General features: G+C 43.5%; 2 protein-coding genes across 2 annotated transcripts; one reads left to right on the forward strand and one right to left on the reverse strand.

Moving 5' to 3' along the window:
• The first annotated feature begins 1443 nt into the window (after positions 1-1443).
• BTF3 (basic transcription factor 3) lies at positions 1444-19286 on the forward strand. Its single transcript, XM_075854874.1, has 6 exons — positions 1444-1568; positions 2998-3066; positions 8322-8435; positions 16753-16954; positions 18650-18706; positions 19007-19286. The coding sequence occupies exons 2-6, from the start codon at positions 2998-3000 to the stop codon at positions 19051-19053; spliced, it is 489 nt and encodes a 162-aa protein (XP_075710989.1). The 5' UTR covers positions 1444-1568; the 3' UTR covers positions 19054-19286.
• Positions 19287-32166: 12880 nt separating this feature from the next.
• Positions 32167-54846, reverse strand: LOC142745661 (low-density lipoprotein receptor class A domain-containing protein 1-like). Its single transcript, XM_075854875.1, has 6 exons — positions 54814-54846; positions 52329-52398; positions 50785-50904; positions 47267-47410; positions 46869-46991; positions 32167-32303 (listed from the first exon to the last, which is right to left on the reverse strand). The coding sequence occupies exons 1-6, from the start codon at positions 54844-54846 to the stop codon at positions 32167-32169; spliced, it is 627 nt and encodes a 208-aa protein (XP_075710990.1).
• Between the last annotated feature and the right edge of the window lie 17243 nt (positions 54847-72089).

Here is a 72089-nt window from a genome sequence, read left to right on the forward strand (position 1 = left end):
GAAATTACGGGGATGTTTTCTCCTGAAAACATCCCCGTCATTTCAGCCGTTACGGACGCTGTCGTGTGAACATACCCTCACTTCTTTGACGTGGGCGTCCATTTACGCGCCGTCATATGACAGCGGCACGTAAATATACGCCTCGTGTGAACAGACGTCAGCCCATTGCTTTCAATGGGCAGATGTTTGTCAACGCTTTAAAGCCGCATATTTCGGACGTAATTCGGGGCAAAAACGCCCGAATTACGTCCGTAATTAGTGTGTGTGTGAACATACCCAAAGGGTATGTGCACACACACTAATTACGTCCGTAATTGGCGGACGTATTTCGGCCGCAAGTACCGGACCGAACATAGTGCAGGGAGCCGGGCTCCTAGCATCATACTTATTTATGTACGATGCTAGGAGTCCCTGCCTCTCCGTGGAACTACTGTCACGTACTAAAAACATGATTACAGTACGGGACAGTTGTCCTGCAGCGAGGCAGGGACACCTAGCGTCGTACATGAGTATGATGCTAGGAGCCCGGCTCCTTGCACTGTGTTCGGTCCGGGACTTGCGGCCGAAATACGTCCGCCAATTACGGACGTAATTAGTGTGTGTGCACATACCCTCCCCGTAATTTCAGCCGTTACGGACCCCCGCCGTGTGAACATACCCAAAGGGTATGTTCACACGAGGGCGTCCGTTACGGCTGAAATTACGGGGATGTTTCAGCCTGAAAACATCCCCGTAATTTCAGCCGTACCGGCATGTGCAGGCGCTTGAACGCCGCGTCAATTACGGCCGTAATTAGCGCTGCTATTCATTGGAGTCAATGAATAACGGCTCCAATTAGGGCCAAAGAAGTGACAGGTCACTTCTTTGACGCGGGCGTCTATTTACGCGCCGTCATTTGACAGCGGCGCGTAAATATACGCCTCGTGTGAACAGACAAACGTCTGCCCATTGCTTTCAATGGGCAGATGTTTGTCAGCGCTATTGAGGCGCTATTTTCAGACGTAATTCGGGGCAAAAACGCCCGAATTACGTCCGTAAATAGGCCGTGTGAACATACCCAAAGGGTATGTGCACACACACTAATTACGTCCGTAATTGACGGACGTATTTCGGCCGCAAGTCCCGGACCGAACACAGTGCAGGGAGCCGGGCTCCTAGCATCATACTTATGTACGATGCTAGGAGTCCCTGCCTCGCTGCAGGACAACTGTCCCGTAGTGTAATCATGTTTACAGTACGGGACAGTTGTCCTGCAGCGAGGCAGGGACTCCTAGCATCGTACATAACTATGATGCTAGGAGCCCGGCTCCTTGCACTGTGTTCGGTGCGGGACTTGCGGCCGAAATACGTCCGTCAATTACGGACGTAATTAGTGTGTGTGCACATACCCAAACAGTGCAGGCTGGGCGGTGCCGCAGGTCACGTGGGTCGCGCCTCACTTCCGGCCACCCCTCTTGGCTTCCATCTTGCTCCCCGCGTGTGTGTGCGCGCTCGGTGCCGCCGCCGCTCTCTGAAGGCCTTTAAACCCGCCGTGTTCCTCACACACGCCCGCCTGCCGGCTGCAGAAGGTGAGAAGCCTATGCTCAGCCAATGGCATTCACCCCCCGGGTTGTGTCCTATGCCTGCCGTGTGGTGGTGCTGGTGCTGCTGCTGCTGGTATAGGTCACCGGTTCTGTCATGCTGGGGCGTGTAGTACCACTGGTCCTGGGCTATCACTGACTGCTCTCCGGTAGTAATAATGATGATGGTTTTATCCCGTGTGCCGGTCACGTGGTGTCAGACCTGTCACACTGAGCTGGTGATGGGCATTGTGAAGGGTCTGGCCCGGACTATGGCGGCTCCGGTCCCTGTGGTGTTATATGTACAGTTTACAATGATATCCATATATACCATCACAGCCGCTTCCTGACTAATCCTCCCATAGACATTATATTGGCTATTAATGTAACGTATGTGGGCGCTTGCACACTCCTATTCTCATGACCGATCTGATGAAGACTGGTGCACTTTGGCATCAGTTTTAGGTGCGGTTACAACCCCACAAAAAAAAATGTGACTTGGTGCGTTGTTTTATGCCTTACTGTTTTTGCTGCAAGTGCATTAAAAAAACGCACCAAATCGGGGTAAAACCCATGTTCAACTGCAGCATGTGAATGGGACCCTAACTGGAAACGTACCTGCAAATTTATTTTAAACAATGAAACTGCACAATAAGCATGTGTGAGTGTTCGATGACCACCAATGAGGGCGGCACAACGGTCCATGACATCTGCCATGGTGTTCCTTTTATCCCTTGGGAGATGAGCGCTGCCAATTGTCTTGCTGCGGGTTACTCCACTGTCCATATCGGAATAAAGCTGCATGTGTATAGAGGAATCGGCATAGATGGCTGGCGGCCGAAGCATTGCTCTACTGATCACTATACTGTGTATGACCAGCACAAGGGAGTATGACTGGGCCAGAATAAGGTGACCAATGATGTGCACTCCAGCCATAGTATGCGGTCACTGGTGTGGAGGGGTCTACATGACATGAACAGGCGGTCTCTGGTGTGGAGGGGTCTACATGACATGAACAGGCGGTCTCTGGTGTGGAGGGGTCTACATGACATGAACAGGCGGTCTCTGGTGTGGAGGGGTCTACATGACATGAACAGGCGGTCTCTGGTGTGGAGGGGTCTACATGACATGAACAGGCGGTCTCTGGTGTGGAGGGGTCTACATGACATGAACAGGCGGTCTCTGGTGTGGAGGGGTCTACATGACATGAACAGGCGGTCTCTGGTTTGGAGGGGTCTACATGACATGAACAGGCGGTCTCTGGTGTGGAGGGGTCTACATGACATGAACAGGCGGTCTTTGGTGTGGAGGGGTCTACATGACATGAACAGGCTCCCTGCTAGTTACTCTGTACTTGATCTTATGCTTGGGTCGGTATTGCTCCGCTTGCATGTGAGACTGATAGTTATGATGTATTTCTTCTTGTTTACTTTTTCAGATGAAAGAAATTATCATGAATCAAGAAAAGTTAGCAAAACTTCAAGCACAAGTGCGCATTGGTGGAAAGGTAAGTTCTCATGATTTTTAGCGATATCAAAAATAAAATTGTGAAATTAAGACAAAATATTAACTGAAATAGAAACTGAATGGAGAGGAGTGCATGACGCTGATTGGTCAGCGTCATACACTCCTCTGTACAACGCCCACTTGGTCTAAAGTAAAACACGCCCACTTGGATATTAAGAAACTCCTTAGCATAAAGCTAAAAACGCTCATAACGTCGTAAAAAAAATCGTTTCTCTAAATAAAAAGCACTGCTGTCATCTACATTACAGCGCCGATCTCCTTATGTAGGAGACAGGACACTTATAATGTGGTGACAGAGCCTCTTTAATGTGAGGTACATGATGGGGTTAAATACTATTAATGTGAGGCACATGGAGGTTCAAACTTCATAATACCTCGTGCCTCACATTAATATGTGACAGAAAGCGGTTTTTATTTTATAACCTCGTAAACATAAATGACGCTATAAATTTGTTATTACAGTAGCGACGATACCGAATATGTGTATTTTATGTATTGGGGCTTATTTTAATGTTAACATTACTTTACTTTATTTATTTTTTAACTTTAATGTACTGGCATATATCTATGTGCCAGTACATTAGCCTGTGTGCTGATAGTACACAGGCAATTGTTAGGACATACCTCAGTATGCCCCAACAGGAAATATGGTCAGACAGCCCTGGGGTCCTTCAATGGACCCTGGGCTGTCTGCCCATATATGGTTTGTCCCTCGATTGCGTCGCAGGGATTCCCTGTGAAGCGATCCAAGGAGATTCCCCCCTGCTCAATTTCCCCTTGAATACCACGGTCAGCTTTGATCGCAGCATTCAAGGGAATAGCAGCGGAGATCAGAAGCTTCAGGACTCAGGATCGGGGCAATGGCTGTATCCCGCTGTAACAACCTTCATGTGTTATTATAATTAGCTGTGTGGCCGCACAGCTTGGTATCGAAATACATGAAATAACAGTATTGAATCGTTTGAGGGTGCGCGGTATCGAAACAGTATCGAAATTTCGATGCATCTTTCAACCGTAGTTCTTACAGTAGTCAATTCTGGAATGGCAGGAGAGAAGAAAGTGTTATGACCAAAAGAGCTTTGTGTAATTCAACTTTTAAAAAGCGTTTAAAATGTCCGTGACATGTCAGAAGGTTTGATCGGTGGGGGTCCAAGCACGGAGACCCTCACCGATTGCTAAAACAAAGTAGCAGAAACACTTGGGTGAGCGCTGTGCCTCTTCATTTCTGATCAGCTTTCCTTGGAAAGCCAAGTGAACGGTGTACTAGGCTTTCTATTGAGCGCGTTCACTGCTCTGAGCAAACATGCTGTTTACCCCACCAATCAAAACTTCTGACACGTCACTATGACACATCAAAAGTTTTTAAAGTTAGTTACACTAACAATTCCTGCACTTTACTTTGGACATTGTTACTTTGGTTTGTCTTCTAAATGTGTTTTCCAGATTTCCAAAATTGTGTTGTTGAGATGCTTATCCGCAGGGAATTCCGGCCGAAAAACTGCCAAATTTGTGCAGCTTTTCGACCAGAGTGTCCACTGCGAAAAACTGCACATGGAAAAAAAAAAGGTTCATACTAATGTAGCCATGGCGACGTGTCCCTCTGCCGTCCTGCAGCTCGGCCTCCAGGGATCATGTTTCATCCCATGTGATTGGCTGCAGCGTTAAAATGGGATGAAGTCACCCCAGGAGCCCGGCCTGGACGAAGAACCACAGAATTCTGGGTAAGTATAAGATTAATATTTATTTTTTTGCGGCCAAGTTGCTGCTTTTCCGCTGCAAAAAGTGCAACATCTATTTGTTGCGGGTTTTGCCTCCCCATTGAATTCAAAGAGTAAAACCTGCAACAAATAAGCAGATAACGCAAATACAATTGACGTGCTGCTAATTAAAAAACCACACCACATGTAAATTTCTGAGCGTTTTTTTCCCGCTCAGCATTTATTCAGCGTGTGGATGAGATTTGTTCAAATCGCATCCACTCTGCTGCTACTGTAGTATGCTGCGGATTTTCCGCAACTAAATCTGTTGCGGAAAATCTGCAATATTCTGCAATATTTACGCTGTGTGAGAATTTACTCTAAATGTGTCATAGTAGCGAGAATACAGGGCTCCATTTCTGATGCTTATCCTGAAATCTTTCTGCAATCACCTACCTTAGTGTACTTCCTATCCCGCCCCTGCCCCTTTCCCTTCTCCGTGCTCCTCCCGATTTCTCAGTTGAGTAAATTCAAGAATTTTAGATACCACAATATTCCTACCGTCTGTTTTGCAAAATTTCTCTTACTTCACTGCACTGAGGATATGCTCTCCTAATGTTGTTTTTGTATATGTGCATTAGTACAAACGTATTCAACTATAACGTTTGTTATCTGTACAAAAATATAGAAAAAGCCGCAAACTACAGGAAAATGAAGGGCCAACGCCTGTGTCCAGTTATACAATGTTTAGTCCTAGCATTTTATGTTCATGTACAAATGCATTGGTTGTCTATAGGGTCCATGTGATATCACTGTGTAGTGGATGGTTTTTCTCCGGGACGTGTACATGTTGGGGTATGTTCACACGGGCTATTTTCGGGCCGTAAACGGCTGAAAAATCGGAAGCAGAACGCCTCCAAACATCTGCCCATTGATTGCAATGGGAGAAACGGCGTTCTGTTCCGACGGTCCGTTTTGAAGAACGGCCGCGTAAAAAAACTTCCGCGAAAAAGAAGTGCAGGTCACGTCTTGGGCCGTTTTTGGAGCAATTTTTGATAGACTCTATTGAAAACAGCTTAAAAAATGGCAGTAAAAAACGACGTGGAAATCGCGAGTGTCTTAAAAAAAAAAAAAAAAAAAAAGTCTGACAATCAGGAGCTGTTTTCCCTTGAAAACAGCTCCATGTTTTTGGTTAAGCATGTGAACATACCCTGAGAGGAGGGTGGAGTAGTTTAGTTTTGCGCTTTGGATGTACAGGTTGATGATGGTGTTTTTAGCAGTTCTCTTCTCTCTTTCCTGGGGCTGTGTAGGACACAAGAAGGGCGATCTTCTATTTCATTTGTTGAAGGGTGTTTCCTGTATAAAGCAGACTTATGCCTGACTGTGCTGGAAAGATATGAACATGTAGGTGGAGATTCTCTTTCTAGTCTTCTCACATGTACATGTTCATCTCCACTTCCTGCTTCCATCTTTACTTGCTCATTTTTTCATAAGTCAGTCTGGGTCTTGGTGACTAAAATCACATTTCATGTTTTGCAATGCCACAAAAAAAAAAAAAACCCGCTTCAAGGCCCATGCTGGCAATTCTGCTCCGTATAATCTGTTGATAGGAATTGTATTCAGGACCACTAAACCTCTAAGGCCCTGTTCACACCTGCATCTGAGGCTCCTTTAGGGGCTTCCATCACAAGTTCCATTATTTTTTTCCAGACAAAATAGCGTAACATGCAGCTCTATTATGTCCAGCAAAATGATAGAGACACAATAAATTCAGTTGGTTCTTTCAGGTGCTTTTGATTTGCATTATCAACAGATCCCGAGCTTCCGGTAATCACGTTGTTCTGCTCCTATGACTGAGCGGAACCACGTCCAGATGTGAACGAGCCTTAACTTGAGGGCTTATTCAGACGAACGTATAATAGGTCTGTGCAACGCGCATGATTTTCACGCGCCTCGCACAGACCTTTGTTAGTCTATGGGGCCGTGCAGACTGTTCGTGAGTTTCACGCAGCGTGTGTCCGCTGCGTAAAACTCACGACATGTCCTATATTTGTGCGTTGTTCGCGCATCACGCACCCATTGAAGTCAATGAGTGCGTGAAAATCACGCGCAGCACACGGAAGCACTTCTGTGTGACGTGCGTGATTCGCGCAACAGCAGTAAAACGTATGAATGAAAACAAAAGTACCACGTGCTTTTCTGTTTACAAACATAGTGTCGTAATGATGGTGGTTGCGCGAAAATTACGCAGCCACGCATCATACGGGGCTGACACACGGAGCGGTTATGTACCTTTTGTGCACGCACACGCTCGTGTAAATCCGGCCTGATAGGAATGTTCACCCAGCTCAGAGCTCCACTTCCCCTTTCAACCCAGTTGGCTGACCATAGCAGCGGTTGTCTAGTGTTTCTATTCCTTCTAAACTACTACTCAATCTGCACCTACTTATGGAATGGTTCTTCACACTTTTTCAGTGTTTTGTTTTTTTTAAATCCATATTATCCTACTTTTAGACCAATTTCGCACACAGCTTTTTGGTAGTTTTTTTTTTTTTGTCAAAATATGCAGCCAGATAAGTCTATAGTGAAATGAGCCTACATACACTTTCTCTGTAGGACTTCAAAAACACAGGTAAAAAGTACAAAACCACACTATTACAAAAACAAACACTAAAAATGCTTGAAATGCATAGCTTCTTTTTTACATGGATTTTTTTTTTTTTTTTTGCAGGCTGAAAAATCTGAATTTTGAGGCAGACTTTCACCTGCCTGCACTCTTTGCCGCGTTGCTCACCCGTGGCCTTTGAACGCCGCGGGCAAAAAAAACGCAGTGAAAACTGCTTTCTCTGCCTCCTATTGATATCAGTGGGAAGTCAGAGACGGAAACGCCTGAAGAAAGGGCATGACGCTTCTATTTCCCACGAGTGCTTTTTGAAATCAATGGGGGGCGGCGTTTTCGGCCATTTTTTGGCCCTGTTTCCGACACGGTTTCCACATCACAGACCGCGCAAAAAAAACACTGTGAACAGGGCCTTAGTGTCTTCTTTTTTGGGGTTGTTTTCATAGTGCTAAAAAATCCCATAAAAAAAAACCACACAGAGCAGACTGCATTTGGAAAATAAAAACGCCACTAACCACAGGAACTCCACAAATGTCATGTATGTAGCATTTTAATATTTTACTATAGACTTTAATGTAACATCTGGTCGCACAAAAAACACCATGAAAACGGCATAACAAATTGATGTCTCCTCCTTTGTATCCACTCCTGTGTTTTGGCTCATAAAACTACTTGTGTGACTCCAGCTTAAGACTCCTTCTTTAGGGACCGGTTTCTTCTGTTGATGTAACTTGCAACGTTGGAGGATTTAGTTCTAGCTAGCATTTTGCATCTTCTATCCTTTTGCTACAACTGTGTGGCCATATGGTCCTGTAAGTAGTTGATCATCCATGGCTGTAGATATAAAGATGATTCCCATTCGCCTTAGAGTTTTTAAGTATGTGAACTTTACCTTGTGTTGGTTTTATGTCTTTTAAGGGAACAGCCCGCAGAAAGAAGAAAGTCGTCCACAGAACGGCTACTGCTGATGACAAGAAGCTACAGTTCTCCCTGAAGAAGCTGGGTGTAAATAATATCTCTGGCATTGAAGAAGTAAGTGATTCACTATCCGATTACAGTCCTTTAAAAGGCAATGTGTACACTCGCCACTTTTTTTTATTTTTTATCATTTACCTTTTAACCACTTCCTGACCAGAAGTGTCTCTTCCCCTCCCCCATATTTAATATTGTGCTTCCATATTGTGTAATAAAAAATGTGATTTTATATATATATATATATATATATATATATATATATATATATATATATATATATATATATATATATATATAATTTTTTTTTTTTTTTTATATGGAAGTAATAATGGGGGGGGGGGGGTGAATGTTGCGCAAACTGGCTTTTGGAGAACAATTTTCCGAAGCTGGATTCTCTGACACCATAAGACTATTACAGATATTGTAAAGTACCAAAACACTGTTAAAGGGATTGTCCAGTCCCCAAAAAAACTGATGGCCCAACATCAGGATAGGCCATCAATATCTGATCATTTGGGGATCTGACTCCCGGCACGCCTGCCGATCAGATGTTATTTCCATTACTGCTCACACTGAATCGCAGACACACTTGTAGCGGTGGTTCACAGTATTCGTCTATTCACTTTAATGCCAGAAGACTGTAATACTGTGAACCACTGCTACAAGTGTGTCGGCGATTCATAGTGTGAGCAGTGAATTAAGGGAAAGCAGCGCTCGTACGAGTGGTTCGGCCCCTTTAAAACAGTTGATTGGAGGGCCTGCTGGGAGTCTGGCTCCACCGATCAGATATTGATGGCCTATCCTGAGAACAGGCCATCAATTTATGGGGCCTGGAAGACCCCTTTAAACAGGCTCTGTCACCACATTATAAGTGCCCTATCTTCTACATAAGGAGATGGGCGCTGTAAAGTAGATGACAGCAGTGTTTCTTATTTAGAAAAACTATCTATTTTTACCACGTTAGGAGTGATTTTAGCTTTATGCGAATTTGTTTCTTAATGCCCAACTGGGCGTGTTTTTACTTTAGATCAAGTGGGCGTTGTACAGGGGAGTGTATGACGCTGACCAATCCGCCTCATACACTTCTCTCCATTCATTTATTCAGCGCATAGTGACACTGAGTTGTTCACACTGTGCTGTCTTATACAGACACATTAACGTTACTGAAGTGTCCTGACAGTGAATAGACATTCCTTCCAGCCAGGACATTAATGTGTCAGTATAAGACAGCACAGCGTGAATAACGCAGTGTCACTATGCGCTGACTAAATGAATGGAGAGCAGTGCATGACGCTGATTGGTCAGTGTCATACACTCCTCTGTACAACGCCCACTTGGTTTAAAGTAAAAACATGCCCAGTTGGGCATTAAGCAACTAATTTGCATAAAGCTAAAGTCGCTCATAACGTGGTAAAAATAGACCATTTTTTAAAAACAAAACAAAAACCTCTATCACCTACATTACAGCGCCCATCTCTTTATGTAGGAGATAGGGCACTTATAATGTGGTGACAGAGCCTCTTTAACACCCCCAAAATGACTTTTATTTTAATTAGACCCCCCTCCCCCAAGACATATCAAAGACTATAATCTGCCACATGTAAAATCACCAGAAGCTACATGGTGACTTTGGCCGCGACATAGCGATCTTTGGCTGTGCGACCTTTGTCCCATAGCCTACACTACAAGTAATGAAAGTCAATGTGGTTGTGACCTGCAAGTAACTGTGACATGACGGATTGGATTACTTGCAACTATCATGTAGCTACAGCTCGTGTGATGCGACCCAACCACAATGACTTTTATTACTTGCAATGTAGCCTAAGGGACATAGCGATCTTAAGAATATCTGGCACAAAATTCGGACGTGAAATAAGGCAAAATAACAGAGGTATGAGAGAAAATAGGAATTAGACCTACCGGTAATTGTATTTCCAGGAATCCATCATGACAGCACTACAGGAGGTTGCCCTCTTGACCTCTGTAGGGACAGGAAGACAGAGAGGTTAAAAGGCCCCTCCCACCACCCACTTGCCAGTGTTTTTCAATTACTACACCAGGATGGATGCAACCCTATTTTATTTCTAGGGATAATAACTGACATGTTAAATGCACAAATCAGAATTCAATCAGGGAGGGAATGTAAGAGTGCTGTCATGATGGATTCCTGGAAATACAATTACCGGTAGGTTTAATTGCTATTTTCCAGTACATCCCTCATGACAGCACTACAGGAGCAATACCAGATTATAATGCTCAGGGTGGGACTATGGATTGAAGGACTTTCCGTCAAACTTAAATCCGTCTCGGACAGAACATCGAGCCTATAATGTTTGTAAAACGTATGATGGCTTGACCAAGTGGCAGCTTTGCAGATTTGGTCCATAGAGGCTTCTCTTCTTTCTGCCCAGGATGCCGAAACTGCCCTCGTTGAATGGGCTCTGATGCCTTGTGGGGCACATAGTCCTTGGGACTTGTAGGCTTTTTGCATGGTGGTTTTTACCCATCTCGCTAGAGAGCCTTTTGAGGCTTTCTTTCCTCTATTCTTTCCCCCAAACAGGACAAATAGATTTTTATCTCGTCTCCAGGAGGAGGTTCTATCCAGATACTGAAGAATTGTTCGCCTGACATCCAGGCAATGGAATTTTTCTTCTTGTTGGTTTTTTGGATCCGGATAAAAGGAAGGTAGAATTATTTCTTGTTCTCTATGGAAAGCGGTAGATACCTTTGGAATAAAGGAAGGGTCCAGCTTTAGGATGATCTTATCCTCTTGTACTTTTAGGTACGGTTCTATGACTGACAGAGATTGGATGTCTCTCCTTCTTGCTGAAGTAATAGCGACTAAGAATGCAGCTTTTAGAGTTAAAAAATGCATACTAATTGTGTCGAGCGGCTCAAAGGGGGGCTCACAAAGAGTCGTCCACACTACATTCAAATCCCAGGTAGGAACTGATTTCTTTAGGGAAGGTTTCAGTTTAGAGACCGTTTGAGTGAATCTTCTGATCCACCGATGTTCAGCCAGGGGAGTGTTAAAAAAAATTCCTAAGGCTGAAATCTGTACTTTTAAGATACTAGGGCTAAGCCCTTTCTTGAATCCCGATTGTAAAAAATCTAGGATTTTCGCAATGTTGGGAGAAAAGGTCCTGGGTTTCCATGCCAGGAACAGAATTTCTTCCAAATTTTTTGATAGATTTTAGAGGTAACTTCTTTATGACTTGATAAGATAGTTGAAATTACCTCATCTGACAGACCGTGGTTCCTCAAGATCTGCCTTTTAGGATCCAGGCTGACAATTTCAGAGTTTCTATTCCCTGAAAGAATAAGGGACCCTGGGAGAGAAGATTCTCCTTGACTGGGAACATGATAGGGTCTTCCAACGCTAGGTATTTTACGATTGGAAACCAACTTCTTTTTGGCCAATAGGGAAGAACAATGATGAGCTTTGTCAAATCTTCCTGGATTTTTCTTAATACCATTGGTATTAGAGGAAACTGAGGAAAGGCATAGGCCAGATCCATGTCCCAGGGTTGGGACCATGCATCTACTCCCAATGGGTTGTCTGAGATTTAGGGAGAAGAATGTCTCTACTTGAGAGTTTTTCCTCGTGGCAAACAGGTCTATTTGTGGATAACCCCAATTTCGGGTTAGGGACAGAAAGACTTCCCTGTTTAGGGACCATTCTCCAGGGTCTACTTTTTCCCGACTCAGGAAATCTGCTGATAGGTTCTCTGAGCCTTTTAGGTGGACTGCAGAGACTGATAGGACATTTTCTTCTGCCCAACTGAAAATTTGTGTAGAGACGGCCTGAAGAAGAGTGTGTCTTGTTCCACCTTGATGGCGAAGAAAGGACACTGCTGTCGTGTTGTCCGATAAAATTCTTATATGCTTCTCTTTTATGGTGGGTGAAGCTCTTATAAGTGTCTCCCATACGGCTCTTAGTTCTTTGAAGTTTGAGGACATCATCTTCATTTGAACAGGCCATGTGCCCTGAAAGTGCTGGTCTTGGATTACCGACCCCCAGCCGTGTTTGCTGGCATCTGTGGTAATCACTACATAAGGAGAAGTTCTCCAGGGGACTCCCTTGTCTATGTTGTTTGTGCAGAGCCACCACAGGAGGGATGATTTCACAGTCTCGGAAATTTGAATTTTTGAATTCAGGGAGTTTTGTTTTCGATCCCACTGGGACAAGATCAGATTCTGTAAGGGTCTGGAGTGAAATTGGCTCCATGGAATAGATTGGATGCAAGACGTCATCATTCCCAACATCCGCATACATTCCCTTATGGAACAGGCGTCTTTCCCCCAAAATTTCCTTACTTCTGCCAGTAGGAGTATTTGTTTCTCTCTTGGGAGGAAGGAATGTTGAAGGGAGGAGTCCAGCAGTACTCCTAAGAAGACCTTCTGTTTCTGGGGAGGAAGACTCGACTTCTGAAAGTTGATTATCCATCCCAATTCCTGTAGTAGGGAAAGAACCTGTGACTGATGACTGACTAAGATAGCCGGAGTATCTGCTGTCAACAAGAAGTCGTCTAGATATGGGATAATTACTATAACTTGACTTCTTATGAATGCCATGATCTCTGCCATAATTTTTGTAAAAATTCTGGGGGTGGAGGAAATGCCGAAGGGGAGGCAGACAAACTGGAAGTGGAGAATGGAAGGACTGTCCTGAACTGCGAATCTGAGGAATCTCTGGTACGCGGGGTGGATAGGAACGTGATAATACGCATCCTTTAAATAAATCGTACACATTGATGCCTCTTCCCTTATTAGAGGAATCGTTGATCTGATGGACTCCATCTTGAATTTTCGATATTTCACCCATTTGTTTAGGACCTTCAGGTTGATTATTGTCCTGTAGGAACCGTTTGGTTTTTTGGGATCTCATCCCAAGGCTTAGTGTCCTCTGGATCAAAGATAAGTCTGTTTTTGAAATCTCTTGAAATGAAGAGCCTTTTTTCTGAATCTTCCCATTCAGTTGTCACCATTCTTTTGAGATTTTCGTTTACCGGAAAAACCCTTGTTTTCTTTTCCGTTAGACCTCCAAACATCTCATCCTGGATGGTATGTGGTTGGTCTTCTTCGGGAATATCCATGGTTTCCCGTATTGCTTGAATTAAGGTATCCGACATATCGGAAGAGAAGAAGAATTTTTTTCTCTTGAGTGGAAGAAGTTGAAGGCAAGAGTTCCTCTCCTTCTAACTCACCCTCCGATAGGTAATAACACTCCTGCTCAGAGTCAGACCCCTGAGAAGGACAATATTTTTGATCCACTTCAATCCGTGGTCTTTTTGCCCAGGAGTGTGAGGGAGTTTCTTGCGGAGGGGCGAGGGAGGCTACTGACTGACCCACTTCTTCACGAATCATAGCCCTAAGTTCAGACATGAACGTTGGTTGTTCCTCCTTTTAGTATTTTTGCAATACAATCCTGACAGAATTGTTTCCTATGGGACTCTGGCAATTTTTTTGCACAAGTCGCACATTTTTTAACCTTCTTTTTATCTGTTTGTCTCTGAGAGGAATCTTTTTCCTAGAGAAAACAGAAGGTAGGTAAAGTATGGTGTACATACATAAGGGGTCATACCCTTCCCCAAGGGTGAGACTCACGTGACCCTGGGACATATCTGGAGTTCCATCAGGACGAGGAAGTTCCATACCGCGACAGGTAACAGGCAATGCAATATGCAATCCACAAAAATAATCCAAGTTAGTTATCAGCGCTAACTACATACCTGTGCATGTCCCTTTAAAGGAACAGTGTTACCACAATTTTTTTTTTAATATGTTAAAGATGTTAGTGCTTTATTAAAAACGTTTGGATTAATTTGTGTGTTACTTTTTCTTATTTTTACACTTTTTCTTCCCTATGGGGGCTGCCATTTTTTTTTCCATTTCTGTATGTGTCGATTAACGACACATACAGACATGGAATACGGCAGCCACAGTCCCATAGGGACTGCGAACGGGGCCCGTTCCATTCACTTCAATGTATGCCGTCTGTGTGGGAACGGCGCATGCGCCGCTCCCACACAGTCCGATTTGAAATGAGCGCTGTCCGGCTCCATTTTCCTGTGGACCGGAAGTCGCGGCCGGACAGTAAGATTACTACTTCCGGTCGCGGCTTCCGGACTTGTGCACTTGGACCAGCGGCAGCAGACGGAGCGCACGGGCCGGAGGGAGCCGCGGCGGCAGGAGCAGGTAAGAGATTTCTATGTATGTTCGTGTTTGTGTGTGTTCACTACTGTATGTAAACCTACTACACTGTGTGTTAGCTCAAAAAATGGCGACACACAGTGTAGGAGGTTAGACCGTTCAATCCCCTCGTTTATCCCGGCACTAGCCAGGATAAAGGAGGGGGGGATGCTGAGAGCTCACTAGAGCGAGGGCTTTTTACCCAATTTTGCAGCATAAAGCAATGTGGTTGCTTTACGACATGCAATGCTGCAATTTTGGGAATGGCTCCATCTAGTGACCAGCAATGGGAAATATTATAAATTAGAATCCAATTGAATCCAATTTATAATATTTCCTGACTCGTGAAAAAAAAAAAAAAAAAAAATTAGAACAATGTTGAATCACCTACACACTAATTGTTTAACAAAAATAAATAAATCATGTTTTGCTGGTAACACATACCCTTTAAATGTGGGCGTTTTGAATTTCCCGCCTTCCAAGATGGCCGCGGACCGGAAGTAGCCCGACATTTCCGGACGGCTATTCGTCTCCAGCGTGTTTCCTTTGGAGTGCAGCCGCCATAGCCGGCGACTGAGGCTTGCTATGCGGTGCAGCGAGGATCCCCTGCCGGTGCGTCCACGTTTATGGAGCTGCCGGTCCCCGCCTGGTCTGCGGCCAGGCCGAAGCCTGCTTGGGAAACCCCAGGCCCCACACACTACCAGAACCCTGCCTAGGATTCCTCCGGTAGGTGTCTCAGGGTGTGAGCTAAGAGACCCCTCGTTCGAGGGGTGTTAGCCTGGGCTTTAGGGGGAAGAGAAGGGGGAGTGCACGGACCCCCCCGATCTTGCCCCCTGCCCGAGTTTCTTTCCTGCACTAACACAGGAGCGACGCTCTCTGCTCCTGACCCTGTGGGGACAGGAAGAACACTGGCAAGTGGGTGGTGGGAGAGGCCTTTTAACCTCTCTGTCTTCCTGTCCCTACAGAGGTCAATAGGGCAACCTCCTGTAGTGCTGTCATGAGGGATGTACTGGAAAAGTGTTTCTAACAGGTTATGAAATATGCAACAAAATGATCATATAGTATGTGATAAATTTGGTGCATTTTGTGGTTGCCTGATTGACGTTTACACTGTCTAAATATTTGGTAGTCTGATCTTGAAGTAGTGTTGCTTTCTTCTACGGGCTATAGGTTAGCAAATAGAGGGAGCAGATTGGCAGAGTAAGGTTGCCCATACATATTAGATGAAAGTCTGGGGGCACTATCTACGTATGGTGGTGTCCTGATCCGGTGAAGAAAGCTGTCCTGCAGCGGCTTATTCCCCTCTCCCCATTAAAAGCATATGAAATGGCCAATATGTGTGTTCAGCCAACATCTATTGTAAGTGTATGGCCAGCTTAGTACATGACTACACAGGGTTTGCTTGTAGTCTGTAACCATGGAGGCACAGATCTACATAGGAGCTATAGGCATAAAACAGTAGGGGATTTATTTTTAAGAATTGATAGCTTTTTCCCTTCACTGCTGATGGCACAGTGACTAATGCTCTGAGCTGAGAAGCCGGGTCATTTGAGAGAAATTAGTTGCTAGGGATATACTATGTAATAACTGAAGTTTGAGTGGTGTTATGCCGCATGTTCCTAGCAAACCAGTCACAATTGCCGTTAAATTGAGGGTAGAAGTGGAGGTTTGACAGGAAGCAGATGTGTCCTAAAAATAAAGTGAATTGCTAAACTAAGTGAGCACTTTTATTTCTCATTATTTGTAATAGTCTCATTTAAGGGGTTTAACACAGTCATGTTGTGGGCACTTGACTGTGAGGATTATCTGCTTTCCTTGGTCAATATAACTGGCTGATCCTTACAGCCAAGAACATAGGACATAGAATGGTTTCACCCACCGCTATATCCCATGTGCTCCTGTGTTCAGTGTAGCAGAGTGCTTCCGTGCCACTATTTCGTGGATTAGGAGCCACACAAATAGATGCCTGTACTTCGTATGGGAGCCTGTGAGGCAGCGTGCAATTGTTTGCTGAACTTCAGAAAAAAAAAATGCATTCAGTTCATGGACTATGGTAAGTCTGTGGTGCTGTATCTCTGCTAGGTAATACATTCTGCTTATAAAGTCTATCCGGAAAATACGGAGCTTCAAGATGTACAGCTATTAAAATACTCCGCACTAAAGCTTGTGTTCATCTTTCTAGGTAAACATGTTTACAAACCAAGGAACAGTTATCCACTTCAATAATCCTAAAGTTCAGGCTTCCTTGGCTGCCAACACCTTCACCATTACAGGGCATGCTGAGACCAAGCAGCTTACAGAGATGTTACCTAGCATCCTGAACCAGCTCGGAGCAGACAGTCTTACCAGCTTACGGAGACTTGCGGAGGCCCTGCCAAAACAATGTAAGTAGAACTCCCATCATTCGGCTTGTTTTTGCAGTGCTGTGTGTTTGATAGTACCATTAACGGGACTAGTGAATACACTTAGGCCCCATGCACACATCCGTGCAGCATTTACGGTCTGTAAATACTACACGGACGGGCCGCAGAGTGTCATCGACACTAGCGGACCGTGCTTACAGTAATAAGTATAGGAGCACGGTCCGTTAATACGAAAAATAGGACATATTTTTTGCGGTTCATTTCTATGGCCCAGACACACACCCGTAAATATACGCGAAGGTGTAGGTCGCCGGTAGAAATGAATGTGTGAGTAGTTTATCCGCAATTACAGTTAAAATCTCCGGACGTGTGCATGTGGCCTTAATCTGTTCAGCCTGAAACCTCTTGATATCACCATCGGAGGTTTATACTAATGGCCATGTTCATCCAAAACCACAGATAGAAAAGTAACTTACTGCTGCTAAATAATGAAACTGCATTACAGGTTTAAAGGGGCTCTGTCACCACATTATAAGTGGCCTATATTGTACATGATGTGATCGGCGCTGTAATGTAGATTACAGCAGTGTTTTTTCTATTTAGAAAAACTATCATTTTTGACGTAGTTATGCTCTATATTCGCGTTATGCTAATGACTTTCTCAATGGACAACTGGGTGTGTTTTACTATATGGCCAAGTGGGCGTTGTACAGAGGAGTGTATAACGCTGACCAATCAGCGTCATACACTTCTCTCCATTCATTTATACAGCACATAGCGATATAGCTATATGCAGCCACATAAACACACTATAACGTTACCGCAGTGTCCTGACCATGAATATACATTACCTCCAGCCAGGACGTGATGTGTATTCAAACTCCTGATCACTTCTCTGTGATTTACAGCACAGCGAGATCTCGCTGTAAATGACAGTTTACAGCATAATCTCGTGAGACTATGCCTGCTATGCTGTAAATCACAGAGAAGTGGTCAGGAGTTTGAATACACATCACGTCCTGGCTAGAGGTAATGTATATTCATTGTCAGGACACTGCAGTAATGTTATAGTGTGTTTATGTGGCTGCACATAGTGATATAGCTATATCGCTATCTGCAGCGTAAATGAATGGAGAGACGTGTATGACGCTGAGTGGTCACTGATTGGTCAGCGTCATACAATCCTCTGTACAAAGCCCACTTGGCCATATAGTAAAACACGCCCAGTTGTCCATTGAGAAACTCATTAGCATAAAGCTAATATAGGTCATAACTCCGTCAAAAATGATCGTTTTTCTAAATAAAAAAACACTGCTGTAATCTACATTACAGCGCCAATCACATCATGTACAATATAGGTCACTTATAATGTGGTGACAGAGGCTCTTTAATAACTGTAGATCAAAAAAAGTGCGATGGTTATTTACGTGGTATTTTCTTAATGCAAACATCCTATTGCTAGTAACGCCACCCATGAACATAACCAGGATCTAATAATCCTAATACTTAATTTCATACAATTATTGTGTTTTGCTTAGAACATTAACATGACGTTTTGTATGTGTGGTTGTCTGGGTATTATTTCATGCAGTTTTAGGCAGTTAAGATATATGGTTTATGTGGCCATGTAGCGAAGAGCTGAAATGCTTCATGTTTAATTTTATTGTATTACCTAGTTTGTGTTGTATTCCATATTAACTATTGATATACTTTTAGCTTTAGATGGGAAAGCACCGCTTGCTACTGGTGAGGAAGAGGATGATGAAGTTCCAGGTAGGATTTTCTCTAACTTTCCATAACACAGGACAGGTTGTGTCAGCCTTAGGCCTCACTTTGCCATATTATGGGGCTATTCGGTACAGAGCTGTAATAGGGCATCCATATACAGGTGCATGGGGACTTTCTGTACCTCTGTTTTTTTGCATGCCGTATTACAGCAGCTGATGGAGCCGCTGTGTGTAGACTTGGCCTTCTGCAACTCTCTATGTAAGTTAGTTCTTGATGTCAGATTAGGAACATACCCTCTGACTTAAATTCTAATCAATTGCATCTCTTAAAAAAAATTATCTACAGAACTGGTTGAGAACTTTGATGAAGCCTCCAAGAACGAGTCCATCTAATCTGAAAATCACGGAGAAGCTTGACCCTGAACAGAGCTGCTATTTTATATTGTGACTTATCTATTTGTGCTTTTTTTTTTTTTTTTTTGCCTTGATGGGATTAACGATTGGTTCATTGAAAATTTTCAATATGTAGCAGCTCAGCTTCAGTAACTGCTGAAGTGCAGACCCTGCCGTTGAGGCTTGGTTTACCTGAACACACCTGGAAATAAAGATTGATCTACAATAAACTACATGGGATCTGCTGTTTGTCTTCTGTGTAATAAGGTTTTTCAAGCTAAGGCCGGGCCCCAGGGTTTATTTACCCTAGGCAAACATTGATCGTATTGGACGTGACTTGGTGAAATATTTATACTACAATACGCAGGTACATTGCTTAGTGATAAAATAACTTCCTGATTATGTGGAGTCACTTGTTATATCATATGATCCCTCTCAGGTCTGAAACCGATCGTGTGGAAACACTTCTGTCCCAAGCTAAAGCAGCTGACAAAATTCTCTCCACACTATATAACCTCAACGACAGCCCCTCCTACTCATGTACCCTTCCTAAAAAACGTGAAACCAATCTCAATAGTCTTAACCTTGACCCTTGCCACAATGTAATAGCACGTTGTGGGGGGGGGGGTGTTTTGAGCGGGCTCACCCTCTGAGCCTGCTCCGTACTCAGTGGGTATCAGCTGTGTGTTATATCTGACACCCGGTACTAACTCCAGGAACAGCGATCGTGCTCTTCCTGGCCGTTTAACCCTTAGATGCTGCGATCAATCACCATCGCAGAATCTAAGATGTTAGAAATAGGGGGGTGCTCCCCTCATTGTGTCTGGGGGGCGCAGATGGTGGTCATGGCAGCCCAAGGGGCCTAATGAAGGCCCCCAGGACTGCCTATTTTCATCTCCAGGGCTTAACAGGAGTCTGTAAAAATGACAATATACTGCAATACATTAGTATTGCAGTATATTGTACCAGCGATCTAACCATTGCTGGTTCAAGTCCCCGAAGGGGTCTAATAAAATGTATAAAAATAAATGTTTTTAAAAAAAAAAACCCTTCCTGTTATTTAATTAAAATAAATAGGAATCACTGCGTCTGTAAAAGTCTGAACTATTACAATATAGCATTATTTAACACGCATGTTGAATGCTGTAAAAATAAAACACCAGAATCGCTTCATATCTCATACAAAATGAAATAGTGATCAAAAACGTTCATGTAGCGTAATGTGGTACCAATAGAAACTACAGCTCACCCCACAAAATATAAGCGCACACATCGCTCAATCACATGAAAAAGTTATGGCTCCGAATGTGGCGACAAAACTCAATTTTATTTTAAACCGTTTCTTCCTTGTAAAAGATTTAAAATAATTTGGCATCACCGTAATCTTATTGACGGGTAGAATAATGTTAACCCCTTAAGGACGCAGCCTAGTTTGGGCCTTAAGGCTCAGAGCCCATTTTTCAAATCTGACATATTTCACTTTATGTGGTAATAACCTCGGAATGCTTAAACCTATCCAAGCGATTTTGAGATTGTTTTCTCGTGACACTTTGGGCTTCATGTTCGTGGTAAAATTTGGTCGATATATTCAGTCTTTATTTGTGAAAAATTGCAAAATTTAGAGAAAATTTACAAAAAATAGCATTTTTCAGAATTTAAATGCATCTGCTTGAAAATCAGACGGTTATACCACCCAAAATAGTTACTAGTTCACATTTCCCATATGTCTACTTTAGATTGGCATCGTTTTTTGAACATTATTTTATTTTTCTTGGACGTTACAAGGCTTAGAACATAAACAGCAATTTCTCATATTCTTAAGAAAATTTCAAAAGCCTTTTTTTGAAGGTACCAGTTCAGTTCTGAAGTGGATTTGAGGGGCCTATGTATTAGAAACCCCCATAAAACACCCCATTTTAAAAACTAGACCCCTCAAATTATTCAAAACAGCATATAGAAAGTTTTTTAACCCTTCAGGCATTTCACAGGAATTAAAGCAAAGTGGAAATGAAATTTGCAAATTTAATTTTTTCTGCTGAATTTCAATTTTATAAAAAAAAATTCTGTAACAGAGAAGGTTTTAGCAGAGAAATACTACTAAATATGTATTGTCCAGATTCTGCAGTTTTTAGAAATGTCCCACATGTGGCCCTACTGCGCTCGTGGACTAAAACACAAGCCCTAGAAGCAAAGAAGCACCTAGTGCATTTTGAGGCCTCTTTTTTATTAGAATATATTTTAGGCAGCATGCCAGGTTTGAAGAGGTGTTGAGGTATCAAAACAATGAAAACCCACCAGAAGTGAACCCATTTTGGAAATTACACCCCTCAAGGAATTCATTTATGGTTTTTGTTATCATTTTGACCGCACAGTTTTTTCACAGCACCTATTTGAATTGGGCTGTGAAATGAAAAAAATTATATTTTTTCCAATAAGATGTCATTTTTGATCAAAATGTCTTATTTTCACAAGGAACAACATACCCCATTTTGTTGCCCAATTTGTCCTTAGTGCGGCAATACCCCATTTGTGGTGATAAACTGCCGTTTGGGCCCATGGGAGGGCTCAGAAGGAAAGGAGCGCTATGTGTTTGTTGGAGTCCAGATTTTGCTGGATTGGTTTTCGGGTGCCATGTCGCATTTGCAGAGCCCCAGAGGTATCAAAGCAATGGAAACTTACCAGAAGTGACCCCATTTTGGAAACTACACCCCTCAAGGAATTCATTTATGGTTTTTGTTATCATTTTGACAGCACAGTTTTTTCACAGCACCTATTTGAATTGGGCTGTGAAATGAAAAAAATGATATTTTTTCCAATAAGATGTCATTTTTGATCAAAATTTCTTATTTTCACAAGGAACAACATACCCCATTCTGTTGCCCAATTTGTCCTGAGTGCGGCAGTACCCCATTTGTGGTGATAAACTGCCGTTTGGGCCCATGGGAGGGCTCAGAAGGAAAGGACCACCATTTGGCCTACTGGAGCGTTTCTGGTGCTAAGTCATGTATGCAGAAGCCCCTGAGGTACCAGTACAGTTGAAACCCCCGAGAAGTGACCCCATTTTAAAAACTACACCCCTTAAGACATTCATCTAGAGGTGTAGTGAGTATTTTGACCCCACAGGTACTGTGTAAAAGATAATGCGCAGCAGATGGTGCAGAGTGAGATTTGCAATTTTATATATATATATGGCATGTCAGTGTCCGATATAGGGTGCCCAGCATGCGCCACCGGAGATCTAAACCCCTTAAATTGTAATGTGGGTTCTCCTGGGTACGGCAATACCCTACATGTGGCTGTTATCAGCTGCCTGGGCACACGGCAGGGCTTAGAAGGGAAGGACCACCATTTGGCCTACTGGAGCTTTTCTGGTGCTAAGTCATGTATGCAGAAGCCCCTGAGGTACCAGTACAGTTGAAACCCCCGAGAAGTGACCCCATTTTAAAAACTACACCCCTTAAGACATTCATCTAGAGGTGTAGTGAGCATTTTGACCCCACAGGTACTGTGTAAAAGATAATGCGCAGCAGATGGTGCAGTGTGAGATTTGCAATTTTATATATATATATATGCCATTTCAGTGTCCAATATATTGTGCCCAGCATGCGCTACCGGAGATATACACCCCATAAATTGTAATGTGGGTTCTCCTGGGTACGGCAATACCCTACATGTGGCTGTTATCAGCTGCCTGGGCATACGGCAGGGCTCAGAAGGGAAAGATGAGGGGGGTAAGCTGTGCGGAGTGCATCAGGGTAAATTAAAAATCAAGGGATGTATGATAAATTTTAAAACAATCTTTTATACAGAGCCCTGGTTTTTCGGGACACGTGTCACATTGGTATATTGTGTTCTTCCTTATCCCCCTCTTATAGCAGACTCTGCACCTCTTTTGACTCTTTCCCTTTCCACCGGTTTGGGGAACTTCTCCTGGAAAGTGTTGCCCTGGTACGATGCGTGTGGCCTCGCTTCCAGAAGTACTGAGTGCCCCCCCTTTCTGGTCCCTAAAGATTAGATCTTGAAAATCCAGGAAAGTTCCCCTCTGTCCTGCACATCGACGTAGCACGTACGCATTGTACAAAGCCATCTGTATGATGTGCCCGGCCAGCTTCTTATACCACACTGCATAGCGCTGTAGGGCTTCAGGACTTGATTTGACAAGTCCATCCCTCCCATGTACCTATTGTAGTCCAGGATGCAGTCTGTTTTGGGGGTGGCCTTTCCTTCATATATCCTAAACCTGTAGGTATACCCGGATGCACTCTCGCACAGCTTATACATCTTCACGCCATACCTTGCCCTCTTACCCGGCAGGTACTGGCGGAATTGAACCCTCCCTTTAAAATGTACCAGGGACTCCTCAATAGAAATACACTTCTCGGGGGTGTATGCTTGGGAAAACCGGGCACTGAAACGGTCTAATAGGGGTCTCCGTTTATACAAACGGTCAAAACTGGGGCCATCTCGGGGTGGGCACGGCTCATTATGAGTATAATGTAAGAAGCGAAGTATTGCCTCATTTATTTATTTTTTTAGGTTCCAGTTCAGTTCTGAAGTTGCTTTGAGGGGCCCATATATTAGAAACCCCTATTAAACACCCTATTTTAGAAACTAGACCCCTCAAAGTATTCACAACAGCATTTAGAAAGTTTATGAACCCTTTAGGTGTTTCACAGAAATTTAGAGCAAAGTAGAGGTGAAATTAACTTTTTTTTTTTTGTCAGAAAATCCTCTTTATACCATTTTTTTTATAACACAAAAGGTTTTATCAGAGAAACGCAACTCAATACGTATTGCCCAGATTCTGCAGTTTAGAGAAATATCCCACATGTGGCCCTCGGGCGGTAATGGACTGAAGCACCGGCCTCCGAAGCAAAGGAGCACCTAGTGGATTTTGAGGCCTCTTTTTTATTAGGCACCATGTTTGGTTTGAAGAGGTCTTGTGGTGCCAAAACATTGGAAACCCCCCAAAAGTGACCCCAATTTGGAAACTAGACCCCTTGAGGAATCCATTGTAGTTTTCTTGGGGTGCATGCGGCTTTTTGATCAGTTTTTATTCTATTTTTAGGTGGCGTGGTGACTAATAAACAGCAATTCTCCGATTTGTTTTTTTATTCTATTTTTTTTACAGCGTTCACCGTGCGCTATAAATGACACATTCACTTTATTCTGCGGGGCGATACGATTACGGCGATACCGGATGTTTATAGTTTTTTTTTATGTCTTATGGCGTTTGCACAATAAAATACGTTTTGTAAACAATCATTCACTTTTTGTGTTCCTTATTCTAAGAGCCATAACGTTTTTATTTTTCAATCAATAAAGCCGTGCGAGGACTTATTTTTTGCGTAACGAACTGTAGTTTCGATCAGTACCATTTTTCGGTACATGCGACTTTTTGATCTCTTTTTATTCCATTTTTTGGGAAGTGAAGTGACCAAACAATTGTTATTGTGGTACGGTTTATTATTTATTTTTTTTACGGCGTTCACCGTGCGGGATAAATAACAAAATAATTTTGTAGTTCAGGCCGTTACGGACGCGGCGATACCAATTATGTATAGTTTATTTGTTTGTTTATATATTTTTATTAATAATAAAGGACTGATAAGGTAAAAAGGGGGAGTTTTACTTTTAATACTTTTAAAACTTTTATTTTCTTATTTTTACACAACTGTTTTTAACTTTTTTTTCACTTTATTACTTTGTCCCACTAGGGGACTTGAGGGCAGGAGGCCCTGATCGCTATTCTAATACACTGCACTACATGCGTAGTGCAGTGTATTAGAACTGTCAGCTACTCACTGACAGCAAGCATAGTGGGTCCTGAAGTTGTCAGGACCCACTAGGCTTCCGTCTATGGCATAGCCGGACGCCATTTTTTGGTGTCCGGTTGCCATAGTCACCATCGCCGGCCGCTATCGTGTAGCAGGCCGGCGATGGCGGATTAACCCCTAAGAAGCCGCGATCGCTATTGAACGCGGCTTCTGAGGGGTTAATCGGCGGGGGAGCTCAGCGATCGGTCCCGGCACATTGAGCAGTGATAGTCTGCTGTCGGAAACAGCAGCTATCACAGCTCATGAACGCGCCCCGCGCGAACGGCGCCGTGTTTACTCCATGACATACTATTATGTCATGGAGCGCGAACGATGCACTTACCATGACATAATAGTATGTCCTGGAGCGTTAAGGGGTTAAAGAGGCTCTGTCACCAGATTATAAGTGCCCTATCTCCTACATAATGTGATCGGTGCTGTAATGTAGTTTTTCTCAATTTAAATGTATCTGCTTGTAAGACAGGCAGTTATAACACACAAAATTGTTGCTAATTAACATCCCCCATATGTCTACTTTAGATGGGCATAGTTTTTTTGAACATCCTTTTATTTTTCTAGGACATTACAAGGCTTATAACTTTAGCAGCAATTTCTCACATTTTCAAGAAAATTTCAAAAGGCTATTTTTACAGGGGGCAGTTCAGTTGTGAAGTGGCTTTGTGGGCCTAATATATTAGAAACCCCCAATAAGTCACCCCATTTTAAAAACTGCACCCCTCAAAGTATTCAAAACAGCATTTAGAAAGTTTCTTAACCCTTTAGACGTTTCACAGGGATTAAAGCAAAGTAGAGGTGAAATTTACAAATGTCGTTTTTTTGCAGAAATTCATATTTAATCCATTTTTTATTTTTTTTGGGTAACACAAAGTTTTACCAGAAAAATTCAACTCAATATTTATTGCCCAGATTCTGCAATTTTTAGAAATATCCCACATGTGGGCCTAGCATGCTACTGGACTGAAACACCGGCCTCAGAAGCAAAAGAGCACCTAGGGGATTTTGGGGCCTTATTTTTATTAGAATATACTTTAGGCACCATGTCAGGTTGGAAGGGCTCTTGCCGTGCCAAAACAGTGGACAGCCCCAAAAAGTGACCCTATTTGCGAAACGACACACCTCAAGGAAATTATCTAGGGGTATAATGAGCATTTTGACCACACAGGCTTATTGCAGAAATTATTGGAAGTAGGCCGTGAAAATTAAAATTACATTTTTTCAAACAAAATGTAGGTTTTTTTTTGTTTTTGTTTTTGTTTTTTTTCCCCCTCATTTCCACAAGGACTAAAGGAGAAAAAGCACTGCAAAATTTGTAAAGCAATTTCTCCCAAGTAAAACAATAACCCACATGTGGTCATAAACGGCTGTTTGGACACACGGCAGGGCTTAGAAGGGATGGAGCGCCATTTGGCTTTTGGAGTTCAAATTTAGCAGGAATGGTTTGCGGAGGACATGTCGCGTTTGCAAAGCCCCTGATGGGACAAAACAATGAAAACGCCCAAAAAGTGACTTCATTTAGGAAACTACACCCCTTGAGGAATTAATCTAGGGATGTAGTGAGCGTTTTGACCCCACAGGTGTGTCATAGAATTTATCAGAATTGGGCAGTGAAAATAAAAACAATCCTTTTTTCTTCAGTAAGACATAGCTTTAGCTCAATTTTTCATTTTCTCAACAAATAAAGGAAAAAAAAGAACCCCAACATTTATAAAGCAATTTCTCCCGAGTATGGCAATACCCCATATGTTGTCATAAACTGCTGTTTGAGCACACGGCAGGGCTCAGAAAGGAAGGAGTGCCATTTGGAGTGCAGATTTTGAAATTAGTGGGCACTCGATGTTGCAGAGTGAAAATGGGATTTTTTTTTTTTTCATAGATATCACTATGTGGTACCCAGCTTGTGCCACCATAAGACAGCTCTCTAATTATTATGCAGTGTTTCCCGGTTTTAGAAACACCCTACATGTGACACTAATCTTTTGCCTGGACATTTGGCTCAGATGTGAAATAATAAAAAGAAAGTGACCCCATTTTGGAAACTACACCCCTCAAGGGATTTTATTAAGGGGCATAGTGAGCATTTTCACCCCACAGGTCTTTTCCATAAATGAATGCGCTGTGGATGGTGCAAATTAAAAATTAATATTTTTCCCTAGATATGCCATTTCAGTGGCAAATATGTAGTGCCCAGCTTATGCCACTGGAGACACAGACCCCAAAAATTGTTAAAAGGGTTCTCCTGGTTATGGAGATGCCATATATGTGGAAGGAAACTGCTGTTTTAGCACACTAGGGTTCAGAGGGGAGGGAGCGCCATTTGGCTTATGGAGAGTGGATTTTGCTTGGTAGTAGATTTGTTTGAGTATTGCTGCTGTTTCCATTTATAAAGGCGGGTACATGTAAGCTGGGCAGAGTATATCTGGGGTATAGTCAGGTGGTATAATAATGGGGTAAAAAAAAAAAACAATAAAATGATCCATAGATGTGTTTTTACGCTGTGAAGCAATCCTTTCTGCACTGTCGCACTGATATATGGCGTCCTTTCTTATTCCCCTTTTGGTCCACACTCCAAACCTTTGCAGTTTGGGTAATTTTGCTGGGCAGTGTTGTCCTGGTATAATACAGGCACCCTCGCTTCCAGCAGACATGTTTGGGCCCCCCCTCCCCTTCCTGGTTCCCTAATTTTGGGGCCTTGATAAATCGCCTCTTGAAACAGGTAATGTTCCCCTTGGGCTACACAACTGCATATTTTTTTTATTTCCTGACTTATTGGAGCCTTAACTAATTTTATTTTTTCATAGACGTAGTGGTAGGAGGGCTGTTTTTTTTGCGGGACGAGCTGTAGTTATTATTGGTACCATTTTGGGGTACATGCGACTTCTTGATCACCTTTTATCCTATTTTTTGCGAGGCCAGATAACCAAAAAAAACGCAATTCTGGCATAGTTTTTTAGTTTATACAGTGTTCACCACGCGTTCTAAATGACATGTTACCTTTATTCTGCGGGTCAGTCCGATTCCGGCGATACCTAATTTATAGCACTTTTTTATGTTTTACAACGTTTTGCACAATAAAATTACTTTTGTAAAAAGAATGTAATTTTTCTGTTGCCAAGTTGTGAGAACCATAACTTAACTTTTTCATCTACGGAGATGAGGGCTTGTTTTTTGCGAGACGAGCTATAGTTTTTATAGGTACCATTTTTGGATACGTGCGACTTTTTGATCACTTTTTATTTCAATATTTGTAGGGCAAAGTGACCAAAAATAAACTCGTATAGTTTTTTACGTTTTTGTTTTTTTACGCTGTTCACGCGTGCAAAAATAATATAATATTTTTATACCTCAGGTCCTTACGGTCGCGGCGATACCAAATACGTATGGTTTACTATTTTTTTCAATAATAAAGGACTTGATAAGGCAACAGCGCGATTGCGTTTTATTTTATTACTTGAAACATTTATTATGTTTTCAAACTTATTGTTTTCACTTCTTTTTTTACACTTTTTTTTTCAAGTCCCACTAGGGGACTTGAAGGTCCAACTGTCAGATTTTTTTTTTCTAATACATTGCGCTACCTACATAGTGCAATGTATTAGACCTGTACGTTCTTCACTGACAGCAAGCCGATTAGGCTTCGCCTCCCGGCGGGGCCTAATCGGCTTCCATAATGGCAGAGCAGGAGGCCATTGTGTCTCCTGTTGCCATAGCAGCAGTCGCCAGTCCTGATTGCCTGTCTGGGCTGGCAATCTGCTAGCAACCGCTAAGATGCAGCTTTCGATCGCTGCATTGCAGGGGTTAATGGCAGGGACTGTAGCTCCGGTTCCTGCCCTTACAGGTGGATGTCAGCTGTAACATACAGCTGACTTCCACCGCTGATGACGCCGAATCAGCTCCTGAGCCGGCGCCATCTTGCTGGCGTCTACGGAAGCCGTTCAGCCTCCGCCGCAGGGCGGGGGCTGGAAGTTTTCCGTGCTAGGCAGACCGGGAGGCCAGTATTAGACCTCCGGTTGCCTTTGCAGCCACCGGAACCCTGGTGATTTCATTGCTGGGGTTCCGATGAGTTGCAAACACCTTAAAAGTAGCGATCACATTTGACGACTACATTTAAGGGGTTAATGGGGGGATCGAAGCTAATTTCGGTCACCGCCATTACAGCCGGGTGTCAGCTGTAAGATACAGCTGCCATCTGGGGATGATGGCTCCGGCTTCTGAGCCGGTGCCAAGCATTTGGCGTATGGATACGGCAAAATGTGGGAAGCACTAGCTTTCCATGGCGTACCCATACTGCAAATGTCGGGATGGGGTTAATGTAATTAGCATAAATCTAAAATTGCTCATAACTTGCTCAAAAATGATCGTTTTTCAAAATAAAAAAGTGTTCTCTACATTACAGTGCCGATCAGATTATGTAGGAGATATGGCACTTATGTGGTGACAGAGCCTATTCAACATGTTGTACGTTGAAAGCTGTAAAAATGAAACCCCTCAAAAGATAAAGGAATTGCTGGGGTTTTTTCCCTATTCCACCCCACAAAGAATTTTTGTTCCAGTTTCCCAATACATTATATGGTACAATAAATGATGTCGTGAAAATCTACAACTTATCTTGCAAAAAAACAAACCCTCATGGCTTTATTGATCGAAAAATAAAAGTTATGGCTTTTGGAAGGTGGGGAGGAAAAAAAATGAAAATCCTAAAAATGTCTGACGGGAAGGGATTAAAGCAACAAGTAAGGACTAAAGTACTGCAAGTACCATCCAGAACATCAGGATATGTCAACCTACAAGATGACTCCTACAAAATCCTAATGAAATTTATATTTAGCACCCTATAGATCAGGGGTCTCAAGCACGCGGCCCCTAAGGCTGTCATCTGCGGCCCGCGGGACACAGAGCTGCTAGTATCGGCTCTGCTCCGGTACTCTGTGAAATCGCTGTCCATAAATGGACACGCGATGTCAGGGTCTTCCCCAGAGCGGAGTCCCAAGCAGAGTGCTAGCATAGGCTCTGCTCCGGGACTCTGGAAATCCCCGACATTGCTGTCCATATATGGACAGTTTTGTCAGGGTCTTCCCCAGAGCGGAGTCCCGGGCAGAGTGCTAGCATAGGCTCTGCTTCGGGACTCTGTGGAATCCCTTGACATCGCTGTCCATGAATGGACACGCGATGTCTGGGGCTTCCCTAGAGCCTGAGTACCGGGCAGAACGCTAGCATAGGCTCTGCTCCGGGACTCTGGAATCCCCTGACGTTGCTGTCCACATATGGACAGCGATGTTTAGGGATTCCCCAGAACTGGACAGTGATGTCAGGAGAACAGCTGGAGTCCCAGTAGCAGCGCTCTGTCCGGGACTCCAGCTCTGGGGTTGCCCCTGACATCTCTGTCCCTATATGAACAGTGATGGCAGGAGCAGAGCTGGAATCCCAGGCAGGGTGCTAGAAGCGGCTCTGCTCCGGGACTCCAGCTCTGGGCAAGCCCCTGACATCACTCTCCATATATGGACACTGATGTCAGTTGCTTCCCCAGAGTTCCGGAGTAGAGCCTATACTAGTGCTCCGCTCTGGGGTTGCCCCTGACATCACATTCCGGTTCAGGAGTATCCCCTCACGTCACTGTGTATGAACAGTGACATCAGGGGCACCTCCAGCAGAGGAATCCCTGGCCAAAGCGTAGGCATTGCTCTCGCTGGGGATTCCACTCCTAGAGGGAGCCCCAGTGGAGCTATCTACTGGGGGTGTCTGTGGCAGCGACTACAGAGGTCACTGTGGCAGCGTCTACAGAGGTCACTGTGGCAGCGTCTACAGAGGTCACTGTGGCAGCGTCTACAGAGGGCACTGGCATTATCTACAGAGGGCACTGTGGCATTATCTACAGAGGGCACTGTGGCATTATCTACAGAGGGCACTGTGGCAGCGTCTACAGAGGGCACTGGCATTATCTACAGAGGGCACTGTGGCATTATCTACAGAGGGCACTGTGGCAGCATCTACAGAAGGCACTGTGGCAGTATCTACAGAGGGCTCTGTGGCACGATCTAAAAAGGGGCTACCTAATTTTGACATTTGTGTGTCTGCCAAACGCTGCCAACTGAGCTGCCGGACTGCATTTAGCGACACTTAAACTGTAAAAGTGGATTGTTGAAATAAGCACGTGGAGGAATCTCGCAAATTTCCGGTAAGTTTAAACCTAGCGCTATTATTATAGTAATGTAGTATTGTTATAGTAATGTAGTATTATAGTAATAGTGTTATAGTAGTTCAAATAACTAATTAATTAACAATAATTTTGTAATGTATCAAATTTGAAAGTAATGCGGCCCGTCAACTTAAAATTTTTTCTATATGTGGCCCACTTACCCGGCCGAGTTTGAGACCCCTGCTATAGATTGACCCATTTTGATCAGAGGCTTTCCCTTTGCTGGAGGTGCAATGTAAATACTGGCTCCTATTTCAAGGTATAGTGGACCTGCCTGGAATGTATGGGCACTAATTGAATAAATTAATATAATCTGGTCCCTACATCTCTTATGAGAGCTAGCCACCATGCTCTTACCCCCCCCCCCCCCCCCTCTCCCCCATATCGAATATTATCACTCCTGCTAGAAACTGATTGGTCTGTCATTTCCTGCCGGATGCCTGGCTTCATCAAATTGGAAAACCACAATGATGGATAGGCGAGATTAATGAACTACAGATTTGAGGAACGCTCTTCTGGCAGGTTCCTTTGCATATGGGGTCCCTGGATCTGCTTTAGAGTTTTCAATGTGAACTGAAGGTTGTTCCCCTACACCTTTTACTGTCACACAGCCAGGTGTTCCTACCCACCTGATGAGTCCCCTTAATATTTTTTCAATGCTTGTTTAACTTCTGTGGTTCACACCTGTGGAATCCCCCGCTTCCTGTAGACAATGGTGGCGCTGTTTATCTAATCTCATGCAACCTCTTTACGATCTCTGATGTTTCTACATTGTGAGTTGAAGACTTATCAACTGCATATTGATCATTATAGTTACAAAGAGCTGAAAAAAATAACCATTTCCAAAAATTGTACTGGATAAATATTAATTGGACATTTTGGAGACATTTGTACGTTTTGAACTTCTTCATAGTCACAATCCTTGTAGAGACGTTCAGTCATGGTGGTTTAGGTGAGCAGTGTATTATAACAATAGGAATGAAAGCAGAAAACTGTTTGAAGGAAAGTTCATCTAGTCTTTTCTACTGACTAGTAAACGCCGGGTCTTATTCCATTGTTGAGTAGAATCCGTATTTTGAAATCTCAACGACAAGATTTTTCATCGCTCCAGTCTATGCAGTCCTGAATATTATCGTTACAGCGGGTTTTTGGTATGCAGTCACAATCGGTAAAGAAGACAGTGTTGCATCTCCAGCCTGGACATGGAGGGCAGCGAAGATCTGGGAAATATTAATATCTAGTTATAATGTAATCACTTAAAAGTGTCAAGATATTCTGTGTCAGTAAATATTATGCCATTCTTTGATCTATGTTATAATGATTGACAGACTGAGGCTACATTCACACGAGCGTGACAGATTTACGCGCCTAAATCTGGTCCGTGTGCGTTGCGTTATTGCATCTGTGCATTGCGAATGGCATGTGTTTTTCACGCACTCGCAAAGCACTTTTTTTTAAAAATGGAATTGATGCGCAAATCACGCACAGCACACGGATGTGCATCCGTGTGCTGTGCGTGGTTTTCACGCGCCCACTGACTTCAATGGGCGTGTAGGTGCGTGAAAATGCACCAATACAGGACATGCAGTGAATTTCACACAGCAGACTCTCATTGCGTGAAAACTCCTGCATGTGTGAATGGCCCCATTGAAATCAATGGGTCCGTGTGCTGTGCGTGATTTACATGCACAGCACACGGACGAGTTTTACGCTCGTCTGAATGAGCCCTAATCCTACTGCTCTTAGTATTCATTATTACCATTTGGTAAGTTATCCAATCAAAATATTTCTTTAGAATTTAGTTATTGAACATGGACTTAGCCTTTTGGCCACAGGATTTGCAATATTTGGTCAACTGCACCCATGGGATGCCCCTGCATGGCAACAGTAATGTTACCATCTCTAAAGCCACAATTTTGACATTTTTTTTACCCTTTCACCTATGATGGCGCTCTTGGAGAGACATCCCATGCGATGGACAGGAACCTGATGATATAAAAAAGGAGACGCCTCTCCACACACCCAGTCAGGTTTCCTGTCCTCCGGATTGTCCTGTTGGAAAAAAGCACTTCTGCCTGGGTTGCAGACCCCCTAGCAGGTTCTTACCTTTCTCCCTAGGGGTGCTCTGGAAGGTGTAAGGTCTCCGCTGGAGGGAGGATCCTTAAGTCTGGGGATGGTACTCCCTCCTCTCTGGGTCCATTACTCCCCTCCGTGGAGGTGGTTCAGGTCCCGCGACGTGAGACCTTCCTCTGGAGGGAGAGCGGTTCTCCCTGGTGGAGCTGGTACGCATGTCCCGGCGTTGGCAGCTTCTGGCGAGACTTCCAGTCGCAGTGGCGCGTCACAGCGGGGTGATGTTCCCACGTCCAAAAAGAAGTGGTGGTTCCGGTGGCCCTAATGGGGAGGAGGGCTTCATGCGTCCGAAGCCGAGGGCCTCCCCAGCTGATCCAAGGCCTATTTAGGTCTGCACAACATGGAACCACAGTCTCCAGCATCTCCTTCCACAATGGAAACGCCAAAAAACCGGGCCGTCAAAAAATAGAACATACCCTATTTTGGGCCGTAATCTCCCAGCCGCATAGCTCCCATAGAAGTCTATGGAGCCGTGTAAAGCACAGCTGTCACTTGGATGTGATCCGAGTGACGGCCGTGCTTTCTGCCGCTCGCTCGCTCTCTTCTCCTCACAGTGCGAAGTGCATGTGAGGAGGAGTTTTTTTGCTCCCTATAGGAGTGGAATCCCCAGCCACAGCGTTGCCGAAGTTATGGCCGGGGATTTCACTCCAGCAGAAGTTCCTGACATATATGGACATCATGGACTTCTCCTGGTGCGGTACCCTGGCTCCCACAACGGCCATTGATTCCGCTCCAGGAGAAGTCCCCGACGTCACTGTCCATATATGGAAAGTGACGTCAGGGACTTCTCCTGAAGTGGAATCCCTGGTCACAGCTGTCCCTGACACAGCTGTGGCCAGTGATTCCAGGAGAAGTCCCTGACGTCACTGTCCATATATGGACAATGAAATCAGGGACTTCTCCTGGAGCGGAATCACTGGCCGAGGGGCCGCTGTGGTGGGGGATTCCGCTTCAGGAGCAGGGGACCGCTCCAGGAGAAGTCCCTGGCGTCACTGTCCATATATGGACAGTGAAGTCCAGGACTTCTGGAGCGGTCCGCTACAGTGGCGCTATCTACTGGAAGTGGGTGCCATCTACAGGGGTTGCCATTTACGCGGGTGTATTGTACAAGGGGGCTGTGTGGCACTATCTACAGGGGACTGTGTGGCACTACCTACAGGTGTGCTGTGGCAGTATCTACAGGGGGCTTTGTGCCATTATCTACAGAGGGCAGTGTGTGGCATTTTCTACAGTGGGGCTGTAGCAGTATCTACAGGGGGCTGTGTGGCATTATCTACAGAGGGCAGTATGTGGCTTTATCTACAAGGGGCTGTGTCAATATCTACAGGGGGCTGTGTTGCATCTACAGAGGGCAGTGTGTGGCATTATCTACAGGGGGGCTGTGGCAGTATCTACAGGGGGCTGTGTGGCATTATCTACAGAGGGAAGTGTGTGGCAAAAAATCTACTAATCAAATTCATTCAGGGGAAAAAACTGATGCAACACGGGTCAAAATCATCCATTAAAAATGGTAACACGGAACGGAAACGCAACAGATGCAAAACGAATACAAAACAGCCGAGAAAAACAGACCAAAACGGCCGCCTTTGTCGACCGACACTCGGACCCTGTCATGTAAATAGAGCCTTTGAATCAGAAATTCTTTTACTTATAAAAAAAAAAAGAGGGGTTATGATTCCAGTCCCATGTACATAGATAGGCAAAGGCTTCTATTCCCTTCTTTTTCTGGTTAAAAAAAAAAAACCCAGAAGGGAAATACATAATAAATCTGAAGGAACTGAATTCATACCTGACCTACAAAAGATTTTGCATGGAGAGCATTTCGTCAACCATAAATATCCCCACCAAGGACTGCTTGATGGCATCACTAGATCTGGAAGATGCATATTATCATGTTTCAACATGCAGTCCTCACCAGAAATATCTAAGGGTACCGGTGACCCTCAACAGCTCATTGCTTCACCTCCAGTACAGAGTCCTCCCCTTTGGCATTTTACAAGCCCCAAGGGTTTTTACAAAATAGCGGAAATTGCATCATATATCAGGACAAGAGACATCCTCCTGATTCCCTACCTGGACGATTTCCTAATAGTGGCAGAAACAACTCAGACTCTGATACAACATAATCTAAACAAAAAATATCTAACTTGATCTCCTCAAACAAATGTGTCTTTCTAGGGATTCTTCTAGACTCTTCCAGGCAGATGTCCTTTGTTCCAGAAGGGTAGATCAATCCCCTAATAGACAGAGTTTATTAGTATTGTGTCTTCCTTTTACCTGGTTGGTAAACTTTATAATTTACATCCCCCACCTTTTCAATTATCTCATACGGCCCTTACCATCTAGCAAGAAATTTGCTTTCTACGGTTGGCACTAAGACCAACACTCGATCACCAGAGTTAAAATTTCTAACTTTAGCCGTTCGGTTATACACCCTGCTCTGAGCATCCTGAGCTTGCTCCAAGTGTTCCTTAACTATCGGCATGACTGCAGCGATTCGGTCTTGCATCAACGTGACATGCTCAATTACACTCCTATAAGGTGTGGACTCTTGCTCCCAGGTTTCCTTGGCTATGTCCAGGAGACCACGGGGTTGTCTGCCGTATACAAGTTCGAAAGGAGAAAACCCTGTGGATGATTGAGGAACTTCACGTACAGCGAACATCAAATAGGGCAGAAGACAGTCCTAATCCTTCCCATCCTTACTAACCACCCTCCTCAACATGCCTTTTAATGTCTTATTGAATCTTTCGACAAGACCATCAGTTTGAGGGTGATATATAGAGGTACGCAGGTGTTTAATTTTCAGCAGTTTACATAATTCCTTGGTGATTTTGGACATAAAGGGAGTTCCCTGATCGGTAAGGATTTCCTTAGGTAAACCAGTACGGGAAAACATGTAAAACAACTCTCTTGCAATGGTTTTTGAAGAGGAATTTCGCAAAGGGACTGCCTCAGGGTAGCGTGTGGCATAGTCCAACACCACTAGGATATATTGATGTCCTCTAGAGGATTTGACTAAAGGGCCGACCAGATCCATGGCAATTCTTTCAAAAGGGATCCCAATGATAGGCAAAGGCACCAGCGGACTCCTAAAATGTGGCATAGGAGCCGTTATCTGACACTCCGGGCAGGACTCGCAATACCTCTGAACTTCCGTATATACCCCCGGCCAGAAGAATCGTTGTAAGATACGCTCTCTGGTCTTTTCGCAACCTAGATGTCCACCCAGCACGTGTTTATGAACCAGATCCAACACCGTTCTACGATACGGTTGGGGTATCACCAGCTGTTCAACAACCTCCCCACGTACGTTATCTATCCGATACAGCAAATCCTGGTTAACCGCCATGTGTGGAAACACCTTATCAGCCCCTGGATGTTGAGGCACTCCATTTAATACCTTAGTATTTTCCCTGGCTTTTACCAATGTGGGATCGCTAAGTTGAGCGGTCCCAAAATTGTTACGTGATACATTTAACTCTGGTATCTCAGAAATTTCCTCCTGCTCATCTGTTTCACCAGCAAAAACAGACAGAGGAAATTTATCAGGCTCAGTGGTCACCCCTACTGCTGGCACCTCAGCATCTTCGTTAAAGGGTTCTGGGCTAATCACAGCGCACACATTAATACCATCATTAACATTTACAGTGGAGGTTACATCTTTCTTCCTCCACAAGTCCCAGAACACTGGGAAGTCTCTCCCCAGGATCACACTGTGCATCAGGGACTTGACCACACCCACTTCATGGCAAGCGGTTCCACAGGAAGTCTCTAGAGTGACCAAAGCGGTAGGGTATTCTTTAGTGTCCCCATGTATGCACAGGACCCCTATACTATGTCCGCTGAATGTTCCAGGGTCTATCAGGCTGGCATGCACCAGGGTAACCAGACTCCCAGAATCCAGCAAGGCACTCACAGTACACCCTTCCACTTTTACGACACACATTTGTTGCTCAGTCTCGTAAACAGTCTCAGCAGAACAAACAGGACGTGCAAACAAGGATATTCGCCTTGCTGCATCACAGTCCATTGGCTCAGTAGTCAGGGGACAATTGGCAGCAATATGCCCAGGTCCATAACACCGCCAGCACTGTATGCGGCCCCGGTCCCCAACTTGAGACCCTGGTCTGGCCTTCAGTGTCTCTCTGGGATTTCTTCCCTCCGTCTGCTCCCCTTCTGAGCCACCTCCCTTAAAGACATTTCTCACCCCTCTAGTAAATGGAACAGTCTTACCGGGTGCTCCGCACGATTTGCTGTTCCTGGGGTTAGAACATCCAGGCGGTAGTTCTTGGAGTAGATCCTGAGTAGCTCTGTACCTTTCAATCAGGTTCACCAGCTGTTCCGCATCTGTAGGATCTCCTTGACCGACCCAACGCTGAACCTTCGGTGGTAAGGAGCGGATGTATTTGTGAAGCACCACTCTCTCCACGATCTGCGCAGGGGTTGATTCCTCTGGCTGTAGCCATTTCCTTGCAAGATGGACAAGATCATACACTTGTGATCGCGCAGGTAGGTGTTCCACGAAAGTCCAGTTGTGCACCCGTCGAGCACGCACATTCATATTAACACCCAGACGGGCAAGGATCTCACCCTTCAGCTTGGAGTAATCCTTGGCATCCTGCTCATTGAGATCAAAGTACGCCTTTTGCGGCTCTCCGGTTAGGAAAGGTGCCACCACTGCTGCCCACTGATCTGAAGGTAACTTCTCTCGTTCTGCCACTTGCTCAAACACCATGAGATAGGCCTCAACGTCGTCGGTGGATGTCATCTTCTGCAGAGATGTCTGTACCGCTGCACGAGTGGTTTGGCGCAAACCATGAGGCCCCGCTGACCTCTCCACTGAGGCCTGAATTTGGTCTTGCAAATAGCGATTAATTTGCTGCTGTTCTTTTAAGGCCAGTTTGTGGGCTTCACCCAGCAGAATATTGGTTTCAGCCTGTGCACGCATGGCTTCCTCATGCACCATTCGCTGAGTCGCGCTGGCTTCTTGCAGAGCTGTGCTTATCTTCCCCTGGTTGATATTAGCCTGAATCAGCTGTTTAAGTATTTCATCCATTTTAACAGTCTCTTTTAGCCCTGTTGCCGCCTTCACCCAAGACATACACTTCCAAGCACTCTCGGGGAGAAAAAATTGTGTTGTTGCCCCTAGCAATGATTTTCCACTTGGAGCAGCAAAAGTCCTTTTAAATAGGTGTATGTCTCTTTAAGACCGTGCCCGCATTCTCCACCATATGTGAGGGTTTAGCATCAGGAGAGGTTGGTACAGCGGTTTCTTTGTAGCCAGAGACAGGGACACCGTGCATTAAAAGTCATAACAGGGCTTTGCCTGTGTTTTTATTCTTGTCAAAGAAACAGCCTCTTGTACAACAAGGCAAAATACAAAATAAATCCTGCTCGTCTGAGCACTAACTAAACAAGATATTATCTAACTATACCAAGTGCCTTCCTACCAGGCACTGGACACAAAGTAACACAGGTCTTTACTCACATAGCATACAGGCTACTCCAGCCTTAGTAGTCTCCAGTCTGAGTCAGGGGTGAGACTCCCACACACTGTGTCTGCACCTTTTTATACACAGGCTACAGGTGCAGCTAATTGAGCAGCAGCCTTGTCCTACAAACAGAGATGGACTAGGGATTGGGGAACCCGCCCTGCTCTTCTCCAATCCAACTCCAGGCCCTTTTTTCCGGCTTTTCCTTAAGCCGAGATTGGAAAACTAGAGCTTTCTATTGCAAAAACTACTCATTCCCTGGAGCCTAGGATACATATGACAGGATTCTAGGGGAAATATACCTTCCCTCAATGACTTTACCTGTCACTGTCTCACAGTATATATAAACTATATTTAGACCGTACGACATCTTTCAGGAAAGCTATGTCAGTTCTGGGCCTATTGACATCATGCATTCCAGCAGTATTGTAGGCTCAGTTCAGGTTCAGGGCTCTACAATAGGACCTTCTAGAACAGTGGGACAAGAGCAGTCTCCCTAGATCAATCCTTCCACATTTTATCCTCAGCCAGGCTGTCCCTCAGAAAGTGGTTAAACGGAGAAACTCAGCAGGGGCATTCCATGGGTAACAACCCCTACACTCAACATAACCACGGATGCAAGTCCTTGGGGTTGGGGAGCTCACTACGACTCCTTTTTTTTCTCCAGGGTCAGTGGGACACCAGACTGAACAAAGGTCCTCCAACTTCAGAGAGTTGGCAGCAGTTTTTCAGGCCATGAAAAACGTTATACCAGCAATTTCGGTTCAGAATATAAAATTCTATTCAGACAACGCGACGACAGTGGCATATATAAGTCATCAGGGGGGGAATGAGATTTGTTTCCTCTGATAGATTTATCGTCTCAGATATTTTCTCTGGCAGAGCACCATCTGTTGACCCTCTCAGCTGTCCACCTGAATGGAAGGGACAACCAGATGGCAGGCTTCCTAGGCAGGAAGAAGTTACGGCAGTCAGAATGGTCTCTGAATTCAGAAATATTTCAGAGAATTGTTTACAAATAGGTTGTTCCCTCAATAGCTGATAAACACAAGGAAAAAATGTTGGTCCGCTCACCACTGATGCAAAGTAGAAACACCACATCCTTATATTGATCGGTGCTCGGACAAGAGATCTACGTCGGAGGTAGGCAAGGAACCAAGAAATGTAGAGTTGGGTCCCGCGTACGATGAAATGTAAAAATACAATGCTGCTTTATTGGTATCAAATGATGATAAAACAAATAAATAAAATCCCGGGCAGAGAACGCTTACGCGTTTCGAACCTCTCGGTTCCTGGTCATAGCTACTCTCCTAGTGTGGGAGGTCTGATTTATAGATCAGGTGTTGGAAAGGTGTATGGCCATGGAAGAAAAATTAACCACTTCGTGGTCATTTCACAGGTAATGCATAAGTAATTCCATTAGTCATTTGCGACCTACATTTATACTTGTACATTAAAAGTTGGCAAAACTATTAACTTTTAAAAAGAATTAATACAGTTTATCCACAATATGTTGGTTTTTACTATTAGATTTCAAGATAAATCATTCTGTAGTTTTTAATTTACTACAAAATTGTTCTATACTTTTTCGTTTATAGGGACAGTCAGGCACAGATCGAGGGAAATGTAATTTACCTCTGGGGTGAATTATTCCATATTTTTAATTTTGGGATAGACTATGCTATATTTTCCAAAATTTAAAGAAACGATCACATGCAGATCATGGGAAAAATACTAAAGACATTTTATGAATTCAGAAGATTTGGATTTAATCATGAATGAAAGTATTCCGTGTGAATTTTTACCCAATGTTTGGGAAAATGAATATACCAATTTCAACTTTATGGAACAATTAACAAGCATGACACTACAATGACTCTGCTGAGAAGATACAAACAGTGATATACACATACAGGAAGAGTGCAGACCAACCAAAATCCCCAACCCAACTTTCTACCCAGCAAATTCCAGATCTATGGCTATGGACGATTTCCAACATTTGGTTGAAAAAGCTTTGTCAGAATTGCGCAACAACAATACTGATCTAACAAGCAATCTAACCAAAAGGGAAGGACATGTTAAGAAGTAATAGTAATATCGTTGTTTGGAACTCAGACAAGGGAGGATCAGTGGTGATTCTAGATGCTGCTCTATATGAACAAGAAATCATGATTATATTGGGTGATAATTTAACTTATCGCCAACTAGCCAGTGATACCACCAACATTTTCAAAGGCAAACTCACTAGACTCCTTGAAGACGTACAGGCAATGGGTATCTTGAGTCAAAAGGAAGTAGAATACAGGAATAAAGATTTTTCCCATCGTACCAATTTTCCATGCCTTACCAAAAACACACAAGGACCGATTTCCTCCACCACTAAGGCCTATCATATCTGGCATTGGATATCTTATGGAATATTTAGGAGCTTGGCTTGACAGTAAATTACAGCCTCTTGCCAAAAGGACACCCAGCTATATCAAGTACAGTACAGCAGTTCTGAAGATTATGGACATATTGTCTTGGCAAGAAAACAATATTTGGCTGACATGTTGCATTACAGCACTCGATACCACACGAGAGAGTCCTGTCAGCCTTGGACTATCATCTGTATAATTATTCCAACTACAAAGACCAATTAAAGTAGTATATTCTTATGACAACGGACTTTCTACTGAAACATAATTATTTTTCGTTCAATAACCAATTTTTCTTACAGTGTGTGCAGTCCATGGGAGCCATATTTTCCCCCTCACTAGCCAATTTTTATGTGGCACGATGGGAGGAGGAATACATATACACAGTTTTCAATCCTTTTATGTCTGACATACTCTGGTATGGGCGTTACATTGACGACATTCTTTTCGTCTGGCAGGGTCCTGTAGCGCTCATACCATGGTTTGCCAGACATATTAACAACAATGCAGATAACCTGGTTTTCACTTCCACTAGTGATTCATACTCTATTCCATTCTTAGATCTATTTCTGACAGGAGACGTTCCCAGAAGTATTATCACATGAAGTCTGTATAGAAAACCCATTTTGGGTAATTCAATACTACATGCAACAAGTTCCCACCCCAAGCATGTAATTAAAAATCTCCCTATAGGGGAATATATTAGAGCAAAATTAAAATGTACTAGCCAGTTAACTATTTACAGGAGTGTGCCATTATAGACACAAGAGTACCTGTGAGGGGGTATTCCAACACTAATCTAACCAGAGCCAAAAGTATCACGGACACAAAAAGTAGACAACTAAATTTGTACCCTTCTAATAATCAAAAGAAATTAGAACACAATAAAATAGTGTTTTCCACAGATATCATTGCTGATTATAACGAAGTAGTCGGCATTATTAGAAAATACTTACCGGTCCTATATGGGGATGGTTCTTTACAGAAGATTCTCGATATGGGATGCGGTTTTGTGTCCAGGAACTCCATGTCTATTGGGAAATTGATTTCCCCTAGTGATTTTAATAGCCGGAGTGTCAAAAAGGACTCAAGCGGGCTCACAATACATGGTTCACATAAATGTGCATGATTGCGCTGCGAACTCTATTCTTTTATTTGTAACACTAACTCTTTCCAGTCCTATGCCAATAATCAACAATATACCATAAAAACTTTCATTAACTGTAACACAACATACGTTGTCTATGTTATCCAATGTGATACATGTAGACTACAATACATAGGTTGTACAACGAGACCTTTAAAAAAACGCATTGGCGAACATTTGACAGACATTTATCACCCGAAAAAAACGCAACGTTTCTGGAACTTAATTTTTTTTTTTCAGAAGTACAGCATGGGAATGTAACGTCTATGAAAGTTTTCCCCATAGAAAAGGTATTTAAACCTATAAGAGGGGGGGATTGGAGGAAAATCCTATTGAACAGGGAAGCTATGTGGATTCTTAAAATTGACACAAGATTCTCTAGGGGCTTAAACTACAGGACAGACTTGATGTATGTCTACTAACTGGTCATCCCAGCATCTCAATAACGTATGGTTTGATCCTCAGAGTTTCCCATAATAAATGTCCTTGATTATATCTATAGTTCTATACACCTTTGCCACATCCGGTCATGTTACAACCACATAGTCTTTTGTATTTTTCCCATGATCTGCGTATGATCGTTTCTTAAAATTTTGGAAAATATAGCATAGTCTATCACAAAATTTAAAATATGGAATAATCCACCACAGAGGTAAATTAAATTTCCCTCGATCTGTGCCTGACTGTCCCTATAAACTAAAAAGTATAGAACAATGTTGTAGTAAATTAAAAACTACAGAATGATTTATCTAGAAATCTGAGGCTGGTTTCACACGACCTATTTTCAGACGTAAACGAGGCGTTTTATGCCTCGTTTTACGTCTGAAAATAGGGCTACAATACGTCGGCAAACATCTGCCCATTCATTTGAATGGGTTTGCCGACGTACTGTGCAGACAACCTGTCATTTACGCGTCGTTGTTTGACAACTGTCAAACGACGACGCGTAAAAATACAGCCTCGTCAAAAGAAGTGCAGGACACTTCTTTCAGACGTAATTTGAGCCGTTCTTCATTGAACTCAATGAAGCACAGCTCAAAATTTACGGCTGTCAGAGAAGCCTCGCAAAATGCGAGGAGGAGCATTTACGTCTGAAACGAGGCAGCTGTTTTCTCCTGTCACTGTGTGTGAACATACCCTTATGGAGGTGTGAGGTGATTTCACTGAGGTGGCATAAAAAAAAAAGGAAACTCATTTTCATCCTGAGTTCTTCCTAAAGACTGGGTGTCTGGAGAGGTGTGTCCTTTTTTATATCCTCAGGCTTCCTGTCCAGCAAATGGGATGTCTCTCCAGGGGTGCTGACATAGGTTCATGAAAAACCGATTACCGGTAAGTCATCAATCTTTTTTTATATAACAGCATTAGGGGAAAGATGGACTTTGCTGAACATACATTGAAATGGAATATAACAATTTGGCACTCATAAAATGATTTATTATAATTCTTTTAATAATGTTGCATATATTAATGTATAACTTGCTTACTTTTTAAACAAGGAAGTTGTAATTTTATATAGTTTTATTTTAGAATTATGTGTTTTCATTTTCACTACACACAAGTGTCAATGTTTGGTGGGATTTGTTGTTGATGAGAAAGGACTTATAATTGCAATTGTATCTGAGGAGCTTCAGTATTGTAAATGTAATATTAGACAATGGGGATAATGAGTAAACTGATAACTGTTCTTTTTTTATTTTTATTTTTTTACTTATTACTGTCCATTAACAATTTTATCAACTTAGCACCTTCATCTGTAGCTTATGGATAGGTGACAGGAAATTGAGAATCTTATGGTACAGTACAGAATTCATGGTTATCCGGGATTTGAAAATTCGTATTAGAATGGTGGCGGTCTGACTCTCGGCACCTCGCCGATCAGCTGTTTGAAGAGGCCGTGACATGCGTACGCCGCCGCAGCCTTTTCATTGTTCACATAGGTTTCATACCTGTTTGCACTTTCACATGCTGTTACGTTCGTAGCGGCTGTGCCAGGTATTGCAGCGCTGTCCCATTCTAGTGACTTGCTGTTACTAGATTGTGTTACCCTGCCCTTTTAGGCCAGGATCACGCAAACCGTTTTGTTGCAGTTTTTGGCTCAGTTTTTTTTAAAAAGTGGATGCAAAAGAAATTAGATTCATCAGTCTTTTCTTAGATATAGCTTTCATTCCCATTGGATCCACTTCTGGCTTTGGCTAAAAAAATGAAGCCAAAAACTGCATTAAAACGGTGTGTGTAATCCTGGCCTAATGGAGGTTACTGCACATGTCACTTTATTTCTACCAGGTATGTTATAGGTCTATAGTACTTGGTATTACTATGGAGACTAGCCTCCATGTTCTTTATACATGTTTAGGCTTTCACCTCCATTGAGTCACATGTTGCATTCTGTAGTTGATCTGACCCAGACGTACTTTACATTATGCACTGCTCCCGACTGTATTTAAAGGAGATCCATCAATTATATCTTTTTAATCTGTATTTAACCCCTAAGTGACCAGCCTATTTTAGGCCTTAATGAGCAAGCAATTTTTTTCGTTTTTTCCATCGTTGTATTCAAAGAGCTATAACTTTTTTATTATTCTGGCAACATAGCTGTATGAGGACCTGTTTTTTGTGGGATTAGTTGTATTTGTTAATGGCACCATTTTGGGGTAAATATAATTTTTTTTATTAACTTGTTTTGGAGGGATTAGAAAAAAAACCAGCAATTCTATGCATTTTAAATTTACGCCGTTCACCATGCGGCCTGAATAACATGTTACCTTTATTCTGTGGGTCAGTACGATTAAGACGATACCACATATGTATAGGTTTTTAAAATTGTACTACATTTGTACAATAAAAAACTTTTTTGAACTAATTATTTATGCGACATGACGTTTTTATTTTTCCGTCATTGTATTGATATGTGGGCTTGTTTTTTGCAGGACGATACGTACTTTTCATTGGTACTTTTTTGGGGTACATGGAATTTATTGATTAACTTTTATTACTTTTTTGGGGGCAATGGAAAAAAAATAGCAATTCCACAATTAATTATTTTTATTTCTTTTTTACGGTGTTCACCTTGCGGTTTAAATTACATGTTAACTTTATTGATTGAGTCCTTACGATCGCGGAAATACTATATTTGCGTTTTGTTTTTTTTTTACATTTTTACTAAACCCCTTTTCAATGGAAGAAATGGTTTAATTCTTACTATAATCTTTATTAATTTTTATTTCGCTTTAATTACTTATTTTTTCAATTCCACTAGGGGACTTCACTATGCGATCGTTTGATCGCAGATATAATGCTTTGGTATACTCCGTATACCAAAGCATTATTGCTTGTCAGTGTTAGGGCATGGCCAGACGTGGCGGAATTGCTCTGGAATTCCGCTGCGGAAATCCGCAGCGGACATTTTCTCCATTGTTTTCCACACCTTTTATTTAGGTCCGTGCACACATAGCGGAAAACTCCGCTGCGGACCATAGGCTGCGGTGCGGAATTTGGTGTCCGCAGCATACACTGGCTGTTGTGGACGTGTAACGGACTTGTTGCGGACTTATTGCAGAATTTCTCCATTGACTTCAATGGAGTTTCAAAATTCTGCAATGAAATTCGCAGATGTTATGTGTGTTGCGTTGCGTATTGGTTTTACAAACAGGATATTTCTTCATTCTGGCTGGACCTATGTGTTTCGAGGTCTATAGCCAGACTGAGATGAAATGTTTTAAAAGACAGCAGGAAGTACTCTTCACCTGAATACGCAACGGCTAATTCGCATCAATTTACTGCACATTTTAGGCAAAGCCGCAACAGAATCTGCAACACAGATTATGTGCGGCATTGATACGGACAGTGTCGGCAGAAATACGCCACGCTTGGCCATGCCCTTAAACTGACAGACAATCTATTAGGCCATGCCTCTGGCTCGGCCTAATAGGCATATAGCCAGGGCAGGCCTGGGGGCCTTTGTTAGGCCCCCAACTGCCATGGCACCTCATCAGAGGCCCGCGATCGCATTTTCGGGTTGTCGATGGGTGACAGAGGCAGCCCCCTGCCTCTGTAAACCACTTAAATGCCATGGTCGATATTGACCGCAGCATTTAAGGGTTTAAACGGCCGAGATCGAAGTAAACTTCGATCGCTACCGTTAGAGCAGGAGCCCGGCTGTCATCAGAGAGCCGAGCACCCGTTCCAGCCTGCACGGGACACCTGTGCAGGACCTCGACTAGGCTGCCGTGAAAAAGCGGCAGCCTAGCCTAAGGCCACTTAGTGAAAAGGAGTATTGGTGGTCACTAAGGGGTTAATATAGATTATAAAAAAAATTTAATTGGATGTGTTCAGTTTTTGTAGGTTATGTGAATTATATTACCATAACATATAATGCTAGGACAATTCCTATAAGTAAAAGCAGTAATCATTCAAAGACAGTATTATCAATGCAGTCTGACAAATATTAAATTATAGCAGATATCTGGAAGGGGCAAATACTTTTACACACTGCACAATGCCTTTTAAAGGTTTTCCATTACCATACCCTAAAGAAAATCTGATTCTTGTCTAATTATTGTGACTCACACTTTGGGATATTTTGTCATTGGGCCATACCTGTTTCATCGGAGCAGTCTCCGCAGTCATTCATGTTGTCACAAAGTTTGTCAATGTATGTCCACGATCTCTTGTTTGCACACTTGAATACCAAGCCTTCTGGAAGACTATTAGGTAAATTTCCTATTTGGTATAAGAAACATTTATTAGTTCTAAATAAAAATCAGGCAGACCCAAAAAGGTGCAAATGCATGTGGCATAGCAACTAGTGACGCTGATAATACTGTCACTTTAAATACAGGCATCAAACAACACATCCAAATTTCGCTGACAATGGCATCTTAAATGTTGCTACACAATAAAACATGAAAAATCCCAACGGGGTAAATACTTATAGGCACTACATATTTACTGCACTCCGCCAACATTTGCTGTTTTAAAACAATCAAAAAACGAACCACAGTATCTTCTAGATTCATCCTCCCCATTTCCACAGTCCACTTTCCCATCACACAGCGTTGAAGCTACAATACATGTGGTTCTGTCATCACATAGGAAGCCAGTTTGGCCTGATGATGTTTTACATTCACGTGTCAAGAAATCTGGTGGAAGAGAAAAAAATAAGACAGTTTTGCAGTAACTCAAATTTAGATAAATTGTGAAGAAAACTGACCATGTGGTTTATGCTGCATAGTAATGACATAAGGGTCTGAGAAACATAGATTTTAGGTGTTCATAACCAGCCACATGTTACTATAAATATTATACTGAGGTATGTAATGGAAATTCTCAGCAGTACCACTGTTTCCAGGAAGCATTACAGAGTGGACCTTTTTTTTTTTCTCAAAGAAATATTGCCAGGTTCATGGTTTTTTGAAACCTAAAAGTGTGTGTCTCAGATGGGGAAAATACACTCTGCAACATTGAAATTGCAACACCAAGAAGGAAAAGTTTTAGAATTGTGGAAATCACAGGATGGATAGTCATGTTAATGATGTGCAAATGATAAAAAAAATGGAAATAAATGGCAAACATCTTGATTAACCCTTTAAGGACACAATTTTGTTCTTGAGGACAGAACAATTTTTTTAGATTTCCCTCTTTGCATCCCGATGCTCATAACTTTTTTATTTTTTGTACGACGTAGTTGTATGAGACTTTGTTTTTTTGCGGGACGAGTTGTACTTTATGTAGGTACCATTTTTTGGTACAAATACATTATCGTTTAATTTATATAAATCTTTATTTTGGCGAAAATGCAGAAAAAAAGCAGTTACGCTGCAGTTTTAATATTTATTTTTTTACACCATACACCGATCATCATAAATAATGTTATACATTTGTTGTACAGGTTGTTACGGTCGTGGCGATACCAAACACGTCTATATTATTTCATGTTTTGGGACTTATATTTTAAAAACTGTATTTATTTATCATAAAAAAAATGTACATTCATTTAACTTTTTTTTTTACTTTTTTTTTTAATCCCATAAAGGGATGTTTCATTTTTATGTTCAGTGGCTGTACCACTGGTTCACAGTTATTTTCTGTGACGCGATCAAAGTGCAGTCCCTTCTCCTTGAATGCCGCGATCAGCTTTTATCACGGCATTCAAGGGGTTAACGGCGGATAGAAGATGTTTCTCTTCTCTCCACTGTTAGAGCGGGGCCGTGGCTGTGTATTACAGCCATTGCCCCGCTCTCGATCGTGCGCAGAGACGGCTGTCACACAGGACGAGAATGCTCGTCCTAATGCGCGAAGTACCCGCCGCTCAGGACGAGCATACTCGTCCTGTGTCGGCAACCAGTTAATTCAGTATAGAGTATCAGCGCCACACGCAGAAATACATGCACTTAAACACCTTGGCATGATATCAATGAGGTTATTAATGGTTGTCTGAGGAATGTTATGCAGTGCTGAATGCACTTGGGCATGCAAATCCATGGGAGACAAGTCTCGAAACACTGCAGGACGTTGTAGCACGTTTAGGCCACGCAGGCCATAGTAGCATGTTTAGGTCTCGCAGGCCATGGTAGCACGTTTAAGGCCACGCAGACTTCTCACAGTAGCAAGAGCCATATGCAGCCTGGCATTGTCCTATTGAAAAACTGCTTATGGGACACTTTGGAGAAATGGCTGTACCACTGGTTCCATGACCAAATCAATGTAACGCTGAGACCATAATTCCCGCGAGTAGGACCGGTGCGACGTTCCCTTGTGAAAGCCTATTCATGGCATTGCCAACATAGTCTCCAGACCAATCTCTGGCTATCATTGGGTCCGAAACTCATAGCTGAAAAGGATAAACCTTCATTCCAGCCTCCATTGCTGTGCACCATGATAACCTTTGAGAGTGGTGGCATGTGGTCAATGGAACACCTGTAGCTGGACGTCTGGCTCATAGTCCAACGTCGTACAAACGCCTTCTGATGGTTTTTGTTGACATTGGTTGCCGCCCTAGACTTGGGGTGTGGCGTCCAATTTCACTTGCAGTACAGAGTGGATCACTATGCGCCATTCTTCCAATCAGACGATCCGGTTCACCACTGCGCACATCTTGCTGTCATTCCCGTTCGTTGTTGTTCTCCCAACCTCTGGGACACGCAACGTTGAACATTGCTGACATCTCGGCCTAGGCACGTAGCGATCTTCTGAAGGGATAAGCCAAGGTCTCTCAGTTCAAAAATTCTGTCCTTCTCAGCTTGCGACAAGTGGTTCTAACTGGCACCTCGACGAACAGGAGGCATCGCACGTTCATCCCACACCACTTGATCCGATTTTTGCCCCCCCCCACATGCCAGAGATTGGAGCTAGGTGCAGATCTTAGCGACACCTGCTACCTACTCCCTCAATTTGCATAACCTTGGGCTTGCCCTTCTTGGTGTTGCGATTTTAATGTTGAGGAGTGTAGTTGTGAGCCCAATTTGGGACAAGGGCTAATAGTATATATAGTAAATAGTGAATAATATTTTTGCACTATTTAAGTAACAGGAAAAAAAATAGTATGGATCTCTGTAGTTTTACAATAAACTAACTACTAAACATAACTGATTATAGTATATAAAATATAAAACTGTGATAGTATTAAGTGGTGATCAAATAAAAGAAGAAAAATACCACACTAGCCAACTGTAGAGTACTCATTACACACAATCCTTGATTTGGTCTCATATCCTATATTTATAGAGTCCTGGGCTGTATTTAATTAGAATAGAATAAAACTGGTTCCTACATGTCCTGAGCTCATTGTGGGCTTAGTCCCAAGAGATAGGTAAGTCTCCTATTATAGGGATATAATGTTCAGTGTAGGGACCCCCTGTATGAGGTTGCCTTGTTATGTCAGATGGGCTCGCACAATTTGATCAAACTGCGCGCTAATAACCTCACATTTATAAACCTAATGATTACAGCAGTACTTCAATTAAAATAAAAAAATGCCTAATAAATCCAAAGTATGTATATATATCTCAGCACCTGCAGCGTGTGTCTGTATTTTCTTGTTACCAGCTATGTTACATAAAAGTCATGGCAGATTAGCACTTGCTTATTCATTTCATGTTTCAGGAGGAGCTGACCAACTTTTTTGTTGCTGTTGTTGTTTCTACTATTTTTATATAGGATATATTTTTATTCTAAGTTTTAAGCAGTGCCTCCCATGGTATCAGTGATTGTTAGGTTTTGGTAACATACAAGGTCATATGTACTATAGAGCCAGCATATACAGCTAAAACTGAGCCCCATAGGGAGGGAGGAACAGCTCAGGTTTTTGGTTGGAGGGAAGTTGGACAAGGCTGTTGTAAGGGAGTAGGAAACCACACCAGGAGAGGCTTGGGTGATCAAGCATTGATTTATCATATGCGCTATATTAACATATAATAATCGATTGTAGCTCAGTTTGGCACTTTTTACACAGTAGGAAAATACTAATTATGTTTGGTTTGCTGTACTTTGATCTATAAGAACCACATATTTTTACTTTGATTTTCTGGTATTCCATAGATGACTCCTAATGTGATAAATGCTGAGATGGCTCCCAGGGTGAGGAGTACTAGACCAGTAATGCAGAAACATCTTCTTCTAAAGCAACAATTACAATCTGTAAAGATAAACAGGTCATACTGAGAGGAAGTCAACCAATAGATAACAGTGGAAAAATTAAATCCCTGATCTGTAAATCTGAATAAACTAGAAAGTTCATAGTAAAGTCTGCTTTGAACAACCTCTTTCCATATGTCATATTATGGAGACCCCTCTATCACCAGAGTTAAAGATGATCTGTCACTAGTTTATGAATTTCCTATCTCCTAACTAATCTATTAGGCGCTATGATGCTGATAACTACAGTGTAATTGTTTTTAAAAGTTATGAGCATTTTTCTAAATATGCTAATTTGACTAATAGGAGGTGACTCTTTCTTTTCACTCTGGGAGGTGTCATGTTTCCTGTATGACGCTGTCCAATCAGTGTCATACAGTTCTCCTCTTACCAGCCCAGCAACATAGTGATCATATAGTATACAGCTTCCATTCCCGACTGTGTTTTCAACTGGTGATACCTCCGGTTGCTTCACAGCTAGTCCTGCGATCCTGGTACCATATGAAGGATTAGAATCTCATCTATCATATGCCACCACTGTTCTAGGTGGTCCACAACTGGAGATATGGCTATTTGAAGTGATCCCCCTTCCCTCCAGCCCCAGTCTCTCACACTGTGTGAAGCAGCTTCGTGCTGATAGGACAGTGTCAGAGGCTGTGTGGTAGCTCCACCTCAGGAGAATCGCTGGTGTTGACACCCACTTGTCTAGTATAGCCTCATTTGCAAATTTACAAAGAAGCTCGTAACTTTTAAAATAATAAACTTTTTGGAACACAATTTTCACTAGCATTATCAGTGTGACAGAGCCTATTAGATTAGCTAGGAGTTTGGGCCTTACTAAACTAGTGACAGATCCTATATCTGCCCATGCAATGTGTTGTTTATAACCTGCTTCACGATCCTCCTGAATAAATGCATCTGGGACACCCTTTTTTTGACACCCCTAGCGGTCAATGGGGCCCTGCTGAATAAAAAAGGTTGGCTAAAGTGGACAAGCCCTTTAAAGGGAGTCTGTCAACATATTTTGACCCACTCAAACTGCTAACATCGCTACATAGGTGACAGAGAAACACGTTTATCCCCATTTTGCCAATCATACTGCAAGCATAATAGAGAAAATAAAGTTTCAATGATCCACGTGCTGTATGTTAATGAGAAGTCAAGTGTCCGCTTGCCGTTCATCAGCCAGGAAAGTTTCCTTGGCTGTAACGCACCCTCCCCCCTCTACTTTTGATTGACGTCTCTAGCGGTCTCTGGCGGGATAAATAGAATATTGACGTCTCTAGCGGTCTCTGGCGGGATAAATAGAATATTTTTTTGGGTCAGATTCAATGTAGATTTGATGCTTTCAATTAATCTAGCACTGCTTCATAATCATTTAGATATTTTCCAGCAAACCTGAATAATATGGTTTGGAACGTTTACCTCTTTCTTGTGGAAATGCCAGAGACCTTCTAGAATCCCATTCTGTAGAAACCGAGAAAGTGTCGTAATCCTGTTGAGATTGTAAAAGAAAGGCAGAAATTAATGCTGAGGAACACAAAGATTTATTGCATAACGGCTTTCCTCCTCATCTAGCAGTATAGTCTCACCTTCTTCAATATAATTCAATCATAGATCTGATCTGACTGACTGGTCTTCACCAATCTGGCTTAGTTTTCGGCATACAAAAATTAGATAGACCTGCACTGGTTATTACATTTTCATCAGGACGATCATCGTTCATATTCCAAATGAAATTGTGCTGCTGAAGAGTACACAATCCAATTGTTTTGCCATCATATGTTGATTGCTTGGATGGGCATTTAAGCTCAAACAGTACATCCACCATACAGTAGCTGGGCCATAACGTGCCACAGTTTTCGGTGTTTTGCAAACATTGAGGTGCAACAATTTTACGGTAACATTTATGACTTTTCTTGTCACTTGCCAAATTTGAAAAGTGGTGAGGAAAATGGATGTGGTCTCAATGGAGCCATAGTTTGGGCCACATTTATTAATATAAACTAAGTGGAAATGGCGCAAATGTAAATCAAGGCCTGTTCAGAGCAGACATATATTTTATTTTCTGACTGTTAAAGGGTTCAAAATGCGCCAAATTTATTAATAGGCGTGTGCCTTTTAATAAAATTGGTGCAAATCACTACAACTATCTACATAGACTGGCGTATCTGACGCCAGCAAATTGGGTCATTGACTAAAGGCCCTTTTACACGAGCCAATGATCGGCAAACGAGCGTTCATATGAATGCTTGTTCCCAACCATTGTCCTGTGTAAACAGAGCAAGACCAGCCGATGCCCGAGCAAACACTTGTTCATCGGCTACAAATATAATGATGGTTTCTCTTGGCTCAAATAACCACAAAATCTCTCTCAGACCGGAGCAGGCAAAACTAAATTGGGTATGATCCAACAAATACCCTAAATGACATATATAAAGTACAGTTAAGTTTACCGCTCAGACGGTGCTAGTAACAGTCCAATATCATTCAGTATGGACACTCTCTCCCAGAAAAATGCAGTGGACAATCCACAATCCAATGAGGGTGTGGATGGAAATTCTTATCCTTGTAGTTCCACCAAGCTCCTTATCGTCTCTCTCCGCATTCAAAGAACTCCTGGTAGGAAAAGGATCTTATGTCTCTAATAGATGGAAAAAGGAAGACACATAGTGCAACACCCTCTGAAAAAAGATTGCTCCACGCCAAGTTTAATCCATACTCACAGAAGTAACAAGAAATAAAAGTATCAAGGTAAGTAAAAATCTTTACAATTTCTAGGCGGCACGCCAAACACTTTCGCCCGACCCTGGGTTTCACCCTTCCGGCTTCCTCTGGGGCATCAGATGCCGCCTAGAAATGTTAAAGATTTTTACTTACCTTGATGCTTTTATTTCTTGTTACTTCTATGAGTATGGATTAAACTTGGCGTGGAGCAATCTTTTTTCAGAGGGTGTTGCACTATGTGTCTTCCTTTTTCCATCTATTAGAGACATAAGATCCTTTTCCTACCAGGAGTTCTTTGAATGTGGAGAGAGACGATAAGGAGCTTGGTGGAGCTACAAGGATAAGAATTTCCATCCACACCCTCATTGGATTGTGGATTGTCCACTGCATTTTTATGGGAGAGAGTGTCCATACTGAATGATATTGGACTGTTACCAGCACCGTCTGAGCGGTAAACTTAACTGTACTTTATTGTTCATTGGCTGATGTGTTCGTTTATGCGGGCAAAAGAATGGTTGCTAGTCGGCAGCACATCTTTCTGTGTAAACGTGTGTAAATGTATGGGGACGAACAATCGTACTAATGGTTGCTCATCCCCATACATAACCCATTATTGCTCCTCGTGAAAGTAACAAACAAACACAATCAACGAGCTGTCTCGTTGACCCGCACTCATTTTCATGGCCCATATTGGCACGTGTAAATGGACAGTAAGGCTGTAGCAATCCCCCCTGCCCTTACTTAGAAGCGCTCAGAAACACCTTCTAGTGCGGACGCTATTCTCTCAAAACTGAAAACCAGATATTCTGCTATTTTCATTGTCACATATGTCATAGAGATTTCATTCACGGAAATCTTGGATCATGTCGCTGTGCTGTGGTGGGGATTAGTGGACTGTGCAGTAAATATATGAATATTAGCAAGCCGGAACTTTCCTTCTGTAGCTGGTGACTTCATGTCAACGTGCGTGTGCACGCATGTCTGTAGGGTAAACTTAATGGGATTATCTACAGTATTTACCAAGTTACTACATTTTTTATGTAGATTAATTCTAAACGGTAAAAGATGGTCAAAGGTGACAATTCACAATAACACAGCTTCTTTTTTTACAGTCTCCAATTTTTCACGCAATGCTAGCTGCAACTTTAGCAATCTGTCTATGGATGATAAATGCCCATCTCACCTGGTGCTGCGGGTATACCCGATTTGATGCCATTACATTGCTGGGTACAAAAACTGTTGAGAATTCCAGTAGTTCTATTTCTGACAAGTAAAAATAGCACATGATTAATATCTATAAGTCTACTTCTATAATACCTTACCTACATTAGATAATTTTATTTGAGAACAATAGAAAAATAAACAGTACATTGTATTTTTACAAATGCCATATCTGAGTTGGAGATATTATTTGTGTAAGCTTGTGTATAATTATTGTGTAAGCTCTTGTGAAATGCTTGTGGCCAAGTTGGCTTACACAAAATTTCCATCAAGTTTCTTGTAGCGATCGAGTAATTGTGTTTAGATATTTCTAGGGAGCTGACGTCTAGGAGTATGAAGTTTGAGTATTTTCAATTAAACACATAAATACTGTGGATAGTGACAAATGTTTACAGATACTTAGTAAATTATTCTACTTTATCGGCAAATATTACATGGAAACTCCACTGAAAACTAGAGGTTTTTTTTGTAAATAATGTATTTGCTGTGTCCGAGTTTAGATAGCTAAAAGCAGGCAAATGATTGGCAGATCGGCGTGCTTCCCATGATGTGCAGTGTGGGAGCTGTTAGCAGGTCTGCCATTAAGGCGATACAGGTGATACTGCTATCAGGGGCTCAGGCAAAAAATGGGGACTAAATGCATGTGTGGGCTGGCACCCACCCATTACCCACCAGTCACTGCATTTGAGCTATTTTGTTTTAAACAGGCTCTGTCACCACATTATAATGCCCTATCTCTTACATAATGTGATCGGCAGTGTAATGTAGATAACAGCAGTGGTTTTTATTTCGAAAATGATTAATTTTGACGGAGTTATGACCTATTTTAGATTTATGCTAATAACTTTCTTAATAGACAGGCGTGTTTTTACTTTTTGACCAATTGGGCGTTGTGAAGAGATGTGTATGACGCTGACCAATCAGCGTCATTCACTTCTCTCCGTTCATGTACTCAGACATCGTGATCTTGCTAGATCATGATGTGCTGTCACTTACTCACACATTAATGTTAATGAAGTGTCTTGAGAGTGAATAGACATCACCTCCAGCCAGGACGCGATGTCTATTCACAATCCCGTCACTTCGGTAACGTTTGTGTGGGACATAATGACAGCTGTAAATGACAGCACAACGTGATCTCGGTGTGCTGTGCTGTAAGTCCCACACAAACGTTACCGAAGTGTCGGGATTGTGAATGCATATAGCGTCTTGGCTGGAGGTGATGTCTATTCACTCTCAAGACACTTCAGTAACATTAATGTGTGAGTAAGTGACAGATCACGATGTCTGAGTACATGAATGGAGAGAAGTGTAAGATGCTGATTGGTCAGCGTCATACACTTCTCTTTACAACGCCCACTTGGTTAAAAAGTAAAAACACGCCCAGTTGTCTATTAAGAAAGTCATTAGCATAAATCTAACTCCGTCAAAATTGATCGTTTTTCGAAATAAAAACCACTACTGTGATCTTCATTACAGCGCCGATCACATTATGTAAGAGATAGGGCACTTATAATGTGGTGACAGAGCCTCTTTAAGTATAAAATTATAGGGCCCTATTTTATAGGTAATAAAAAGCAAACCTCGTTCCCAACATGGTGCCTTTCATTTCAAATAAGTGTAAATGTTTAGGCCCACTTAATATTCTGTTCCCCCCTTCCAGTGGCATAGCTATAGAGGTCGTAGTGCTCGCAATTGCGACCGGGCTGCAAAGTTTAGGGGCCCACAGGCCCCCTGCCACATAAACGTAATACTTTCTGTTTCCTCCTCCTCATCCCGCGCAGTGTACTCATTGGCACACAGGTCACGGGAGGAAAGACTGACCACTTGGATAATGCCGCCCAAGTTAAAGTTTAGGTACAGAGCCTGCATTTAAACTTTAACTATACGTGCCATTTGTGGGCAGATTATGATCCGCTGCAGGGTCTGTACTAAGCAGCCGGCTTTCTCCATGTATCGGTCGGGCAGTAGACGACTTTACTGTGCCAGCCGAGAGCCTGTAGAGTCCAGCCTCATGAGGCGGAAGTTGGCTGCTAGATAAATGCACAGTACTATGTCCTTTCTCAATCGTCGTCCTGTGGCTTCTTCTTCTTCTTCTGACATCATGCCCAACATGGCTATCAATGGGCGCCAGGATATCCATCCCCAACATACCAGCAGGTAAGTTAGTGATCCCGTGTTTGTATATGCATTATTCTGTGTATATGTCTGTATATTGTCTTTAGGTTGTCTTTAATATTTTGGGTAGATAGCTATTTTAGACTGGTTTACACTACATTTAGGAGAGCAGCTTTCTGCTTTTCCAATTGTTTCCTCTCCCTATCGTGTGTCTTTTGACACCTTTGGTGGAAAAAATAAATTATTTGTTGCAGTATTATTTCAGTAATATAAAGTAATACTATTTGGGTATGGTAATGCTTGAGCAATTATAAGCCGTATTATATGGGTATATTTTGACAGTATTATTGAAGCAGTGAATGGCACTATTATTTGAACAGCATATGATACCATTATGAAAGGTGTATTTTATTATTACTATGTGTAGCTGAACCGCAGGGGCGTCGCTATCCCCGGGCATTCAGGGCCCAAGCCCCGGATCTTTGGCCCGGTGCCCTGGGTCCTCGGTGACTGCCACATTCGGGTCGCAGCAGTCGCAATTAGTCACTGGGTCACAGCGCTCGCGATCGCGACCGGGCCGCGGCCGCCCGCACCGCATCTATGAAAGTTACTATAGCAACTGGGGCCTATGTAATAAATTACATGGGCCCCTGTTATAGTAGTGACAACACATACTTACCCATCTTCCTTCCCGAGCGCAGCAGAAGTCCTGACGTCTTTTCGAATCATGACATCACGACGCTGTGCGCCGCGGATGACGTCACTTTGCTAGATGGTGTCGGGACATCGGCTGCACCCGGAGCCGAAGAGGTGGGTAAGTGTAACGTTATGGTCTGCTGGGGTCCTGTATCTAAGCCTACCTGTGGTAGGCTTAGATACAGTGTCTAACAGACCTGCCTACCACATGGTATTCTTAGATACATGGCCCATGTTTGATCCTGTCTAATGGACCCTGTATCTAAGCTTACCACATAGTAGGCTTAGATATAGGGCCCCAGCAGACCGTAATCTTATACAGTATAAGATTACTGTCTGCTGGGGCCCTGTATCTAAGCCTACCTTGTGGTAGGCTTAGATACATGGTCTAACATACAGTATCACACATGGGCCCTGTATCTAAGCCTACCACATGTGTTACTAATGTGTGTTTTTTCAAGTTTGTGTTTTTTTACAGGTTCGGTCGTTGGACTACGTCGGGTTCGAGGACCACTTCGATGACGGCTTTTTTTATTTTCAATAAAATGGTTAATGAGTGTTGTGTGTTTTTTTTTTATTTCAATCAAATATTTTATCTATGTCTTTGTATTTTCTTTTAAACTTTATTACTACCACTTTAGTAATGGCAGCTGGCTGATTGACAGCGTCCATTACTAAGGCGAGGCTTAGTGTTAGCCGGTGCAGAGGCTAACACTAACTCCCATTATTACCGTGGTACCCACCGCCACGAGGGATTCTGGGAAGAGCCAGGTACGATCCAGTACCTGACCATCTGCAACGATGGTCGGGCACTGGGGTGGCTGCAGGCTGGTATTAGGCTGGGAAAGGCCCAAAACTGTGGCCCTTCCCACCCTGGTAATGCTAGGCTGCTGCTGCCATGTTGTATCTGGCTGGTTATGAAAATTATGAAATAATAAATTATGAGAAAATTCAAATTATTTATTTTTTAAATAAATAATTGGAAAAAACTACACCCCCCCCCCCCTCATTATTCATATCCAGCCAGATACAACATAGCAGCAACAGGCTGGCATTACCAGGGTGGGAAGGGTCACTGTTTTTGGCCTTTCCCAGTCTAATAACACCAGCCTTCGGCCGCCCCATTGCCCGACCATCCCCACAGATGATCGGGTACCAGGGTAATAATGGGGTCCGTGTTAGCCTGAACCACATTACTGGCCCGTCAGTGAAAGGGAGGAGTGAATTTATATAGATTTTATAAGATTATTTCTACATAATATTAGATCGGACAATAAAGGACCCGTGGTGGTGTAGAGGCGGTGGAGTTGAGTTGGCCCCAAGCTGAACTGTTGCACCAGGGCCCATTAGTTTTTTGCTTCGCCTCCACCCCTCTGCCCTGGACCTACTAAATATATGGTATAAACCTGAGAGACTGCAAAAGAACCATATTAATCCCCTTCATTTCAAAATCAGTGAGTCATACAAGTATATTACGAGCCCACCAAATGTATGCAATAGGGTAATAGGAGATTGATGGACATAATGGGAAAATCAAGGGCCCTGACCATTTATCCATATGAGACCTAGATATTTTTTATATCAGTACTGGCTATGAGGGGGAAAGACATGAGGTACTATATATTAGCGTACATCCGCCAAATATTGCATATAAGGCCAGCAATAAAGGGAGTTAGTGGCATAAAAGCTATCAAATAAATTTTCCAGCAAGTAAGACATGTTTGTGTCAATATCTTATTGAAATGTATCTAAAATGGACAGCTTGCCCTTATTTGACCTCACATTGGCTGCCCACCAATTTTTTTAAGTAGGAAATGCCACATTTTGCTTTAAAATGTGGCCCAAACCTCTAAAAAATTAAGCAAAGCCATTAAACAGAAAATTAGAAAAATGGCAGCAAGACCCCACACAAATATGGCCCATGTATATTCTCTATTTGCAGCTGTAGATGTAGAAATCTATGTGCACCAGTTGCTGTCATGATTCTTTACAATGTCATCTAACATTCAAAGAACATGAAGTAAAACATAGGAGTTGGACTATGGGGTAAGGGATGTCTGGGCATAGGAATGACTGTCTGTGAAGGTATCAAGACCATGTCTGGGATATGTCTCACTGAGGCTATGTTCATATCTGCGTCAGGGCTCCGTTCCGACGTTCCATCTGAGCTTTCCGTCGGAACAGAGCCCTGACGGACACAAACTGAAACCATAGGTTTCCGTTTCCATCACCATTGATTTCAATGGTGACAGATCCGGTGCCAATGGTTTCAGTTTGTCTCCGTTGTGCAAGGGTTCCGTCGTTTTGATGGGATGAATAACGTAGTAGACTAGGGCACTACTGATGCTCTGGACGGTTACTCCATAATTGAAAGCCCCTGACAGTGCTGTCCATATATGTACATGGTATGTCCACCCATGCAGCTGACTATTTACCCTGCCACATGAAATGAACACGGATGTTTAACCATTAGTTTTAATCCATGAGCAGTTTTATAATATGGGGTTCTGTGCTCCTATGGTTCCTCATATGTGTATTCCCCAGGTGCTGTCATAGAAGCACCGCTGGTCTTCACTGTAGCTGTCTGGGGCAGTCAGCAGTGTTATGGCTGTGTTATTTGAGCACTGGGTGATATTATTATTTGAAAACTTTATGGTGGGATTTTTTATGCAAACATTTAAAATCCAATCCTGTCAAAAAGGATACTGAATCTCCAAAAACAAATATGGATTTTGCCAGGTGGACTTGGAGGACTCAGGATATGTATGTTTCATCTTCATGCTCAACATGGGGAGAGGGGGACGTTCGCTAGGGGTGTACTTTTTAAATTAGTCCTGATGTGTTGGTAGAGAGGCTTCTTCTTGTGTCTCTCCTTGAAAAATACAAATTCCACACTGTTTCCTTAGTTGGGAATTTTGTCATGGAAGATTCTAGACTATCACATCATCAGAAGCGCTTGATTATTGAATTCTTTATTGTTTGATTTTGTGGTATATATTTTTGGACCATTGGAATGAAGAAGTTTGACTTTCTCACCCAGACTATACTGGCACCAGGGTGTGCATCCATGGAGAAGAGGACTGCTCAAAGGCCAAAATACTATTCCTCTTAACAAACCTATGCATTGTGATCACTCAGTGACCAATGTAAGAGATATATTAATATGCCAACCTGTCTGGCAAGATTTTAATCTCTAGATTACCACATAATATTTATCTAATACCTCACTGCAGTTCAAGTAAACAATGTGATTGTGGTTTTATTACTATTTTAATTGCAGCGCAAGTGGAGTCATTGTATGTTTTTGATAACTATAGAAGATTATGATGACAGGGCTTAAAACAAGGAAACAAAGATCATCTAAATTATTTAGCAATGCATGGGGTATGGCAGATTGTTAAAGTTTATTCTCTTCCAAGAGTATTAACTAAAGGGGTTGTCCCACGATTAATTACTACATTTCTGTAATGACGGGGTAGGGAGACAGACAGGTGAGCCCTAATCTACCCGCCACTCAGTCCCTGCCTACTTGCACGGCCCGTCCTAGCCGACGGCGTACAACTGGGCGACGGTCCCTACGCTCAATAAGTGCACGACAGACCAACAGACAAGGGTACACAGAAGCTAAGGGAAATGGGGCAGTTGCCCACGGCAACACCGTGAACAACAAGAGTAGTGAACGAGCCGAGTCAAACCAGGAGTGTACGAGGTACCAAACGCAGAACAGGAGAGTAGTCAGTAAAGCCAGGGTCAATTTGAAGCAGAGGACAATAGTACAATCAGGAGCAGCAGAGCCAGGAAACAGAAGAATCACAGGCAAAGGAGGAACAGGAAATGAGGGTATAAATAGACAGAGGGCGGGAGCTAGCTCCGTCTGGCCAGGCTGTGATAGGTTCTCCCACTCCTCAGCCTCCCAGCCTGAGTGGCAGCAGATCGAGTCACTCTAACAGATCTAGGCACAGATGCAGGCTGATTAACCACGGGCTTCGACAAAGAAGCTGTGTCAGGCAAATCCATTACAATTTCTCTGTTAGATCACGCAAACCATAACAATTTTTCAATTGGAATAATTTTTTTTTAAAAGGCTCCTGTGTGTAGATATTTCTATTAGATACTTGCTCTGACGACCCCTGATCTTCTTATGATTTTCTCTCTCAGAATGTCCACCTAATGAGTCCTGTGCCGAAGGTCACAAATGCTCGATTGCCCACCCTATAGTTGTAGCGCCCATGGCCGCGGGCCGTCGGGTTCACTCACCTCCCGACGCCTGCAGCCATGGATCTGTGAGCGCTGGCCTCCGTCTCCCTCCTAGGAGATGCCAGCGCTCGCTTCCGCTCAGTCCGGCCGGGTCCCGTAGGATGCGCGCGCACGCGCCCGCGCCCGTGCCCGTGCCCGCTCTTAAAGGGCCAGCGCGCGCACATGGAATCAATGATTATTAACCCACGTGATTCCCTGCTCTATAAGAATGCCCCAGCCCTTCTGATCCTTGCCTGAGCGTTGTTAGTCTTTCCCTGTCTGTCTCGCAAATGGTCCCTTAGTGTCTCCCGTTCCTGCTGTTACCCGTGCCCTGTTACCGTTCCTGTATTCCGCATTGTTCCTGTGCCTACCCGTGTTCAAGTGTCATCTGCCACGTCAAGTGCCATCTGCCACGTCAAGTGCCATCTGCCACATCAAGTGTCATCTGCCACGTCAAGTGCCATCTGCCACGTCAAGTCTCATCTGCCACGTCAAGTGCAATCTGCCACGTCAAGTGCCATCTGCCACGTCAAGTGTCAAGTGCCATCTGCCATGTCAAGTACCATCGGCTCATCGGACACTGCCCGCCACGTCTGGCGCCACTTTCCGCACCTGTCTCCATCCGTGCTGAGGCCACAGTCACCGTCCGGACTATTACAGGTACCTAAACATTACTGTCTGCTATCTACTTTCACATAGACTGTGACCTGTCAGCTGCCTCCCCGCTACGGCGGAGCGGCCTAGTGGGTCCACAAACCCGGTGCCCGTGACAGTACGCTCAGGCCATGGAACCCGCTGGCCAGCCCAAGACCCCAGTACAGAAAATTCAGACGGAGATGCATGACCTACGCACTCGTCAGGATCAACTCCTTGAGGCAGTGAATTATATTTTGGTCCGCCTGGATCTACTCGCTGTTCCACCCCCGGATCTTCCTCCAGAAGCTGTTGCCGTGCCACTGCCTGTTGCTCCCCCTGTTTGTTCCGGATCCTCAGTTCCTCTGCCTCTTCCTCCTCGCTATGACGGTGATCCCAGAGCATGCCGAGGATTTCTTAATCAATGCACGGTGCATTTTAGGCTACGGCCTCATCTCTTCCCCTCCGAGGAGGCTAAAGTAGCGTTCATTATCTCCCTCCTCGCTGACAAGGCCCTCGAATGGGCAAACCCAATCTTGGAGCAACAAGGTGCTGTATCCGCGGACCTAGCCTTGTTCCTGCAGTCCTTTCATGCCGTGTTCGAGGAGCCGGGTCGAACATCCTCTGCCGCAGCCACTCTGTTGACCCTCAAGCAAGAAGGCTCCACAGTAGGGGAGTATGCGATCTCCTTCCGTACCCTAGCAGCCGAGCTGGCATGGAACAATGAGGCACTGGTGGCGACCTTCTGGCAGGGACTGTCCTCTCACATCAAGGACGAACTGGCAGCCCGCGACCTTCCTTCTACCTTGGATGCCCTCATCCTGTTAGGCACCCGGGTTGATATGATAATCCGGGAGCGCTCTCTAGTGGTTCGTCAGGAGAGCCGGGTCCACAGACCAGCACCCCCTGCCCAGAGACCACAATTGTTCACTCCTAGTGCGCTACCTGAGGAACACATGCAGGTAGACAGAGTCCAGTTATCTGAACAGGAGAAGCAGCGCAGACGCTCCTCTGGACTTTGCATGTATTGCGGCCTCAAGGGTCATTTTGTGCGTCAATGCCCACAGAAACCGGGAAACTCCAGTACCTAGGGTTGGTTGGAGAGGCAACTCTAGGTGGAACGTCTCCAAACGTTAAAACCTCTTCCAAATTATCGATACCTGTGGCCATCGTCACCGGACAGGCATCACATCCTTCCTCCGCCTATCTTGACTCTGGAGCGGCTGCTAATTTTATCCACCAAGATCTAGTGGATCGGTTTCAACTACCCACAGTCCGTCTGGAGAGACCCCTGGCAGTTGCCTCTGTGAATGGTCTACCGCTGCCTGATCCAATCATGCTCATCACTGAGCCGGTGACATTACGGGTCGGAGCTCTTCACTCAGAACAGATCTCCTTCCTGGTACTACCCAAGGCTATCAATCCTATCCTGCTGGGTCTGCCATGGCTCCGTCTACACGCCCCGACACTCGACTGGAGTTCTGGAGAAGTTCTTCAATGGGGTTCCAGATGCCATAGCCATTGCCTGTCACAAGTCCGTCCTGTTGTGCCCCCTCTGCCGCAGTCACTCTCAAATCTACCTCCTCAGTATGCCAGTTTTGCGGATGTCTTCTGCAAATGAGAGGCTGAGACGTTGCCTCCACATCGGAATTATGACTGTCCCATTGAACTGGTTCCCAATGCTTCTCTTCCCCGTGGACGAGTATATCCTCTCTCCTTGCCAGAGACTTTATCGATGTCAGCCTATATCAAGGAGAACTTGGAGAGGGGTTTTATTCGAAAATCTTCCTCCCCGGCCGGGGCAGGATTCTTCTTCGTTAAAAAGAAAGATGGATCTCTCCGACCCTGCATTGATTACCGTGGTCTCAATCAGATCACGGTCAAGAACAAGTACCCGTTGCCACTCATTTCCGAGCTGTTTGATCGCATACGAGGAGCCCAAAAATTTTCCAAGCTAGATCTGCGAGGGGCCTATAATCTAATCCGGATTCGCCGGGGTGACGAATGGAAGACGGCATTTAACACCCGCGATGGGCACTAGGAATGCCGAGTGATGCCCTTCGGACTGTGTAACGCTCCCGCAGTATTTCAGGAGTTCGTTAATGACATCTTCCGAGATCTCCTCTATACATGTGTTGTAGTTTATCTCGATGATATTCTAATCTTCTCCCCAGATCTGATGACCCATCGGAGGCACGTTCGTCAAGTTCTTCTGCGACTAAGAGAGAATCGCTTGTATGCCAAGTTAGAGAAATGCACCTTTGAAAAGAGGTCTCTGCTCTTCCTGGGCTATGTCATCTCGGATCAAGGCCTTAAGATGGACCCTGAGAAGTTAAAGTCTGTCCTGGAATGGCCACGTCCTCAAGGCCTAAGGGCCATACAGCGGTTCCTTGGTTTCGCCAATTTCTACCGGCAGTTCATTCCGAACTTTTCTTCTCTGACGGCCCCCATCTCTACCCTTACCAAGAAGGGTGTGAACGCCAAGGTGTGGACTCCGGAGGCAGAGTCCGCATTCATTAGCCTCAAGAAGGCCTTCACTTCAGCTTCGATCCTCCATCACCCTGACATATCTCGGCAGTTCTCACTGGAGGTGGACGCTTCCTCTGTTGGTGCAGGCGCACTTCTGTTCCAGAGGAGCTCCAAAGGAAAGGCAGTAGTGTGTGGCTACTACTCAAGACTATTTTCCTCTGCTGAGCGCAATTATTCCATTGGAGATCGGGAGCTACTGGCTATCAAGTTGGCCCTGGAGGAGTGGAGACATCTTCTGGAGGGCGCTGCTCACCCCATCCTGATCTTCACCGACCACAAGAATCTCACTTACCTTCAGTCCGCTCAAAGACTGAACCCTCGTCAAGCCAGGTGGTCACTGTTCTTCACCCGTTTCCAATTTCTGCTCCACTACTGTCCCGCGGACAAGAACGTGAGGGCCGATGCCCTGTCCAGATCATTCGAAACGGAAGACACGGTGGAGTCTTTTCAGACGATCATAGACCCATCCTGCGTTGTCACCGCCAATCCTCTGCAGCTTAGAGATATTCCTCCAGGGAGAACTTTTGTTCGGTTGGCTGACAGAAAAAGAATTCTCCGCTGGGGACACAGTTCTAAACTGGCTGGGCACGCTGGTGTCCGTAAAACCCAAGACCTGGTCGCTCGTCACTTCTGGTGGCCCACGCTACCTAAAGATGTTCTGGACTTTGTCTCTGCTTGCACGGTGTGTGCCTCTAACAAGGTGGCTCACAGCAAGCCTGCCGGCCTGCTTCAACCCCTGCCTGTACCCAGTGCCCCCTGGCAGCACATCGCTATGGACTTCGTCACGGACCTTCCTCTCTCAGCAGGATGCAACACCATCTGGGTGGTGGTGGACCGGTTCTCTAAGATGGCACATTTTATCCCACTAACCGGCCTACCCTCTGCTCCTCGACTAGCAAGCTTCTTCATTCAGCACATCTTCCGCTTGATGCTTGCCTCTTCACATTGTGTCCGACCGGGGGGTTCAGTTTACCTCCAAGTTCTGGAGAGCCCTCTGTAAACTCCTGGATGTGAGTTTGGACTTTTCCTCTGCCTATCACCCCCAGTCCAATGGGCAAGTTGAGAGGATCAACCAGATCATGGAAAATTACCTCCGCCACTTAATTTCTTCACAGCACGATAACTGGGTACAGCTTCTTCCATGGGCAGAGTTTTCATATAACAACCACACAAGTGAGTCCACCACCTCCACTCCGTTTCACATCGTGTACAGTCAACATCCCAGAGTTCCTCTTCCAGTGTCGACTTCATCTCAGGTACCCGCTGCTGACTCTGCATATGGGGACTTCCTGCAAATCTGGCAACAGACCCGGTCCTCTATATTGCAGGCGGTCGAACGCATGAAGCGTAAGGCAGATACCAAAAGAAGAGAGCCGCCTCAGTATCTTCCTGGGACTAAAGTCTGGCTGTCCTCTCGAAACATTCGCTTGAGGGTGCCTTCATACAAGTTTGCTCCCAGGTTCCTTGGTCCCTTCGAGATCCTGAAACAAATTAACCCTGTTTCCTATAAGCTGCGGCTGCCCCCTACCCTCAGAATCCCTAACTCCTTCCATGTGTCCCTCCTGAAACCAGTGGTCCTGAACCGCTACAGCAAGACCTCTAGTTCCACAGTTGCTTCCAGCGGCCTTTCCGATGTATTCGAGGTAAAGGAGATCCTGGACCGCAAGAGGGTAGGAGGAAGGACTTTCTATCTGGTGGACTGGAGAGGGTTTGGTCCTGAGGAGAGGTCCTGGGAGCCAGAAGAGAACCTCAGTGCTCCTGCTCTTATTAAAAAGTTCCTCTCTCACTCTGGCCCCAAGAAGAGGGGCGTAAGAGGGGGGATACTGTAGCGCCCATGGCCGCGGGCCGTCGGGTTCACTCACCTCCCGACGCCCGCAGCCATGGATCTGTGAGCGCTGGCCTCCGTCTCCCTCCTAGGAGATGCCAGCGCTCGCTTCCGCTCCGTCCGGCCGGGTCCCGTAGGATGCGCGCGCACGCTCGCGCCCGCTCTTAAAGGGCCAGCGCGCGCACATGGAATCAATGATTATTAACCCACGTGATTCCCTGCTCTATAAGAATGCCCCAGCCCTTCTGATCCTTGCCTGAGCGTTGTTAGTCTTTCCCTGTCTGTCTCGCAAATGGTCCCTTAGTGTCTCCCGTTCCTGCTGTTACCCGTGCCCTGTTACCGTTCCTGTATTCCGCATTGTTCCTGTGCCTACCCGTGTTCAAGTGTCATCTGCCACGTCAAGTGCCATCTGCCACGTCAAGTGCCATCTGCCACGTCAAGTGTCATCTGCCACGTCAAGTGCCATCTGCCACGTCAAGTCTCATCTGCCACGTCAAGTGCCATCTGCCACGTCAAGTGCCATCTGCCACGTCAAGTACCATCGGCTCATCGGATACTGCCCGCCACGTCTGGCGCCACTTTCCGCACCTGTCTCCATCCGTGCTGAGGCCACAGTCACCGTCCGGACTATTACAGGTACCTAAACATTACTGTCTGCTATCTACTTTCACATAGACTGTGACCTGGTCAGCTGCCTCCCCGCTACGGCAGAGCGGCCTAGTGGGTCCACAAACCCACTGCCCGTGACAATAGTACACAAACGGCGAAGTGATTCCTGATATTGTGCAAGCCAGTCAATACAAATCACTGGAATAACACACTAGATGCAACTTTTTCTTACTGCCACTGGATACATGTCAGTAGGTGCCAGATTGCAAGATGGACACCAGTGGCGCCCGACCAACCTCAGTGAGGTCCATCAAGTTCCATCGTGGTGTCCGTCATTTTAATGGAAAGAATAGCGCTGCATGATGCTTTCAACGCAGATGGGAACATAGCCTAAGGTGGACATTCTGAGAAGGGAATGAAAAGCACAACTACGTATTAAATTTTCTTATACTAAAGTTATCAAAAAGATAGCATTAATCCCAACGTCATAACTAGTGTATAGATTAGCAGGAAACAGGCATATTACGTCATCCTGTGTTTTGTAGATGGGCCTGCAGGGCAAAGCCCAAGGTATTTGAGATTCTACAGTAACCCAACAAGACTTTACTGGGATGATCATCCATTTACAGAGCAATTCTGATACTAACTTTGGAATGCACTTGCAAAGTACCTAATGCATTTGAGGAGTTGTCCTCGTTGGACAATCCCTTTCTATAGGCCTTATTGGAGCATAAGAAAATAATAGTGGGGAGCCGGGAGGTCTAGGTTCATCTGTGCTGTCCATGAAACCCATTGATTTCAATCGGCATTGCGTAAATGCTTCATTTTCTTTTCAGCTTTCCTGAAATGGAAACGATTCTCTGCTGAGTGATTCCTCTGGGGATAACAGCATATTAGGATGTGCCACCAGCAGCAGAACCCCTCTAGCAGCTACTTACTAGGGCTGAATATATATATTCAGACGTGGCAGATTTGTTACAGAAAAAAATAGAATATATATAGGATACACAAAGAATTAAATGGACAAATTCGACACATGAGGAGAATTTTGGAAGACAAAGTTCATGTCTTCCAAAATTCTCCTCATGGGTCGAATTTGTCCATTTAATTCTTTGTATATCCTATATATTCTATTTTTTTCTGCAACAAATCTGCCACATCTGAATATATCCATAATGTGGAAATCCTACCGTAGACATAACAATTTTGATTTAAAATGCATGAATAACCTGATACTGTTCATATTGTGCACAGTAACATACCATCAATTTTGTACGGTTTGATTGTTGATTCAATAACCAGTATGTTTAATGTGCCGCACAGTGGAAATAATATTAACCTCCAGCTACACATAATGATTACTCTGTGAAAAAGGATCCAATCCAATAAAAATGTGAAAACAAGTGCATCAAAAATATGAAGAGTTGTTACTGATTGTCTTTGATAATTTTAGTACCGTAAAGATAACATTAATGATCTGCGTTTATGGTCGGATTGTTAAACGCAAGGGAAAGTTCACATGTATCGGAGCTGGATAAGTTCCTAGAACTACTTCAATTGAACAATGGAGTATACATATCAAAGAAATGGCAGAGATAGGACAGGCAGCATGTCTTAGAACAGTCAATATAATGCGATAACAGCACAAGAGATCTTTCACTTCAATGTAACATCTGGTCACTATGAGCAAGTATAAAACATAGTACGTGTGAACGATCGGTGAATTAAAAAGATCTGATAGACATTTTAATCATCCAGGTAAGGAGTGCCATTGTTTTCTTGTGACAGTTCTTGTGAGAGTCAGGAGCTAAGCATCAATGTATATATGTCACTACGAGCGAAAGATAACGACACAATCAATAATGATCAACAATAAACCAGCCATTCATAGCGATATTTGGCCAGTATAGGGCAACCTAATTTACTGAATGATCAAATCCATTCCTGTATGTATTTTACCAATAGGCAACTACTTTTTTGCCTACTATACACTAGCACCCACTATCTGCTACTTTATAGACCATATCTTTACATGGTGAGCTGTGGGAATTTTGGCGTTTTTCTTCATAGATCATAGTTTGTTTTGTCTGTTCTTCTGTCCCCCAAAACTAACACCAACATATATTACTGTAATTGCCTGTGAGTTGAACAACACAGTCAAGAGGGCAACACATATGGAGCCAACCAGAGGTGTTTTTTTTGTCAGATTTCATACGAATCCAAAAGAAGAAATAATGTGGCATGCTCCATCGGACTCCATATGTATTGCCTATAGAGGGGTAATATCTCCACACAAACAGTCCAATGTCACCGGTACAGCAGCACGTTTTACAACCTCCGTACACTGCCGCACAGGCTCCATGCCCATGTGCATAAGTCCTAAAACACAGGGGAAGATTTCTCAATGGGTTCTAAGTTAACACCTGGTGTAAGGCTGAGTTCACATATCTCAGTTGTCTGACCAGTTATTTTATGCCTGAGCAAGACACAACTGATGACAACATTTTGCACTTTAGTCCACATCCAGAGCCGAACAGAAAAATGCTGCATGAAACCTTTATCTGCCAGGTGCAGTGAGACGGCCGGTGTCACAACTGATGTAACTGATGCCAATGCTGCTCCCATAGGAAAGTATGTGATCAGGTCTGGCATTAATTTCGCCCCAGTGTGGTACAGAAACCAAACCAGATCACCAGACATATGTGAACAAGGTCCTTAAAACGTGATATATTTTTCACACAGATGCAATGGTATTTAGAAAATGTTTTTGCCTTGTTTTCCCAAAATCACAACCAAAGCATGGTAAAACCACAGCAAACATGATACGTGTGGTCTCACCCATAGCAGACTTTACATTTTTTTCTTTCAGAAGGGGCAATGCTGGGGTGTGGAGGGAGATTAACTTGCTAGTCACAGATGTGGGACATATTTATCAATGATATTTTAATAAATATCGCAGACATCACTCAAATTACTGATAGTTACCCTTATGGCAATTCTTATGAGGCCAGATTGTTTTCCCTAATAAATGCATCAATAACTGCAAAGAATATATGGCAAAAGGAGATTCGACTCCTGGTTATTTTTATATATATATATATATATATATATATATATATATATATTTTTTTTTTTTATATATGTATATATATATATATATATATATATATATATGAAAAAAACGAACTAAAACGAGACTGTGTAATAACTATATGCATGTTGATATCAGTGTATACATTCTGTATACAGCACTGCAAAATATGTCAGTCACAGATTAGTAACATTAGCGTAATGGTAGCAGAATCAGGTCATGACAAGATGTTTCTTTTCATCATTGACTTATAACGGGTCCGTCAGGTATCCGATTTTTTATACTGGATAGAACACTGCAGCATGCTATGCTAGTCTGAACATAAAAAAAAATAAACAAAAACCTGATAGAGGAGAACTAATGCAAGTATGAAAATAAAGAAATACATAAAAAAATATGAAAAGTAATTAGGGTCAAATAAAAAGGTGTTAATAATTAACGGTTAAAATCAAAATGCCGGTCCTTATTAGCCTCACTGCAGATCTACAGTCCATTCAGATAGTACATGGAAATATTTACTGTACTTACAGACAAAGCCTCTGTACCTCTATTATATGCAGCGTATGTCAAGAGCGGGCATGTCACAGTGATATTAGAGCAAGCAGAACCTGGACACTGTCTTTTATTAAGTGGCCCTTACGCAATGCTGCCGAGCTCCTCCCGTATGCTCTCCTTCACTGATTCTCTTCTTGAGAAAGTGATCACATCAGATCAGAATGATGTTTAGAGACTGCCCCAGCAACCACACTGTGTATTCACTTCTAGTAAATGCTGTTCAGTCCTGCCATCTTCACATTGTAATTCATTCGTATGACATTAATTTATCCTAATGTTAGTTTCCATTGAGAATAATATCTAGCAGTTGTACAGGATAGTATGTGGTTTGCATGTACCTATACATACAGTACTGTGCAAAAGTTTTAGGCAGTTGTGGAAAAATGCTGGAAAAGTAAGACTGCTTTCAAACATAGAAGTGTTAATAGTTGTTTTTTTTTAACAATTACAAAATACAAAGGGAATGAAAAGAAGAGAAATCTAAATCAAATCAATATTTGGTGTGACCACCCTTTGCCTTCAAAACAGCATAAATTCTTCAGTCCCAGCTGAAGTGCTGGTGTGAGCGCTTAGCCGCTTCATGTCTGTTCGGCTTTTTCCGGAAAGCCGATGTATTGGATTACGGACTCAATAGAAAATCTACATCGGCTTTCCGGAAAAAGCCGAGCAAAAACTAAGCGGCTCAGCGCTCACACGAGCACTTCAGCTGCTTCGTTTCAGCGATTGGTGGGGATCTCAGTGCTTGGACCCCCACCAATCAAAACTTCTGATGTGTCAGAAGTTTGTTAAGCATTTAGCTACAGTTTAACAGGGCCTAAGAAATGACTGGTTTACGATGAAACATTGCTAATCAGCTACGGTATATGCAGTCTTTGAAGTTGTTGTTCTATGGTACATCTACCCAGGGCCGGCCTTAGGGGGTGGGACTATGCCATTGCACAGGGAG

Source organism: Rhinoderma darwinii, chromosome 1 (genome assembly GCF_050947455.1).
Source record: "Rhinoderma darwinii isolate aRhiDar2 chromosome 1, aRhiDar2.hap1, whole genome shotgun sequence".
Lineage (NCBI taxonomy): Eukaryota > Metazoa > Chordata > Amphibia > Anura > Rhinodermatidae > Rhinoderma > Rhinoderma darwinii.

Bases quoted from the DNA above. Each gene is read 5' to 3' on its own strand.
- BTF3 (XM_075854874.1), top strand. From the start codon at position 2,998: ATGAAAGAAATTATCATGAATCAAGAAAAGTTAGCAAAACTTCAAGCA. The intron at 8,436-16,752 runs GTAAGTGATTCA...TCATCTTTCTAG, and splicing joins ATATCTCTGGCATTGAAGAA to GTAAACATGTTTACAAACCA. The intron at 18,707-19,006 runs GTAGGATTTTCT...AATTATCTACAG, and splicing joins AGAGGATGATGAAGTTCCAG to AACTGGTTGAGAACTTTGAT.
- LOC142745661 (XM_075854875.1), bottom strand. From the start codon at position 54,846: ATGGCATCAAATCGGGTATACCCGCAGCACCAG. The intron at 52,399-54,813 runs GTGAGATGGGCA...CAATCTCAACAG, and splicing joins GGGTATACCCGCAGCACCAG to GATTACGACACTTTCTCGGT. The intron at 32,304-46,868 runs GTATGGCCCAAT...AATATTTCCCAG, and splicing joins AGACTGCTCCGATGAAACAG to ATCTTCGCTGCCCTCCATGT.